Here is a 72,089-nt window from a genome sequence, read left to right as displayed (position 1 = left end):
TCTATTTTTTAAAACAAAATTATCCACACTTACATAATCGCACAAGGAAGATTAACGGAAAAGGAAATGCCTCGACCAGGACAGGCAGGAGACGTGGATCGCAATGTCTGTTCAAGGTCACAGATTCTTCAAATGGAAGACCCGCGGACCTGCGAAGTTTCTGAAACCCTGAATTGCTATGACGGCCGCCATACAACAAGCTTTCTCGGAAATCGAACTCATCTTCGTTTCTTCAGATATAGATTTTCACAAACCAAACAAACAACTAGAACGACTGTAAAATTGCAGGAAATATAGCCTCAAACGCAATGCCGAATTCTAAAATCTGTATAACGTAATACTCTTCAGATGTAATACTCCCAGCAAAAAAAACGCATTTTCAGTATGGAAAAGCAGAAATTCCTCTGTAAAATTCGCCGTCTGTCAGTTTTGTGGTTGCGTCCCAAGCAAAAAATGCTGTCACGGTAATGTGTGGATCCACACGAGCAACTTGCCCGTGATAAAGCCAGGGTGCTTCGGCTGTCAAAAGGCGATCTGAGTTGAACTTTCCATTTTTCAGATGAATTTGTTTTTGAATTTAGCGCTGTCCTCTTTTTTTTTGTTTCAATTTACTCAAACAAGTTGAAACAATCATACAAAATTCCCAGCTACAGAGGCAAATTTTTTTTATAATAAAAAAATGAATTCTAGATTTTTTAAACAAAATCTAAAATCAATTTAAACAAAACTGTACAATTTCCATACCAATGATTTGTTGGCCAACTGAATGGAGTTTTCCAGGACTTTGTTGAGTTGGAATCTCCTCTTCAAATCAACTGCTGGAATCTCTTCCTCAAATCAACTGCAGCATTACTGGAGCTCTAATACCACAATAATGGCAGAAGTGTCCTCAGACACGTAATTTTATTAATCAGAAAAAAAACAATTACATAATTGATTTGCAAGAGCTTACACCCGAACAACCAAACACTCTTGCAATGAGCTATTTATAAGCTCCATGTCCTAACTACCTCTAATTATGGAGCACTTATTAAATAACAAGTGTCCATTTACAATAAATGCTATTCAAACCAACTAGCTAACTAATCTCCTATAATAGAGTCTAAGATACGACACATTTGGAGAGTCATATCTTGTTACAACAATATACTAATTCTAATTGTCTCTAAAATAATTAATCATTCTAGAATAATTATTAATTTAATTTCTTAAATTAATAATTATTTTATTTCAATTTTATAACCTATGATAATAAAGTATTTTTGGATCATCTAACATTACGATCACATTAAATGGCAGTTTAAAACCTGCCCATCTTAAATGTCCATTATATCATTATTCGGCCGAATGACCCGTTTAAGCGTGCTATGGATGTTTTGGCGGTTGGGCGCAGGTGCATCATTGCTTAACAGATTAAGCTTTAAATATGATTCAATCATAATATCCCTACATTTAACGGCTTTTTTGAAAACTGCGCTTTATCACAATCGACCATCGGGGAGAGCTTTAACCTCTTGTATTGACACCATTTAAAACCCCCGATCGCCGATAGCCGATATCGCATTGCGTCGGGAGAATAGGGATTATATAAACATATGGATAGCATACCACCGATCACCGATAGCGAAATCGCATCGCATCAGGGTGAATGGGCATTACAATGTGCATAGATAGTGTATCGCCGATTGCCGATTATGATATCGCATCGCATCGGTGGTATGACCTGGGGGCGCTCTTTAAAATGTGCATAGAGTATTGCCGATCGTCGATAGCGATATCGCATCGGCGGAAACCAATGTGTTATTTACATATGCTCCTTATGTCATTGCGATATGCGATCTTGCGATCGCTTTATCGCAATGATTAAGAATTGATTTATTTGATCATAATGGGTTTTTCAAAAAGGTTTTATATAATATTTTCCTTTGGTTTTCGAACCTTTTTAAATAATACAATATTGATACCAATCAAACTCTAAAGGGACCCATTTCATATGATAATTTTGTGAATAAAATGATAAGAAATGGGGGGTTGTTGTAGAGCACAACAATTGGCGATTCGTTGGAAGAAATAGTTATCTCTGAAAAGTATAGTAATACTTAAACTTTTTCAAAATAGAGTTCTAATCAAAAGGGAAAATTCTAATATAACTGGGTATATGCATTCCGAATGAAATGAAACTATTTTGTTAACTTCCTCTCTTTTTTAAGAAAATAGATACATTCTAAGTTTTAAATAGGCCATTATTGGTTTATAATGATAAAACAAAAAACCTTTCCAAATCAGCTTTTATAGTGAACTCATCTGTCATAGGTAGAGCCTCTGCTGCCAGCAAACATTTATAGTTTCGACAGGGATACCTTTTAACCATGCTATTGTCCATTGTTCCATCCAATTAAGAGTGTGATTAACAGAATGAATTCAAAACATGTTTTCATATTTTGTATTTCATTTCCTTTTTCTCTTATTGATAAGATAAAAAGCCATTGTCCTGGTTTGGTGGCCAGCTAATGATAATGCCATTCACTGGTAGTAATCTAACCGAACAAGTTGGCTCGTGATGAGACCCCTTGTCTTATAATTCTAAGCCATTACCCTGTTTTGGTATGCAGTATTGGTAATGTCGGTTAAACTATTTCCCTATGAACATGGTAAGCAGGCTTGTAATAAGACCTCTTATCTTTAATATCAGATATTTTAGAATTACACTCTGAGTAATCATAAACTTTAGTGAATGGGATGAACAATCTTCTCCTTAAGAGTAAATGGATGACAGGGTAAGAGTTGAAGATGCTGAAATTGGATTAGCTTCTATCTTGATATTGATAACCTTTTGAGACCAATTTGAAAACAAAAAATGATTTACAATACTTGTAAACTTTGAGAGGGGTTCACAAAACTTGAAATGTGGTTTCAGAATACAATGATACCTAATTTCCTAGAAATTATCTCTTTTGGTTGTGAGCTCTATTATTTAAAAGCAAATATCCATACTACTTCTGTGGGATAACTTTTAAAACGCAGCAAAAGGTCAATGGAAGATACCTTACAACTTTATTTTCCAAACAAAATCCTACAAACTACAAAACTCTATCAAACTAAAAGGAGAAGGGGTTACCTCCTCAATTAAATAATTTCTTCAAGATAAGGCCATTAACAGGGAGAGAATCTCTCAAACGTGATAAGTCTTGCAATATAAAGGTCGAATGGCCTATCTTCTCGCAGATCTGAAATGGTCCAAGCCACATCTTCTGGAACTTGGTGTGTTTACCCTTGTCCTCATGGGCTTTGTCCCATTTCAGAACTAAATCACCGACTTGGAATTGTTTTGAACCGGATGAGACTGAATCAAAAGCTGCTTTGATGATTTGCTGATGTTTGGCATGAGTAACCCTGGCTTTTTCTCTTTCTTCTTCTAGTTTTAGAATTTGATCATGTCTAAACTGAATAGAAGAAGAAGGAGTTTCCTCAATGAACTGTACTAGGGCTAAAGAAGGAAGAACAAGATTTGTGGGTAGTACTGCTTCTTTTCCATACACAAGATTAAACAGAGAAGATCCTATAGAAGCTTTCTATGTTATCCTATCAGCCCATAATGCAAACATTAAGGATTTGTGCCAGTTTTTATGATTCTGTTCGATAGTTCGCTTAATGATTTTGATCAGATTCTTATTAGTAGACTCTGCTAAACCATTACCCTGGGGATAGTAATTAACAGAATATTTCAATTTAAATCCTCTTTTAATAGCGAAATCAAACATAACATTGCCTGAGAAATAAGATGCATTATCAAAAACAAGAGCATTTGGGACACCAAACCTGGTAATGATGAATTGATCTATGAATTCAATGATTGCTTCAGAATTTGCTATCTTCAAAGGAATTGCCTCAACCCATTTAGTAAAATAATCAGTAGCAGTAAGGATATACTTATGCTGTTTGGAAGATGGTGGAGTAATTTCCCCAATGATGTCCAATCCCCATTGCTCAAATGGTTGTTCAATGTTGACTGGTTGTAGAGGGAAAGCTGATTTGCATTGTCTTCCACTAGAAGTTTGGCAATTGAGGCATTTCCTTACATACTCGTGGGCATCTCTAAACAGAGTGGGCCAATAGTATCCAGCATGAATAATTTTGTGAGCGGTTGTGTCAGCTCCAAAATGTCCTCCTGCTGGTCCATCGTGTAATTCCTGCAAAACCTTTTGTGCTTCAGGTTTCTCAAGGCATCTTAATAAGATGGAATCATAATTCTGCCTAAAAAGCACATCATCAATAATTGTGAAATTTTTCGCTTTTAACCTAATGGCCCTTTTGTTTTTGTAAGACATGTTAGGAGGTGCATAACCATTTTTCAAATAAAAGATTAAATCTGTATATTGAGACTCAAAATCAGTAACACTTATCTGGTTGATTTCTTCAGTTTGATCTGTATCACTTGATTCTGGGATGTTGGATGCTGCTGATAATAACCTGCAAAAATCTTGGCCCCTAACAATCTTTGCTGGCCTAATTTCTAAGTCGTATTCTTGAAGCGTTGTGACCCAATTTGCCCTTTTTTCACCCAGTTCTTTTTGGATTAATAGTTGCCTAACTGCAGGGAAAGGAACTATAACTTTTGTGTGGGTTTTCAAAAGGAAGGGTCTATAATGTTTGACTGCTTTAAATACAGCAAAGGCTTGTTTTTCTACCTCGGAGTAATTCAATTCAGCACCTTGAAGATTTGAGCTAAAAAATGAAATGGGTGCTTCCAGATTGTGATCATTTAGTTGCGTGAGTACTGCAGCATAAGAGAAGTTGGATGCGATGGTATACAATGTAAAATGATTAGAAAAATTTGGAGTATTTAAGGCTGGGGCATTGATTATTGATTGCTTGATTAGATCAAAAGCTTCTTTTTCTGCTGATCCCCACTTAAAGACTGAATTTTTCTTAATCATTGTTTGAAGTGGAAAAATAATTTGAGAAAAATCTGGAACAAATCTTTTAACAAAATTGATCTGGCCTAAAAATGACTGCATCGATTTTTTATTGTGTGGGAAAGGGATTTCAGAGATTTCTTTGATCCGATCAGGATCAATATAAATGCCATCTTTGGACACAATAAAACCCAAGAGCTTTCCTTGGTCAAGAGCGAAGAAAGATTTTTTAGGGTTAAGAGAAATACCATATCTTTTGCAACGTTGAAAAATTTGATTTAGGTCATGCAAATGATTAGACCTCTCTTTAGAGAATACAGTAATATCGTCTAGATAGACGACCACTGTTCTATTAATCAACCCTTTAAAAGCTATATCCATAGCTCTTTGGAATGTCGCTCCTGCATTTATAAGTCCGAAAGGCATTTTCTGATATGCATATGTTCCCCATTTTGTTCTGAATGTGGTTTTAAGCTGGTCATCAGGATGAACCAAGACTTGGTTGTATCTTGAGAAACCATCTAGAAAGGACATCAATTCATAGCCTACTACTGATTGAAGTATTTGCTCCATAGTAGGTAATGGGAAATTGTCTTTCAAGATCGCTTTGTTCAAATTTCTGAAATCAATACAAATCCGAATGTCACCATTTTTCTTTCTAACTGGCACCATATTGGAGACCCAGTTTGAGTGTCGAACTGGAAAAATAATCTTGGCTTTCAAGAATTTGTTAAGTTCAGTCTTTATTTGACTCTATAAACTTGGATGTATTTTTCTTAACTTCTGTTGAATAGGTTTCTGATTGGGAAGCACTGGAATGGTATGCTGGATAATGGATGTATCATAAGTCTTCAAATCATCATATTTCCAAGCAAAAACCTGTTTATTTTTCCTTAACAATTTAATGAATGCTTCTTTCTCTTCCAAGGAAAGTCCTAATCCTAAATTAATATTTTGAGGAGCTTTCTCAATACCTAGATTTATCAATTCAAACCTTAGGGTAGAGCTTTGGAGCTTTCCGTTAGTTACAGGTTTAAACCTGTCTTTAATATCATAAAGATCCTCCAGTTTTACCACAGGCTTAGGAATTGAATTTTCCTGAGGTGTTTCTCTCATGTGAGAGTCATGCTCATTTTCCTCAATAATTTGATTATCATAGGACTTTTCAAAAGTTAAAAATTGTAAAATATCCTCATCATGGTTGAATACTCTCCAATTAGTGACATTTTCAGGAATTGAGGGCCTAAAAAGCAATTCTACGGAAAATCTATCTGGGCTGTAGTCTTCAGAAGGTAGGAGCTTGGAAGCTACATTGGCTAGGAGATCGGCTGCTGAGTTTTGAGACCTAGGGATGGAGGAAATGTTGAATGCGGAAAAGTGCGAGGTAAGTTCTTGTACTAGCGATTGATAATGCTTGAGGTGATTTGAAAGACAATGGATTGCATTCCTCACCTGTTTAACAATAATTTCAGAATCGCCGAATACTTTTAGATATTGCACTTTAAGGCCGATTTCTTTATATAGTCCCTGGACTAAGGCTTCATATTCAGCTGTATTGTTAGTGCATTCAAATTCTAGCCTACAGGACAACATTGTCTTTTCTCCTTGTGGACTAATCAAAATGCATCCTGCTCCTGAGCCCTCACTAGACTTGGACCCATCAAAATATAAAGACCAAAATAAAGAGGTATTAACAATTGTATTTACAATTTTCTCAGTATCATTGAAACATCTCGATCGATCTGTTTGTGAAAAATTTTCAATTTGAGATGTAGAATGGTCTACTGAGAACAGAGAGGGTTGGGCAACGAAGTTGCCAAAGAATGACTCTGATGAATAATTCCCCAAAATGTTGTTGTTGAACGCTACCGGCTGGTTTTCTTGTTCGAATTTTGTAACTGTATGGGTCATATGTTTTTCCTGGTCGATCCTTATTTGATTTGGCTTACCCCTGTAGGGAAGCCACATATGTGACTGGAAATATACCCATGCAATTTCTCAGACCAATCCCTACTCAAAATTAAACCGTAAAATTCAGGTATATCAGCTATTAGGATGTCAATCCTTTGTACTACTCTGGGATCAGCAGACAACCTGATAGTTACGGAATTAATTTCTCCCACAATCTGCACTTTGGTCCTGTCCAACTGTACAATATGGATAGCAGACTTCTGGGGTTCAATGTTCAGTTTAGAACAAACTGAAGCTGGCATTATGTTAGAAGATGCCCTAGAGTCAATCAAACAGTTATGCAGGTTTCTGTTATAGATCTCATAGGTTAGAAGGAAGGGTGGAGTATGAGAATTTGATCTGTCTCCAATCAGAACTAAATCGGTAGCTTCAACCATACCGGGGGGAGGTTGGCCTGAATCATTAGCAACTTTAGCACTGGGAAGAGGTGTAGAAGGAACAACATTCAATTCTTTAAGAAATAATTTATGCTGATGCTTTAATTTACTAAGTTCAAACATAGTAATGTTTGCTTTAGTTTTCTTCATGTCATCAACAATGTTGTACTCCATTGAATCGGATACCACTAATGTTTTAGATGTTGAAGGAGTATTAGAAGTTGAAGGCTGGTTTTGGGGAACTGCTACAGGTGATTTCTTTGCAGGTATTTTTTCTTTGGTTGTAGCAGCACCTGCACTCCTTTTCTTTGACGTTACCTGAACAGGTTCAGAAGTACTTTTGCTCCTAGTAGTGACCGGGAATGCTTCTTCTTCATTATCGGTATCGGAGTTGGGGAGTATAAAATCCCACATTCCATGACATTCCACTAATTCTTCTTCATCATTAGTTGGTGAGATTGTTTACTCTTCCTCTTCTTCTTCTTGCTCTGAATTTGCATTAGATATTACATTTGGTGGCTTTGATTCATTTCTCTTATAAGTCCTAAAGGGTCTTTTGGTTGAGGTTTCGGCTACCTGTTTTTTTATCTCAACCATTTCATTTGATAAAGTTTTTAGGACCTTTTTCAAACCTTCCATGTCATATGGGTCTTTTGGGGTTTTCTTTCTTGAGTCATCTTTAAAAGAGACTTTTTTGGCTTTTCTCTCTTCCAGAGCAGCCTTCTTCTCTAGAGCATTGATGCGTTTTTCCACAGCAAGTGCTTCTCTCATGTTTTCAGCTAAGGTAGGTTTCCCAGACCTGTCTACAAAAATGGCTATATTGGCAGGTAGGGCGGTGATATACCATTCACTTCGAATTTGTTCACTTGGTTTGGAGGCTATAGGGATTTTACTCAGGAGTTTATTGAAGCGGGCATTAAATTCCTTAATTGGTTCCCTATGCTCTATTCTCATATTGGAGAGATCGTTTATTAGGGTAGCCAAAGACCTATCATCTCCATATTTGGTAAGAAACTGCTCTTGGCAAGTGTTCCAACTGGTAATGGAACTAGAGGGTAAAGAAAAATACCAGGATCGTGCTGATCCTTGCAAGGTGTAAGGAAAAAGTCTAACAACAACATCTTGTTCTGTTACCCCTTTCAAGTTGACTGCCAACATGAGATTATTAATGTGTTCCTCAGCCTGGGTCCCATCATCTGGATTAAACTTGGGTAGCCATTTTTCAGGAGCATCTGGTAATGGATGCAATGGTGCATGCATATTGACTGCACCAGGTCTGGTCCATGGATCTGCCATTATAATAACAGTAGTGGTTGGTACTACTGTTGGAATTCCAGATGTCTGGGAAGGAAACAAATTTGAGGAGTGAGCAGGTTGGGATGTTGTAGTACCTAATCCCTGGTGAACAACGATATGTAATGGGGGAGTGGACGGTTGACTTTGCAGAGGAGAAGATGCAATGGAGGATGTGGATGAAGGCTCTTCACTATCAGATCCTTCAATATATTTCTTCGCCTTTTTCCTTTTGGGTAAAGGGAACTCAGTGGGTTCAATACCGAGCTTTTCACTCTGAAGTCTGGTGAGAGGGTGAGGTAAATTGAACTGCGAAGTCGCACTACTTTGTGATACCTCAGATTTCTGTGGTGAAATCGAGAAGCTCTGAAGTTTGTGGATAAGAGACTGGACTTCAGGTGATTCAAGACTTAATTGTTCTGGAGTATGATGGGTTTGAGCAGTGGTAGTTGATTCCTCTTCTTCTTGTTTGGATACTGGAGAACCAGCATGCGAATGAGAAGTTCGAGGGGATTCAGAGGGAGAATTACTCTTAGAATGGCTTATAGATTTTGGTTTATGTGCCATTCACAGTCAGGCCCTCCTTCTAGCACCAAAAATGTTGATGCCTCGAAAATCGCCGCAACAACATTGGGGATAACCACCCGGTCCGGACCTTAGTACAACTCCTTTTCCGTTTGGAATAGTGGCTCCGACTAGGGATAATGGGACCAGTTTCCCAAGAGTGGATAAACGGGATGAATGGATGATTTATTAACTAAGCTAGTGATGGGCGAATAACTAAATCTATTAACAAGAATACAATAACTATGACCTATCCCGAGAACTTATTGAACTTTAAAGTGCAGTGCTTGATGGTCTGTGTCTATAAACAGGCATATAGATGACGCCATTTAACAGACATGGACATGATTTCATTCATGATTACTATGCTTAAATAGTTAAGCAAAGCGATTAAAGTGATATTACCACACTTATCATTTATATCATTGACATATACATGATTAAAAGAAATGCACATCATAAAACATCCAATAGTGGAAGGAATGTAGATCTGCTGTTACAACGCATGCATATAATCAATAATAGCAAGGATAATCACATAACAATTCATATGAAAGGAATGAATTCAGACATAGATAGAAATACCATATGAGCTGCTTGACACTCCCAATATCAATCGCTACTTGTAATTCTTCCTTCAACGCAGAAACATTCTCAACAAAGACAATAGTGCACAATTGCATAAAAAGCTTCCTTGTCGAATTAAGAACAACTGGTCCAGTTTCATAAAAGTATATTGACTGAAGCACAATAGTGCAAACTTCAGTCTTTAAGTCTGGTACAAAACTTTATGACCCTTTCCAAAACAATGAAAGGGTCTATAAATACTTAACTAATCTACCTATCTATAAAACAGAAATCCTATTTAATTGGTATCAATAAATTTTGATCCTATTTTCTTCAGCGATCTGGCAATCGGCGGCATGATTCATCAAGTAGGCTACTTGCCTTTAAATCTGAGCTGACTTATCGCAAGCATTGGATCTACTTCAGGTGGCTTGTTCAGGCGCGAGCTGAGCTGGGCAGCATAGGTGGCATCCTGAATATCGGGAATAATATACCCGATCACATCTGTTAGGCACTTAAGGGCAGCTCTCTGTGAATTCGGCTTTACCAGGAAGAACCAATATGTATCCCAGGTTAAACTGTTAATCCCAGCAATTAATCTCCCCTTCTCCTCTAAATTTGGATAACATGATTGCTCTAATGTTTTCATCGTTGTCAACTTTCCTGGTGTGCATTGGGAGATCATGTTTGACAAGTAGAGGGTGTTATTGACTAATTCAACTAGATTGCTTGAAGTTGACTTGCATCTTGATACTGCCCTCTCTGCTTTCATTAACTGTGATTGCCATTCTGTGAAGAGTATATCTTTATGCGATTCTAAGATTCTTGGTAAATTTGCTGCTTGCCCTTGATCAGAATCTTGCCAGTCGAGAAATGCAACTATCGTTTCTTCAGCTTGATCTAATTCAATCCTGGCCTTCTCTACTTGCTTATTTATGGATGCCGTTAATTCACACAGTGGCTCTGCCTGGGCGATTTGTTGACATAGAAGCTTAATTTGGGATATTAATGCAGTGTTTATTTGCATTGCTTCTACTCTAAATTTAGCCACTTGGGGAATTCCCTTTGTTTTCTCGAGCTGTGATTATAATTGAGCAATTTGCTCATCTTTTGTTTTCATCATTTGCTCCTTCGCTGCCTTCAATTGTGCCAATGCCTCTGATAATTCTTTCTGTTTCTGGATTGCGCTTTGGTCAATCCTTTGTTTTTCTGCCTGCAATTGTTGAGTTAGTTGACTGTTTAATTGCTGTTGCGTCAACAATTGCTGCTCTGCCTGCTCTGCCTTCTCCTTTGTCTCAACTAATTGCGCCTGTAATGAGAAAATCTCTTGATCCTTGGTTTTCAGGAGAAGACTTACCTCTGATGCCTTATCAATTGTCGCTGCCGAATAGGCTCCCGCGTACTGTGACAATTTTGTCAGGTCATCGGAGGGGTCAAATTCCTCCTTCCAAACCACATTGCCCGTAATAGTTTGCTCTGGGAAAAGGGAAGGTTGATCAGTCCTTCTTTTCCTTTGTCGTTTAACCACTGCTTTATGCCTTGGGCTGTAGAAGACATCCAGGGGAGGAATATCTTCTACCTGCAAAATTATTTGGTCGGAGGGGTCCTTTGGTATTATCTCAACCTCTTTAGAAATGGGTGGGCCACTGGTTCCACTCAAAACCTGTGATGAAGTGATGTCCTATGTATCCGTTGTCTTGGAAGTGTCTGTGTCCTTTGAACATTCAAACCCACTGATGATGGAATCAAATTGCTTCCATTCCTGGAGCAATTTAGGGTCAATATGAGTATCTATATTGACATCAATGGTGGTTTGTTTTTTCTTTTCATCTTGGGACTCCTTCCGCACTTTTTCTTGCTCTTTCTTCTGCTTTTCCTCCTGCTCTTCCTTTTGCCTTTCCTCCTGCTCTCTTCTTTGTTTTTCCTCCTGCGCTCTCTTCTGCTTCTCTTCTTTTTCTTTTCTCTGCTTTTCTTCCTGCTCTCTCTTCTGCTTTTCCTCCTGTTCCTTCTTCTGATCCTTTGTTATAACCGGAGGTTCCTTTGACTGTTGCCGATCAGGCTCGCTTGACGATGTCGCTAGGGTTGTCGCTAGTAAATCTAGAGGCAGAGTTTGCAACCTCTGTTCTCTAAGTTTATTAAATTCAGTCAACCCTTCATCATTATATTTCACTTTGGCGAATGCTTTAACCTGATTTATTGTCTCAGCTGAAGAGAACAGGTCGTGAAACATATCTTCTTTATGATCAAATTTTGTCAATTTGGCATGTTCTAGTGCAGTATAGGCAACTTTGTTGGATCAAACTGCTTATTTGGGAGAGTCGCCAGAGTCAATGATTTAATCTTCGTGGCTTCCTTTTCTGCATGTTTGAGATCATGCAGAGTATAGACACCACATCTCAAGGGAAACGAGGGCCAGCCCTGCTTTTTATTCTTTTTGAGAGTCTGTGTAACACTCTCAGCCATAATCTGGTAAGAGATTTCTCTCGCCAATAGTTTATCTGGTATGTATAAAGGGAGAACATGAGGATCGGCTTGGCTACCGAAAAATCTTACATAATGGAAGTTATCCTCCCCGAACCATCTTCCTATTGAGGTTAAGTCAATTCCGGTTTGATAAGAAATCTTGGGAGCAAGTTTATCAAAAATAGAATAATGAACAGGTAACATAAAACCATTGCAGTCTTGGTACAAATGGTGCTTATAAGAGGATTTCCATAACTTCTGATGGTATATGTGAATAGGCATGGGGTCTTGTGGTTTCCACCTCCAGCCGAGCACAGGAAATTCAGAATTAAAACACAAGGTATCTAAGATATAGGCACTGTAATAGAATGGGGGAATTATCCTTTTAGAAACGTGGGTCTTACTCCTAAATTCAAGAAGAGCTGAGGCTAGTTTATCTAAGAGAATAGTGGCCCAATCCATTATTACACTGTTGCACGCTGCTTCCATTAGGGGAACCATTTCTATGGTAAAATTAGCAGAGTAATCCCCATAATCTACACATCATTATTCCAGCATAGCAATAAGGAGAAGCCAGGGAATCAACTGAGTACTTACCAGACGACTCATGTTTGTGCTTTGCCGGATTTTGTCTCCAATCCCGGATGGGTTCGGATTCATTTTCATTTTCATTTGTGAATTTCTCCAGGAACGCCTTATTATATATCTTCTCTGGCTTAGGCAAATGATACATTTGCCTCAGATACTCCGCCCTGAATGACCCGAAAATTCTCCCATCTCTGGTGCTGAAGGTTCTATCCAGGATTGGGATTTCTTCAATTGCCCATCGCACTACGTCTGTGTATGGGAGAATTTGTTCCCTAGCTGCTATCCGGTGAAGGAAGGAGTCAGCTAAGTCCTTAAGAGTACCCTCGGATTTCCGAGTTAAATCCACAGTGGCTTGTAATGTTGTTGCTTCTGGTTCTTCAGCTTCAATCAGGTTGTAGGTGCCTTGCCCAGTAGTTCTGACGAGACCCAAACATGTAGTATTAGATATCAATCCCTTCTTTTTGTCAGTGGCAATTTGCCTGCAGCTGGCGCAGCGGAAGTGCCTGTGGTTTTCTTGGACTTCTTCCCCATTTTTCTTGAGCTTTCTTCTTGGAATGAATTCTGCACAGAGGCGAAAATAAACGTAACACAGAGAATTGCAATGAAAACTTCAAAGTAATGAGCTATAATGACTGATGCGTAATAAGGGATTAGCTTTTAAAATGGGCGCAGACACAATCCATGGGAGGATTTTAGGACTTACGATCACATTAAATGGCCATTTAAAACCTGCCCATCTTAAATGCCCATTATATCATTATTCGGCCGAATGACCCATTTAAGCGTGCTATGTATGCTTTGGCGGTTGGGCGCAGGTGCATCATTGCTTAACAGATTAAGCTTTAAATATGATTCAGTCATAATATCCCTACATTTAACGACTTTTTTGAAAACTGCACTTTATCGCAATCGGCCATCGGGGAGAGCTTTAACCTCTTGTATTGACACCATTTAAAACCCTCGATTTCCGATAGCTGATATCGCATTGCATCGGGAGAATAGGGATTATATAAACATATGGATAGCATACCACCGATCACCGATAGCGAAATCGCATCGCATCGGGGTGAATGGGCATTACAATGTGCATAGATAGTATCACCGATTGCCGATTGCGATATCACATCGCATTGGGGGTATGACCTGGTGGCGCTCTTTAAAATGTGCATAGAGTATTGACGATCGCTGATAGCGATATCGCATCAGTGGAAACCAATGTGTTATTTACATATGCTCCTTATGTCATTGCGATATGCGATCTTGCGATCTCTTTATCGTAATGATTAAGAATTGATTGATTTGATCATAATGGGTTTTTCAAAAAGGTTTTATATAATATTTTCCTTTGGTTTTCGAACCTTTTTAAATAATACAATATTGATACCAATCAAACTCTAAAGGGACCCATTTCATATGATAATTTTGTGAATAAAATGATAAGAAATGGGGGGTTGTTGTAGAGCACAACAGTTTCTCATCTGGAATATGGGCCCATGATTCACTTCCAAAACAAGAAAGTGACTTACATTTGATTAAATTGAGCTCCATGCTTCTTCTGGAGTGATATTCTTTAAGACCTTTGTAGGAGTGCGATTTATTATGTAATTTGCACAGTTAATTGCTTCTGCCCAAAAATTAAGACTAAGTCCTTTATATTGAAGCATACAATTAGCCATTTCCTTTAAGGTGTGATTCTTCCTTTCAGCTACACCATTTTGGTGTGGAGTATATGGAACAGTATGTTGAATTTGAATTCCATTCTTAGTGCAAAAGTTGATGAATTTGTTGTTAACATATTCTCTAGCATTATCAGATCTTAGTTTAAGAATTTGATGTCCAGATTATTTTTCAACAAAGGCCTTAAAGGCCAACAACATGTTAAATACTTCACTCTTGAGTTTTAAGAAGTATACCCAAATGCATCTGGAGAAATCATCAATGAAATTTGAGAAATACTTGTATCCAAAGAATGAAACAACTGCAAGTGGACCACATAAATCACCATGCACAAGCTGTAAAGGGGCCGAGGCATGCCAAGAGGCACGTTTTTCAAAAATATCCCAATGATGTTTTCCGAGTACACATCCAGAACAAACACCATATCTGCAGGATACCATTGGAAGACCTATCACCATATTTTCTTTACATAGATTCTGAAGGGAGCGATAGTTTAAGTGACCAGATCGTTCATGCGAAAGTTTGCTCACTTCATCATTATGAGCAACAAATACTGAGGGAAGATTTGATGACCCAAAGTTGTTAAACTTATACAAACTTGTAGAATCATCAGCAATGCCAGTAGCTAAAATTTGTCTAGGATCTCTGAGGACCTTAATTACAACATTGTGAGGTGAAAATTCAATGATTTTACCTTCACCTGAATGAGTTATCTGATATACAAATAAAAGGTTGCAGGATAAGGTTGGAACACATAATACATCATTAAATTGACCATTGTCTATATGAATAGCTGCAGTCCCTATTGTTAGGATTCCAAGAAACTCTCCTAGGTTGTAGCTCGGAGATGCCTGGTAACATATAAATTCAACTATTGTTGTAGGTTTAATTGAAGGAATGATGGTTTGGTTCAAGCCAGATAACCACTTCTACTTTGTTTCACTCCAGACATGCATGAACACCCTCAAACTACAAGGCTTTAGACCACCAATGTTCACAGTTTTAGATATTAGGTGAATATGGAGAATACTAACCACACCAGAAGATACACAAGACCATGTGATGGCCGGCTGCAATTAGTACAGAAACCTAAAAATCTAATCTATTAATCCAAAGACAGGATGACAGCTCTCCTGCATTAGATAGAAAGAAACCTGAGCAACCTATTCAGTGATGCATTCCAGATTCTAAAACAAAGATAAGATGACAGTTATCTAGTGCTAAACATCTAGAGATCAAGAACAGAACATATCAGGTACAAGCTTACAACAGAGGAAAATGGATAGTGAGCAGTTAACAACAAAAGAAGCTTGTATTTGCTGAAAAAGAAGATGTGACACCACAAGTGACAAAATGCCCACAGTCTCCAGAAGTTGAACCTTAACTCAAATGCCAACCTTGATTACATCTTGCTCCTGGATATTTATAAGTTTTTGTTACAATGGCACTTCACCGTTTAGGTATGGAGGATTCATAATTGACCATCAACTGCATTTAATCATCTAATGGTGTCTCTGGATGAGGTGGCGTGTTTCAATGGATGAATCTGATCTGTTCAGGTGTTGTGTTGTCCTTTAGGCAGTTGGAGTGCTTGTACTGATGGAGTTCATGACTGATAAATTCAGTTACAGGGTTGTGCTACATCCTTTTCCCCTTTGGCCATGCTTTATGTTAAATATGGTTGTTGGGGATATTACTGTAATTGATGCTGGTAGAGCTAGTCATCTCCTTCTTCAGGAAACATAATGATCATAGGACATGGAAGGCATGGATAGGTGGACGATTTGGGTGAGAGAGAAGGATGACCATCGGATCGGGGAAATGGATGGCAGAAATGGCTTGCTAGAGGCTATCGGCCGAGATAGGAGTGGGGTGTGTTATGGCCATTGGATCTTCAGCGGACAGATCAGACGGTCATTAGGTGACAGAGTTGCACGGGAATTTAACGGACGATGGCAATTTGGTCGGGCAGTAATGGTTTTATCGCATCGCTTTCGGGCATTAAGTGGCAAATTCCCGGGGCATAGCGATTCCATTCAATGATCGACAAGTAGCAGTGGATGAGAGAGAAAATCTACTCTCATCACACGCTATCGCTCGATAAAGTTGCCAACACGATGAATGCGAAGGCCGTCAAATCTTGGCAGAGGTGATTTGACGGTGGAGAGTGGTAGAGCGGGTCGCATTTATCGGGTGCGATGGGAGCCATTGGATCGGTGGGGATTTGGCATGACAAGTTACGAATGCATGAAGACATATGGTAGGGTTTTATGGGGGCTTTGGGTTTTTGTGCTTGGGGCTGAGGCCAAGGGAATTTTGTCAGGTTTTAAAAGGTTTGTTTAGGAAATGAGAAAGAGTAAAGGTTAGACGGGTGATAAAAAAGGGAAAGTGACCAATGTAAGCTCCCTTTTGGACACAACCCATCAGACTAGATCTCTTTCCAACATTAGAAAATCAGTGCTGCATAGCCGAGCTAACATTGTCTCCTTTTGGGGATGAAAGCCTCCCTATGAGGTTTCAAGAACCAATGACCACTGCCTTCATATAAAAACAAGATCAACAATATTTCCTAGTGTTCCATTAGGCATGGAGTCTAATTGAGTCTACACTAAAACTTTGTAAAAGAACACATTTACAATGCTGAGGCATAAAGGCCTTAATTAACATAAACTTTCAAAAACCACCCATTGACTGGGCCATCAAAAACTGTTTCTCCTTCCATACTTTGTAGCATGAAAGTGTTTTTCCCCTGGATCTGAGAAATGAAAAAAGGTCCAGTCCACAGAGCATCAAATTTCCCATGATTGCCTTTCTTTTCCTTCAGTGCATCCTGTTTAAGATCCATGTCTACAATTTGAAAATTGTCCATCTTTGCCTTTTTGTCAAAGGCTTCCTTGATTCTCTTTTGATGTGATGCAGACTTTTCAATCAATTGATCTCTGATTTGATGCACTTGAGCCTCAGTTCCATATACCAGCTTGAACAAATAATTCCTTGTGGATTTCTTGGTGGTCACCCTGTCAGCCCACAATGCAAACTTCAGTTTGGCATCCCAGTTCCTTTTGTTGTCTTCCAATAGCTTTTTGATTATCCTTATCAGGCTCTTATTGGATGATTCTGCTAGACCATTACCTTGAGGATAATATGAGGTGGAATGCACTAGCTTAATGCCCATTGAGTCGCACATGTCCACCAACTCTTTTGCCCTGAAGGCTACTGCATTGTCTGTAACCAATTTGTGTGGACAGCCAAACCTAGTGAAAATGTTTTCTGTCAAGAACTTCATGACAACATGGTGATCAGCTTTCCTAGTAGGGATGGCCTCAATCCATTTAGTGAAGTAGTCAGTGGCTACTAAGATCCATTTGTGCTGGCCACTAGAATGTGGATTAATTTCCCCTATGAAATCCAAACCCCACTGCTGGAAAGGGCCACTGGCATGTATTGGCTTCAAGGGTAAGGACTTCAACTGTTGTTTTCCTTCAAACCTCTGGCATTTGTCACAGGACCTTACAAATGAAAAGACATCAGAAAACAGAGTGGGCCAATAATACCCAACTCTGAGGATCTTGTGGGCTATGGTTTTCCAATAGTGATGTCCTCCACAGATGCTGGAATGAAACTGATGCATGACCTCCACAGATTGCTCTTTGTCCAGACATCTTAAAAGGATTCCAAATGGATCCCTCCAATAAAGAAAGTTTTCATGAATACAGAACTTGGCTGCTCTGAGCTTAATAGTCCTAGCTTGGCTCGAGCTAAGACCTGGAGGGACTTCTAGTTTCAACAAAAAGTGAGCTATTTTATCATACCATTCACAAGAGGCTGGATATTCGATCAAAGACTAGTTCTGTCCTCGTTCAGCTGTTTCTCCCCCTTTTTGTGTGTCATCTAAGTTTGTGCTTATCCAATTTATGTCCAGCATCCTGCAATTTTCTTCAGCCATCAGCTGAGTAAGGCCCTGGCCCTTGACAAGCTTGGTAGGCTTCAACTCTATTTTGAATTCAATAAGCTTGCAATCCATTTATCCCTTCTTCCATCAACATCTGGCTGTGTTAGGACATCCTTTATTGAAGCAGAGCGCACATATGCAATTACCTTGGAGTGCTAGATGCAGATTTAGAAAGCTTTTAAAGATTTGATAAGAGCATAAGCCTACTTTTTGATAATATCATACCTTAGTTCAGCATCCCTTAAGGTTTTGCTAAAAAATGCCACTAGATGCTCTGAATCTCCATAATCTTTCTACAATAAAACTACTGCAAGGGTGTCACCGGAAGCAAAGGAGAAGATATGGAACTTCTTGCTATAGTTTGGGCTAATTAAAGTGGGAGCTTCCATAATAGCTCTTTTGATGGCCTCAAAAGATCTCCTTGCTGCATCAGTCCATTTGATCTCTGCATAGAGGTGATGTACTTTACCAATTCTGTAAAATTTGGAATAAACCTCCTTACAAAATTTATTTTGCCCAAAAAGGATTAGATATCCTTTTTTGATCTTGGGACAGATAAGGTATGTATCAATTTTACTCTTTCTGGGTCAATCTTGACACCTGCAGCAAAAGCAATGTGTCCTAGAAGCTTGCTCTCTTCTAAAGCAAATTGTGACTTCTCAGGAATTACTGATATCCCAAACCTTCTGCACTTCAGAAACACTTTCTTCAAATGCTGCAAATCATGGAAAATTTTAGGGGCTAATGTTCGCCCAGTGGGCTAATTTTCCATGATTTTTCCAAAAAAAAGATTCGCCAATTTCCAATTTTATAAAAGACGATTCGCCCAAATTTTAGAATATAAAATTATTTTACCTTAAAAATCGCCAACATTATAGAGAGACTATATATAAAATAATTATAAATTTGAATAATTTTACAAATATATCAATAAACATTTATAATTTGCATATTAGGGATTAGTGAGATTCACCAATGTTTTAAACTTCAAGAAAATTTTCCATCCTTAAAATTTTCCTTGCTGCAAATGATCTTGATGGCTACTGGAGTATACTGTTATATCATCCAGGTAGACAAGGACAAATTTATCCTTCTCTCCTACAAACGCTATGTCCATGGCTCTCTGAAAGGTAGCCCTAGTGTTCAGCCCAAAGGGCATCTTAGAGTACATAAAAGTGCCCCAAGGAGTGGTGAAAGCAGTCTTTTCTTGGTCATCTGGATGTACAACAACTTGATTATACCCTAAAAATCCATCCAAGAAAGACATAACTTTAGCTCCTGAGACTTTTTGTAGCAAATTTTCCATTTTTGGCAGGGGATAGTTGTCTTTCTTAGAGCATTTGTTCAGGTTCCTGAAATCAACACACAACCTGATTTCCCCACTTTTCTTTCTCACCACTACCAGGTTGGCTACCCACTTTGAAAACCTCAGAGGAACTATGATTTTGGCAGCCAACAACTTCTTAATTTCTTTTTCAATCAGAGGGAGGAGCAAAGGATTAATGGGTCTCAGCTTTTGCTTGAAAGGAATGGTGTATTTCTCCAATGGGATCTTATGCTGGATGATATTTTTGTTATAAGTTTTAAGGTCATTGTATTCCCAAGCAAAGACATCAACAAATTGCTTCATTAAGGTGCAGTACTCAGAACTTTAGGTAGCAGACAAATGGGTGGACAGATTTATATACTTTGGATGATCTATACTCCCTATGTTATGCTTGTGGACTACAAACTGATTTTCTTTTCAGGAAATCTTATGAGGCACATCGTTAGAGTCAAACAGCTTCTCTAGAGGCACTAACCCTTTAGGTATATGATTGCTAGGAAACTGTACAATATTTTCTTGGCCAATTTTGTTCCTTAGCTGAGGCTGGGGACATTCCTCCAAGGTTTCATTCTCTTGATCAATTTTCATTTCAGAGAATTCATCAATGACTTGTAGAAACCTATTTACTTCATCGTCATCCTCAAAAACTTTCCAGTGCTGAACATTATCACGCAAGGATGGTCTATATTTTACCTGGACTTGATAAGACAATCTAGGGGGCATGGGAGGGATGAACATGCTAGCAAACACAACAAGGGAATCAGCAAGCTGAATTTTAATTCGAGGAATATATGAGATACAAAAGCTATCAAAAGATTCTTTGAGTCTCCATACCTCATCTCTGTACGCTTTCAGCCTTGGGTGCCTTACTTGGAACGTTTTGTTCACTTTTTGAATGATGAGATCAACATCCCCAAACACCTTTATTCTCTAATTCCCATGTCTTTGGCAGCATTTAAGCCCAATATCAGAGCCTCATACTCTGCTATATTGTTGGTGACCTAAAAAGTCAGTTTGAAAGACAGATGTGTGCTTTCTTGTTTTGGAGACACCAGCACCACTCCTGCTCCTACAGTTTCCTTTGATCAAGCTCTATCAAAGAACATATCCTAAGCCTGTGTCCCTTCCTCTTCCATGACCTGGCATACTGGTTTCTTGAGTTGTGTCGAAGCCCTCTAGGATTCTTCAATTTGGAGAATACATGCTCCAAAGTCAGGGTCCACAACGTAAATAGGATGATTAGTGGGATTTTTCTCGTCACTGATGATATAGGCTAGCTAGGCTTCCCCATATAGTCTTCTACTTTCTCCTCCAAAAACTGGGATGGTGGCATAAGACAAGTCATTTTGCAATGTCCCACCCAACCTCTTAATCCACCCTCTCGAAAGTAGCATACCAAACTTAGGGGGAATATCTGCTACCACAATATCCATCATCATGCTTTTCATGGGTAGCTGAGTTACGGTGATGGATAACTATTTGATTAGTCCCAGACATTTCACCTTCCTTGAATCAAAGGAGAACAAGTCATAATAAGGTCTGGTAATATCAATGCCTAACTCTTCCATGACACCTTTGGGCATCAGATTATGGCTGGCACTTGTGTCCAGTAGACAATTGTGGAGGATTTTGTCATGAATGGTCAAGGAGACATAAAATGATGGGGAATTTTCATCAACAGGTTCAATCATTGGGCTAAGCACAACTGCAGGTTTATCATCTTGTAGATTCACATAGTCATTGGATGTTTGTGTGGCTTTCAGCTCAATGGCATCGAGGATAGGCTTCTTAAAAGCCTCACTCTTTACAAGTTTTGTCAGAGGTACAAATATTTTTAACTTCTGAACTTCTGATTCAAAACTGAAAGGGGAAGGGGACCTGTCAGGGCTTCTTACCTCTTGAGTTGGTGCTTTTAGGATGGTGGGATCAACTGTCAGTCGCTTCTAATTGCTAATTTTCTGCTCTGTGGGGACAACAGCTCTTTGGGCAGGATTCTCTTTGACATTACTCATCCTTGACCTCAGGTTATATCTCTAATGGTCTTCGGTTTGTAGAATAGCTTCTCTGTCCCACTGTTGACTAGTTTGGTCCCTGAGTAATGACTCCTCATAGGCAGCTAATGTCAAAGAGGTACCATTGCGCTTGTATTCCATGTAGTGTATCTCATCCTCTTCATCAAACTGCTCCTCCTCCATGACTACGTTCTAGAAAAGTCTTAACTCTTTGTTCTTGACTGGCTTCTCTGCCCCTCTGGATGATATGCAATTGTTCATTTGCTCTTCTGAATGGATTTGGATTTCTCAGAGCAAATGTATTAGGAAGCCTTTCTTTCCCAGAACTCTGCTCAACCTTCAGTTTGGATATTTCAGTAGTTTCGGCCAGATAAATCGTTCTTACAGATAAGACTGATCTCCCTAGTATCAACTGATATCTAGTGATGAACAAAACAAGCAAATCTACCTTTCTCTAAATATATTGCGATTTATAAATAAAAACCAAGAGGTGTTTTAGACCCTACCTTAAGTCCAACGCTAGTTTGTGGCAGCCACGCTTCGACCGTCCGAATCAGTTTCCTTTTGAGAACCTGCATACACAAAAAAGCACACATCAAATAACACCTGCATAGCCAATATAATAAATCATATTCATCATGATGATCAAGGAGTTCATAAAATAAACCATAAGAGACAGCTTATTGAGAAAAATAAACTTGACTGTATTATCTTTGTGAAAATAAGAAGAACTTTACAACCTTGGTGCCTTGATGTTGTACAAGCTCCTCCCAGGATCCAGACAAGAGTCACCTCTACTTTGACAAGCTTCACTCTCTTCCCAATAGGATCAAAATTTATGTAATCTCTCCTTTCAAGCTCAATTAGGAAGTCTAAATTCCAACAACATTTACCCTCAAAAATATTTAGCTTTCAACCTCCCTAGTAACCAGCCCAATGCCTCATTTTATAGTGCATAGGAAGGAAGTTACAAGGGCCACCAATGAAGGGATAGAGGCCTCCTTTAAAGGGATAAGCTCCTCACATCAACGGGTTAGCTCCTTTCATAATGGGATGCATGAACCACCAAGGAGCGAACTTGCCACCACAATATTCCCTCTAGAAGATTCCAGAATTTACCCAAAGTGAGTTTTTAAGAATAAACTTCCACCTTTTTGACTTCTACAGGGGTCTGCACCCATTCCTTTAGAGACAGAGCGGGTAGGTCTGCAAGGAACATGACCAGTGGGTGCAAGACCGTAGGCAAAGCTAAGAGAAAGTGCGGGCCCAGAGTTCTAGAGCTTTGTAAGGGCTTTTTCTCATTTTCAAGGCTTGACATGAAGAACTGAGGCTTAAGACTTGCAAAGGAGGTAAGTATGAGTGGTGATAGACTCACACAGATTGCAGAAAGTCATGGTGACAATTTTTTGTGCAACAGATTGCCCCCTAAAGTGCGAAGTCTGTAATAGATGAGGATAGTATTTTTCATCTAAGAAGAGTGAAGTACTTTATCCTTTCAAGGATCATCCTATGGAGATCCTGGTTGGAACCTCTAAAAAATTCAATACAAAATATATATATGTGATCATATCATTGCTGAGGTAGGCATTCCCATACTCAGATCAAAACTGACTAGAAAGCTAACTAAACTGCTCTGATATAGGAATGATCTTGTAATACATCACAAGTATAGACATATGTAGAGACAGTATGGGCGCAACCATCTTTTTATGAATATTCCATTGTATAATGAATAACAAAATTCCTTGTAGCCTGGATGGTGGAAACTAGATCCAGGGTCTTGATTTCTACTTCCAGAAATAGTACGATTCTATCCATGCGAATGAATGTGTCGAAGTCAAACATGGTAGAAACCACTTGATTACCAGTCAATGATGTAAACTTTTAACAAGTGTGAGAGAAACCACTAGTAATGTCAATGGCTCTCAAAGTACTCAGTACAATCCATGAAATGTGAATAGATGAGTTGATGTCGAACATGTCATGGAATCCTTTGATCGAAGGTCAATGATGCAACCTGTCGTCGAAGGCGAGAAACCTGCCATTGAGGCATGCAGATTCCAAGGTACTGACGATTTCCAGATCATCTTTCTAGATAATGAGCTGAAGTCGATAGAAAGCGATATGTCGTAGGCAAGCCCACAACACGAAATCATAGATCAAGTTTGAAGAAATATATATGCAAGGACTAACTCAGGGATGGTCAAGATGAATAACAGATATTTTGCAGATGAATGGTTTATTTGCACAGACCTCTTGAACACATAACGACACTGCAGATGGTTTGGTGACAATTGACCCAAAGCTAATACCCAGAAACCGGCTGAAGACTTTCAATATGGTTTGATTAACTGTTAGGAAAAGGATTTCCCAACCCAGGTGAACAAAAAGTGTCGTGTTCAAAAGTGGTTGAATGCTTTTCTGAGACGCAAAGTATAACAATCAGGGTCATTTTTCTCTCTTTTCCCCCACCATTTCTGGCAAGTACCTCTTTATTTTTGACAAGCTTGAGGAGGATAACATTTGCTTGATTATAAGCTCATCCTTCGAATGAGTCCAACTTAGTTTAAATTTGAACCCTAAGAAGGAGTGGTCCGTTCCTATTTGTAATTGAACAGGTCCTTTACTGTGAAATTTTAACAAGCCCAGTATAGGAGAAACTCGACATTTTTCATTTTTAGGGAGTCTGAAGAAAAACTTAAGAAAACTCCATGGTTGTCCTTTTTCGTAAATTTGTGTCTCCCAAGCCCAAAAAGGTATAAAATAATACTTGAGAGAACCGCTTGATCATTATGACCAAGGAGTAATTTTCATATTTAGTGGCCCTGATCTGAAAAAGTAAAAAAGCGATCAAAGTCACGTCGTTTTATTACCAATATCGAACCTGAAATGACAAAAGTCCGACAATCTTTTCATGTTTATACGGTCAGAAAAAGAGTTGTAAGTGGACCATCTTTTTAATTCCATTTTAAGGAGTTTAAAAAGAGAAGACTCGACAATCTTTTCATATTTTAGGAGTCAGAAAGGAGCTTAAAGATGACGCTAAGGTTTCACTTTTTCGTAAGTTTTAACGAGTTTGAAAAAAGGATAAAAATGTACTCATGGTTTTCACTTTTTCGTAAGTTTTAATGAGTTCGAAAAAGGGATAAAAATGTACTCATATGGCCAAGTTTCAATTTAGTTTACGAGCAGGAAAAGACGGAAAGAACTCGACATTTTCATTCGTTTTACGAGAATGAAAGATAGCAAAATAATCTAGGGATTTTCATGAGTTTAATGAGTCTTGAAAATAACTGAAATTGACTCGAGATAGGTTTCATTTTTACAAAAGCTTGAAATAGAGAAAAACTATGCTTCAAATTAGTTTCATTTTTACACAAGCTTGAAACAGAGAGAAAACTGTGCTTGATGCCCCCTAAGCGTAACTGCTAGAGTGCATGCCCCCCAGCTTCATTTCATTCAACTAAGTACACTGCTGGTAATTAATAGCTGGATGGAATGAAGGTTCATTTACGAGATCATATGAAAGACCCGACCTAAAACTGTAAGAAAATTATGAAAAAAAATGAAATAACTAACCTAAATATACAACTTAACATTTATGAGATATAGTCAAACTCTCAACTCAATTAGAGGAGGATTTGTTTCATTTTTTAACGAGCTTGACACAGGAAAAGAACCATGCTTGGATTTGGTTTCATGTTTACACAAGCTTGAAACGAGAAAATATGCTTGTTATAAGTTCGCATGCCCCCAGCATAATGACGCAAATCCAGGTACATGCCCCCAAGCTTCATTGCATTCAACCAAGTGGATGAAATGAAGGTTTACTTTCAAGATCTTGGAAAGATTCAGGGGAGTTGTTTCATTTTTTAGTGAGGTTGACACAGGAAAAGAAGTATCCTCAAAACCCTTGTTTCATTTTTTAAACGAGCTTGACACAAGATAAGGAACTATGCTCATAAATACTCTCTACAATCTACTTATATAACCTACTGATTCATTTCTTTTAATGAGGTTGACGCAGGAAAAGAACTGTCCTCATACCTGATTGATTTTTTAACGAGGTTGACACAGTAAAAGGAACTTTCCTCGAACTCACTGATTCATTTTTAAACGAGGTTGAAACAGTAAAAAAATGTCCTCAAACTTGATTCATTTTTTAACGAGGTTGACTCAGTAATAGAAACTATCCTCTGACCAACTAATTCATTTTTTAACGAGGTTGACACAGGAAAAGAACTGTCCTCATAATCACTGATTCATTTTTTAATGAGGTCGACACAGTAAATGGAACTTTCCTCGAACCAACTGATTCATTTTTTAACGAGGTTGACACAGGAAAAGAACTGTCCTCATACCTGATTCATTTTTTAATGAGGTTGACTCAGTAATAGGAACTATCCTCATCTAAATGTTTCATTTTTTAATGAGGTCGACACAGTAAAAGGAACTTTCCTCAAGGACACCTGTTTCATTTTTTAACGAGGTTGGCACAGGAAAAGGAACTATCCTCAGTGGAGTCGCCATTTTGTCGGCCGGATAAATCGTTCTTGCGGACAAGACCGATCTCCCTAGTATCAATTGATATCTAGCGAAAAACAGAACAAGCAAATCTACCTTTCTCTAAATATATTGCAATTTATAAATAAAAACCAAGAGGTGTTTTAGACCTTACCTTAAGTCCAATGCTAGTTTATGGCAGCCACGCTTCGACCGTCCGAATCAGTTTCCTTCTGAGAACCTGCATACACAAACAAGCACACATCAAATAACACCTGCATAGCCAATATAATAAATCATATTCGTCATGATGATCAAGGAGTTCATGAAATAAACCATAAGAGATAGCTTATTGAGAAAAATAAACTTGATTGTATTATCTTTGGAAAATAAGAAGAACTTTACAACCTTGGTGCCTTGATGTTGTACAAGCTCCTCCCAGGATCTAGACAAGAATCACCTCTACTTTGACAAGCTTCACTCTCTTCCCAATAAGATCAAAAGTTATGTAATCTCTCCTTTCCAGCTGAATTAGGAAGTCTAAATTCCAACAGCATTTACCCTCAAAATTATTCAGCTTTCAACCTCTGTAGTAACCAGCCCAATGCCTCATTTTATAATGCAGAGGAAGGAAGTCACAAGGGCCACCAATGAAGGGATAGAGGCCTCCTTCAAAGCGATAAGCTTCTCAAATCAATGGGTTAGCTCCTTTCATAATGGGATGCATGAACCACCAAGGAGCGAACTTGCCACTGCAATATTCCCTCTAGAAGCTTCCAGAATTTATCCAAAGTGAGTTTTTAAGAATAAGCTTCTGCCTTTTTGACTTCTACAGGTGTCCGCACCCATTCCTTTAGAGACAGGTCCACAAGGAACATGACCAGTGGGTGCGGGACCATAGGCAAAGCTAAGAGAAAGTGCGGGCCCAGAGTTTTAGAGCTTTGTAAGGGCTTTTTCTCATTTTCAAGGCTTGACATGAAGAACTGAGGCTTAAGACTTGCAAAGGAGGTAAGTATGAGTGGTGATAGACTCCCACAAATTTCAGAAAGTCATGGTGACAATTTTTTGTGTAACAACCAGCTAATGACTCTATCATTTTAGTCATTTTGTCTATTTTGGGTCCTGAAGATGAAGAAGAAGAGGAAGACTCACCTCTTTGCCTCCTTCTATCAGCATGCCCCTTGAGTTTCTCTGCAGCCATGATATTGGATTCCACCTCCAAAGCTGCATCTTGCATTTCGGCTAGAGAAGCACATCTTCTCTCTCTTAACAGCAGACAAAAATCAGAATCAAAGGCATTGGCATAAGTGATTTTGGTAGAGGTGGGGGTAAGCTTGACTTCAACTAGTATCTTGCTATACATATGATTGAATCTTTTATTAAAATAAGACAATGACTCCACATTTTCCATTTTCAAGTTGTCGAACTCCGTATGGTAGTATAGCAGGTCTTTCTTGTCTCCCTAATGCTTTAAAAACACATCATCTAATGCTTCAATGTCCACTATAGACCTAGGGGTTAGCTCTCTGAACCACTTTCTAGCCTCTCCATCAAGGCCTTGGACAAATACTCTCATCCACACATCATCTTCACTAATATCTAGGTTATCAGCATAGCTATAAAAAGACTCAAGGTGCACTTCGGTTGTTACTCCCTCTGTACCAGTGAACTTAGGCATGTATTTTTATATTCTCTTGCAGGCATGACATTCAAAGGAATAGGCAGGACCAGGGGTCCATACCTAGCAGCTATGATTCTCTCCATTTTCATGGGTGCTTGTGGGCCTGCCATGACTGGGGTAGATGGAAGGGTACTGGCAGTTTGGAAGGTAGAGAGTTGAGAAATGACTAACAGGGCTAAAAGAATATGGTGGACTGGAAGGGAAGTTTCCTTTGGACTGAGATCCAAACGGCACTTTACTAAATAGGGAGCTTTATGAATCTCTGAAAATGTTTCCTCGCTGATAGTATTAGAGGCTATATTTTCAACATGTAGATGCTCTGTTACAAGCCTTTCTGGCAGAGATACATAAGATTTTTTAGGCTTACCTAATCTTGATGATTCCTTTTGTGATGTCTTTCTCTGCTTGACAATCTTCTCAGGGTGAGGCATTGGGTCAGCTGGTGATTTCTGAGGATCTCTCCGAGTGTATCTCACAAACTGAGCCAGAACTGTGATGTGGAAAGGTTAGGCCTCCAGTAGACTTGCCAGATAGATTATTACAACCAAAAATGTGTCCAAACTTTGTCTATCATCAAAGTTGGATCTGTGTCATTCTCCTAGGTAAGATGAGCTTCAATCTCCTCTCCCTGGCAACGGCGCCAATTATATTAGGATTCCAAGAAACTCTCCTAGGTTGTAGCTCGGAGATGCCTGGTAACATATAAGTTCAACTATTGTTGCAGGTTTAATGGAAGACAAGATGGTTTGGTTCAAGCCAGATAACCATTTCTACTTTGTTTCACTCCAGACATGCGTGAACACCCTCAGACTATAAGGCTTTAGACCACCAATGCTCATAGTTTTATATATTAGGTGAATATGGAGAATACTAACCACACTAGCAGATACACAAGACCATGTGATGGCTGGCTGCAATTAGTACAAAAACCTACAAATCTAATCTATTAATGAAAAGACAGGATGATAGCTCTCCTACATTAGATAGAAAGAAACCTGAGCAACCTATTCAATGATGCATTCTAGATTCTAACACAGAGATAACATGACAATTATCTAGTGCTAAAAATCTAGAGATAAAGAACACAACATATCAGGTACAAGCTTACAACAGAGGAAAAAGGACAATGAGCAGTTAACAACAAAAGAAGCTTGTATTTGCTGAAAGTGAAGATGAGACTCTACAAGTGACAAAATGCCCGCAGTCTCCAAAAGTTGAACCTTACATCAAATTTCAACCTTGATTACATCTTTCTCCTGGATATTTATAAGTTTTCGTTACAATGGTACTTGGCCGTTCAGGTATGGAGGAGTCATAATTGACCACCAAATACATTTAACCATCTGATGGAGTCTCTGGACGAATCCGATCTGTTCAGGTATTGTGCTATCCTTTAGGCAGTTGGAGTGCTCGTATCGTTGGAGTCCATGACTGATAAATTTAGTTACAGGGTCGTGCTGCGTCCTTTTACCCTTTAGCCATGCTTTATGTTAAATATCAATGTTGGGGGTATTACTGTAACTGATGCTGGTAGAGCTGGTCATCTCCTTTTTCGGGCAACAGAATGATCATAGGACGTGGAAGGCATGGGTAGGTGGAAAATTTTGGATGAGAGAGAAGGATGACCGTCAGATCGAAGAAGTGGACTGCGGAAATAGCTTGGTGGAGGCTATCGGTCGAGATAGGAGTGGGGTGTGTTAGGGTCGTTGGATCTTCAATGAATAGACCGGACGGTCATTGGGCGATAAAGTTGCATGGTCATTTAACAGGCGACGGCAGTTTGGTCAGGTAGTAACGGTTTTATCCCAAAGCTTTCGACCGATAAGTGATAAATGCCGAAGGCCAAGCGATTCCATTCAATGATCGACACGTAGTAGCAGATGAGAGAGAAAAACCACTTTCATCTTGCGCTATCACTCGATTAAGTTGCCAGTGCAATGAATGTGAAGACTATCAGATCTTGGTGGAGGTGATCTGAGAGTGGTAGAGTGGGTCGTCTTTATCAGGTGCAACGGGAGCCATTGGATCGACGGGGGTGATCAACGGTGGGGATGTGGCGTGACGAGTTACGAATGCGTAAAGACATATGGTAGGGTTTTATGGGGGCTTTGGGGTTTTGCACTTGGGGTTGTGGCCAAGGGAATATTGTTGGGTTTTAGAAGGTTTGTTTAGGAAATGAGAAAGATTGAAGGTGAGAAGGGTGAGGTAAAAGGGAAAGTAACAAATGTAAACTCCCTTTCGGACACAACCCATCAGACCAGATCTCTTTCCAGCATTAGAAAATCAGCGCTGCATAGCAAAGCTAACACCTATAACACTCAGAGATCTATCATCACCAGCATATATATTTTTGGTGTTACAATCATTTAAAGAAGAAAACATGGCTGTGTTTTTGGCCATGTGATAAGAAGCTCCAGAATCAATGAGCCACTCATGAGAATTAGAAGAAGAAGATACATTTAATGCATATCTAGACCGAGATGTTTGACAACCACATGCAGAAAGTGCTATTCCTGAAGATGAAGTTGAATTTGAAGAGTGCTCCAAATGGATGTTATGCTTCTTCATTGCTACTTCCAAGGCTTCCATCTTCTTAAAGCATTTGGATTCTATGTGGCCATCTCGATTACAAAAGTGGCAATGTCTATCAATCTTCTTCCCTTTGTTTTTATTTGCCTCATCATTTTGTTGAAATGATTTTTCATTTTGAGGCTAAAATTTCTTAGGACCCTTGTTTGGTTTAGGACCATTCCTTTTAGGATACGAATTCTTAGGATTCTTTGAATTTGGTTGCTGCTGGGTGGCTAAGGCTTTCTCAGAAGAGTTTCCAAGATTAAGAAGACCAAGGTGTAAGATTTTTTCTTGTTATCTTATTAAATAATCACAAAAGGAACCAAAGGAAGGGGACTTGTAGTCTTGTCCTTGAGAAATGAAGGCCTCTCTTGTAGAATGGAAGGTGGAAACAAACACAGAGTAGGTTGGTCCCAACTTAGTAAGAATGGAATAGATAAGGTTACCATCTTCTTTCTTAACCTTAACACCTTCCAAGAGAAGTCTAAGGGTCTTGAACTTGGACAAAAATTCTTCAATGGAAGAAAAATTATTGGGGTCCATTGCAAGCAACTCATTTTCGAGTTGATGGGCTCTAAGTTCATTTTTAATTCCAAAAACTTTAGTGATCTATTTCATTGCTTCATTAGGAGTATCAAGTTCTGCAATATGGAATCTAAGGTCTAGAGAAATAGACATCCCTATCAACCCACATGGTTGATCTTGCCTATTTTCCCATTTGGCTACCGTATCTTCATATTTTGGTTTGGTTTTTTGGTCTGAGGATATTCTGTAAAGACCTATAATTCTAAGTAAATCCACAATGTAGGACCACCATTCGAAGCACTTTGTGTTGTCAAGAATAACTTGGCATGGAATTTCCATTTTAATAGAAATTGAAGCTATATCTGCTAAAACTAGGTGTTTTAATAGAAATATCTCGAAAAATTAGGTTGATTAAAAAAAACGACTCTGAAAACGGCTTTCGGATAAAGAAGTTACAGCTTTTTGAAGAAAAGTTGTTGAAGATGTTGATGAAGTGCAAGAACGTGTGGAAATGAATGATAATGTTATATTTAAAAAAAAAGTTTCCCCATTTCTAAACTGAATCTAATTAGCTCAAGACCTGAGAAATACTTGAACTCAAGACCTCTATTCTCATAAAGTTGTAGAAATTTTGAATAATTTAACACATATTCAACAGAGATTATCCTGATCATGTACTATTGCGGAATACATACATAATACATAAGCTCCTCTACGTTGATCATCAATTTAGCAGCATCAATAACAATAAAACATCAAGAGCATTCACACATTAACACAGTATGTAACCCGGGGAAAGCATCTCGCTAAAAACCCCAACTATCTATATATTAATGATTGAGACAATGTAACATTACAAAGTACAATGCTTATCACAAGTAATCCAGTACCAGCTCCACCTGTTACACACAATACAGCTAAGATCTAATCTCCAAATCTATTCCACTGCTTGCCTGCCTCCACTGCTCAATACCTGCTCAAGAATGAATGGGAATGGTTTACCAAACTCGTATTTCACCTCCAAAGAATCACTCACACTGTGTTACACGTGAGCATAGGCTATAATACTGGGCAAATACATGAGCAAACTCATTGGCATACTCAATCCTTTGATTATGCAAGATCTGATGCACAACTATAGTCACAACTGTTACACAGTAATTTATCACTGCCTTCCTGTCAGTCACCCTGCTGTGTCCAGAAGTCACAATCACTAAGTGTTTGATCCCTAAACTGGCTTAAAAACCCATTTTTCCAAAGTTTTGTGCATCAGCGCGTCTGTTCCTAAAATAACCGCGATGACCAGCGCCTCACAGTGTATTTCGTGCGCTGCCATCGCGGAAGAACATCACTTTTCCGCGATGACGCACAGCGCGGCTTTCTCGTGTTTTTCCGCGCTGACATGACTTGTTCAGTTATTGTTATGTGCTGACGGCGCGGCAGTCTCCATATAATCCGCGCTGATCCAGTTTGGGCGAATTTGTTCAAACAACCAGCCTTCCAGATCTCTCCAAGCTTGGTTGTTAGCTTTGTGAATATCGACTCCCTTCTATGGCATGTCTGTTCGACCCTTTGCAACTACTCCCCTTGAAGATAAGCTCATCCTTCCACCTTTTTAGGAGACTCCTTCTCCTATATAAACTTCCACCATTACCATGAGCAGCTAGTTAGAAACTAGTGGGAACTAGCTAGACTTAGCTTGGATTGTACAGAGCTTGTAGTGCTCAGATTGCTGCTATAGGTTTGGTGTGTTAGGAGTGGAAGTGATTCATTGCTTGGGGAAGTTTGTTTGTGACATTTGTGTGAGAGAGAGAGAGTTGTTTGTCTTGGGAGAACCATCCTCAAAGGTGAATGCTTGAGATACATGCTGACTGATCCCTCCTGAGAAGTTTATCGACGTCAGAACATTTGGTTGTACTCTTCTCTATTCTGATTAATAATAGATGACTGCTATTATTGTTCCATTCTCGTTTGTTTATGCAATGGATAAATGTGAATTATGTCTTTTCTGACTGGCATATAGTTACTTTTACTAGATTTCACGCTTGCGTTTGCCTTCTCTTCGTGTGTACAGGTGTCCGTTCGCGGGGATCGCGGAGGACTGTGACCAGCCGAAGCGAAGGGGCGAAGGAGACATCTCTTCGTCCAACGACAGCACAGGAATCCAAGTAGGTGCTCTTTACTTCTTGTTTAATTGTAACTAGGAACATGCGTGGCAGCATTGTGTGATTGTTGCTAGACCCCTATTGGGCTAGTAGGGATCGCCTCTATCCGTAGAGGGGATTTACCTCTCCAACAATTTGGCGACTCTGCTGGGGATCAGCCTTTTTGTCTCTTGAGTCCACTTTTGTGTTTGGCTTTGATTGATCTCTTTTCGAGTTTTTGGGATTGTCTTTTTGCTTATGAACTTTCTGGGCGTTTCTGGGAAGCATTTTTATCATTGAAAAGCTCCTGCCTTTGGTTTGGGAAGTTTTATTTCGGTTTTCCTTGTTTTTTGCTCTCAGCGCGTTTTATTTCGGAACAGTCGCGCTGACATCGCGACTCTGTTCTTTGGTTTTCTCTTCATCGCGCCTGTACGTCTAACAGCCGCGCTGACCTCGTTTTCAAGGGCAGCGCGCTTTATTCGTGTTCTTCCGCGCTGACATCGCGCCCACTCTTCTTTGTGATTTTGGTCGTCGCGTCTGTGTGCCTTATATCCGCGCTGACCTCGTTTCTTCTAGGGCAGCACGCCTTTTCCCTGACTTTCCGCGCTGACGTCGCAAAGTTGCTGAAGGCCTCCCCCTGTCAGCGCCAAGTTGCTGAAGGCTACCCGCGCTGAGCCTGAAAAACTCATTTTTGTCCAAATTGACCTCCTAAACCTCTTGCTGTGACTTTCCCTTCTTCTCCCCACTTGTCTGATGACTTGTTTTTCACTCTCTGAACTTTGAACTGTTTGATTACAGAGCTCAACTCCATAGGGTTTCGTTTTGCTTGGTTTTGAGTTTGCAAACAACTTCCCTTCTCGCTGCTTGGTTCGTGTTTTCATCCTTACTTTTGCGATTACTGGATTGTGTTGGGTCTCTAATTGACTGGTTGTGACTCTGGTCCATCGGATGTTTGCTTTTCTCTATTGATTGCGCACTCTGAACCCTAGGACATCTAGTGGCCGTGTGTGTGTCAAGCCTCCCGTGAGGATCCCTGTTTGCTTGATTGACCAGCTCGTTCTAGACTCGTTTTCGCATTTTTTCAGTGATTGTCAGAGTGTATTGGATTGTGCTTCCAAGTGGTCTTTTTCGCTTCCTCCTTGCTTGCGATCCTTGCTTGTTTTGCAGAGCTTAGATCACATAGCTCGTGCATTGCCTTGTTTCCTTTTGATTTCGAGACTTTGGTTGAGTGTTTTCGGGAACTTTGTGTGCTCTCATTAAGTAGTTTACTTGGTGTTCAAGTTCCTCCAAATTCCTTTAGGTGTTTTATGTCACTGAAAAGAAAACGAATTAGTAGCTTGCTTTAAAATTCGAAAAGGAAAAGAACATTTCATTGATTTGCATTTTCAAAAGAAAAGTTTCCTTTCCTCGCTTTAGTTGCATTTAGCTGCTTGTTTGTTTGTATTCGTTTTGTTTAAAAAATTCTTTGCTCTCTCGTAGCTAGAATTCATCGAACGAAACGAAATTCTTTTGCATATAGATTGCATCTAAGTAATTGTGAGCGAACATACGATAGAGCTTGAAATCGAAACTTAATCTCAAGATCAACTATAAAATGAACCAAATGAATCTAAAAACGCATTGGAACTAAACGCAAATATTTAGAGGTCTAGGTTAGAGACGTGTTCCGGCGTCTTAAAACATAGTCACTGTTGTTTCACATTAGGTTGGGTGATTCCTCCTTCTGTGACTCGATAGTGGTCTAATACGGACTGCGCTCCCACGTACCGTCGAGTATATAGGGAGACCCCACTAGGCTTTTATCCTTTATCCATAGGAAGCCGAGTCGGCCGCCCTACAATTCGCAATGCAGTGAACACAGCATTCACGAAGATTGACCACCCGTACCGTAAAAAGTATTCTGTGGTTTTGCGAAGAGTTTGGCACACCCTCTACCTAGAGTTCCAGAGCAGTCGCTTTTGATCCTTTTCGGACTCCCTAAACGAAAAGGTGCCTGTGAGCGTCTTGTCACTTCGTGCTCATTAAACATTCGAAGGAGACTGGAGTCATCTTTGTCCTTTTCTCGACTCCTGAAATATGAAAAGGTCAAGTTTGGTCCTTGCGTCTTAAAATTAATTTGGCCACGATAACATCACCTTTTCTAGGTCTTGTGTGCGATAGTTTTGAGTAGGCTTTTATCGATAGTTTCCTTTAAGAGTTCTAAGGGGTCTGGTCATCCTGGCTGACCCATCAACTTCCGGTATAAGTGACCAAGGTTCTCAATCCTCTGTTGCTCCCGAGGTACCAGTTGTAGGCGGTACTCTTCCCATTGTTCCGAGTATCCAGCCTATCAACGCACGGTCCCCAGGCAACCCAGATTACTTGGAGGATTGGAATCCCGTCTGGGAAGAAGATTGGGATACCCCCCAAACCCCCCGTACCCCTTTAGGTATGTCATCTCCGATGGAGGGGGCAGCTTCCAGCACGGGTGAGACACCCACAGTCACAGACATCGAGACACCCGCGGTCACAGACATTGAGACCCCGATCCCGTCTTCATCTCCCCTCCCTCCACGATATCAATCGCTAAGGGATAGGTATGATGCTAGAACAACTTCTACCACTATATGGGATCCTACTCTCGCTGCCTCGATCGGCCCTTTTGTTTCGCAGCCTCTTTTCCCACCCCTCACGTCAGAGCTCAACCCGCCCGTCACCTCAGTTCCCGCTCAACCTACTGTTTGTGTAGCACGTTCGACTCCGGTCGTCAGTGCTGTACTGATTCCCTCGTCTGAAGTTCCTCAAGCTGGTTCTTTTGTTGGAGGCATTCCAGGATCAGGACCGTATGATGCTTATGGGGAACCTATAACGGACCCAGATTACGATGGTCCTGTTTTCTTCTTCGATGCAAATGGTGAGTTCCTTGAGGAAATCTCAGGTCTCCCTCGTCGCCCTTTCGAAGAGAACGAGGAATCTTTGAATGTCATGTATGACCACACTACTAAGTACTTTGGAAACCGAGACCCTCCTCGGCAGCCCATAGGACCACCCAATCAGGACCCGTCATTCTACGTGCAGCCCCCTCAAGGGCAACCATTGTATGGCCTGCCTGACCCAGGACAATCTGGGCATCCACAAGGTCAACCTTACCAGGAACAACCTATGGACATGGGAGGTCCGCCATACCCATATCAGAATCAACCTACTGGGCAGCCAGAGCAACCGTCTTTTCAAGACCAGCTTGGTTTCCAGCCAGGGTACCCCTCTGGACAAACTGGCTCAGTTTACAATCCTTCAAATCAACCAGCCGTCCAGCAAGGGTATCCCTATGGCCAGGGTGGACAACCCTATGTTCAACAGGGCCCACCTACCCCTCGAATCGTAAATCCTTCTGGGCAAGGGGGGCAACCCTCTGCCCAGCCTATATACCAAAGAGGGCAGCCTACCGTACAGCAAGCCCAACCCTCTTCCCAACCCGGTTACGGTGGGGGAAAAACGGGCCAACCGTCTATACAGCCAAATCAACCCGGGGTCTACCCTCACCGTCAACCTGGACAAGCTGGCCAGCCTCGGCGTCAACCAGCTATCCAACCAATTCGACCACCCGCTCCGCGAAGACAACCCTTGGTGGCACATGGACAACCTGGCGTTCAGCAAGGCTATCCTGCTGGCCAACCAGGTCCATCTCGAATCCGACCAAGTCAACCTTCGGGACGTGTGGTCCAACCTCAACCGGTTCAAGGACAGTACTCTGGGCCTCAGACTCAAACAGGTTATCAACCTCCATATCAAACGCAGCCTGCCTACCAGGCTCCGTATGCGACCCAGCAGTCACATGGCTACCAGCAACCCCAGGGGCAAAATCAGTATGCTCCTTACCAAAATTATCAGCAACCACAGGTCACTCCCTATCAAAATTATCAATATGGTCAACCTGGCGGGCAAGCTGCTAATTCATGGGGAGCTGGGGGGCAAACACAGGGACAGTCGTCCGCACACGGACAAAACTCCTACGGACAAACTCCCTATGTGCCAGGTCCTTTCGGACCAGGTCCATCGGGACAAAATTCCTATGCGGCCGGTCCTTTCGGGCCAGGTCCGTCTGGACAAAGTTCGTGGGGGCAACCCCAATCTGGGTGGAACCCTAATACCGCCTCGAACCCTCAGCCACAGATGTCCTTCAACCCACAGCTACCATTTTTGGCTACGTTGGAACTACCCGATGTGTCCAAGTTAACAAACGATCCTATTTTTCATAACTCATATTGGCCACCGGTTCCGACCAAAATACCAGGTGACTGTCCAAAGTTCGACGGCAAAGCCGGAGAGGATCCTCAAGCCCACGTAATGACATATCACCTTTGGTGTTCATCTAACTCATGGCTTGATGATTCTATCCGACTGCGCCTCTTCCAGAGGACCCTCACTGGTTCAGCCGCAAAATGGTACATCGAACTTAATCGCGGTATGTTTTCAGACTTTAACTCGTTGGCTATGGCCTTTCTTACTCATTTTCAGTTACCCATTCTGTACGAGACTGGGACCCATTTGCTCACGTCTCTGAAACAGGATACGGCAACGCACATCTCTGATCATATACATGAATGGAGAAGGCGCCGTCGTTTGATTAAATTTTGGATTCCCGATCAACTCCTGACCGACTGGTTTACCACGTCCTTTGTCCCTAAAATTGCCAAAGATATTGCAATGGGGGCGTGTGTAACTGAAGAGCAAGCGATTGCGCGAGCTCAATACCTCGACTTAGTATATTCTCAGTCAGGTACTTTGTATGACTATTTGCCAGATGCCCCGAGGCACGGACAAACCAAAGCTCCACCGAAACCGTCTGTTGATGGAGTTATTGGCTCCGTGAATTCATCAAGTAAGAAATCAACCGCAAACTCTGGGAAGCAGAAACAAAACGCCTCTAACGAGAATGCTTCTCAGAGCCCATCTATTCCTGGGAATACCTCCGAGGTAAATGCCGTTCAGTCCACCGCGGCAGACAAATCCTCGAAAGGCAAAAAGAAAGGAAAGGCCAAAGAAAAATCCGGACAACCTAAGCAGAATCCTCCTAAACCTCCCGCCGAGGAAGGAGCCAAGCGGAAGCCTAAGTATCCCTGCCTCATTTGTGAGGAGGATCACTACACCAAGGACTGCCCCAGGCGGTCCGAGGTTAGTCGGCTTTTAAAAGGTGCTTCACGGTCCCCCGCCGTGCTTAAAGAGCCTTTCCCATCCCAGCAGACGCATCAGGTGGCAGACCCTTCTCAATCCTCTTCCTCGTTCGGTTCTCAAGTATTCATGGCGGGAACCATCCCCGTCCATATTACGACTCGAACGAAAGATTATCCATCTTCAGCCGGGAAGGAGCCGGAGGTCCCCTCCAACGCTCCCGCGTCCAGTTCTGGCCCTCTTCACATTGAACGGCCCAGCACCGAGACGATCCCCCGACCCCCTCCCAAAGGTGTACTCAGGAAGTCATCTTATAACCCCAATGCTCATGCCGCTCAGCATTATAGCATTGTTGAGGACTTAGCTCAGGCTCCCTCTGCTATGTCCGCGTTAGAAGTCCTCCAGAGCTGCCCCTCCCAGAGGAAGTCCCTGCTATCAGCAATTGGTGGCATCGACCCGGCAGATTCGGATCTAATTTCTTTTGACCTCGAAGGTTTCACGCAGAGATTGCCTCATCAGGTGGCCTTCCTTATACAAGTTCTCATCAAAGGCAAGACGATTCACCGTACTGTCATTGATGAAGGAGCCTCAACCTGCATCATGTCGGTTGCTTGTTGGAAGGCTATTGGTTCGCCTGCTCTGAGCCAGTCTCCCACCACCCTAGAGGCGTTCGATGGAAGAGAATCTCGTCCACTTGGTATCCTCCCGCGTTTACCTATCTCTTTAGAAGGGAAAACTGTAGAAGTCGAGGTTGAAGTCGTTGACGCTAATCTCACTTACAACCTCCTTCTAGGACGAAGCTGGACTTATGCCATGCAAGCCGTGGCTTCCTCCTTATTCCGTGTCGTTCGTTTTCCCCATCAAGGAAAAATCGTCACGGTGGACCAGTTGTCCTTTTTTGCTTCCTCTTCTGAAGGGAATGTACCATTCGTGGAGCATACCTTCAAATCGCTCGAGAGTGTGGGTGCCGGATTATTTAAAGATCCCTCCTTGATGGGAGTCTTTCCCCTCCCACCTCCAAATCTCGCCTCCGTTAACATGATCACAACGCATTCTGATCCATGGGTTCTCCCTCCCGTGAATCAAGAAGACTCCTGGGGCGAGATGATGCCGCCGAGCTCAACTACATCGAAATAGTTGTTGCATCGGCTTCAACCTCCGAACCTGCTATTCCAGGCAGCGTTCCCGATTCACCTGAAACCTTCCCTTGGTTGGGAGAGAAGGCCACTTCGGACCCCCTGAAGGAATCATTCCCATCCGACGAGGCTATTATCGAGACTATGTCTCCCGAAGAGCTCCCTTGGTCAGATCACCACCATCGCTCTTCGTTCCTCCCTCCTCATTCGGAAATGGCCACGTGTCTCAGAAAGTTTGCTTCATGTCTCCCACATATCCCTCTCCAAACACCTATCCAGTTATATCAAGTGTCTTCGGAAGGGAACATGGGTAACATTACGCAGACTTTGGCTATCGACATCTCTGTCAAAACAGGGGTTGTCGAAAATATTCATATTGGAGTCACATGTACTCCTGAGGAAATTCAAATCTACAAAGATCTATTTCGTGAATTTCGTGATGTTTTCGCATGGTCTTACGAAGAAATGCCCGGCATTGACCCCAGTATCGTGGAGCACGAAATCCCTACCTATCCTGGGGCTAAGCCTGTTCGTCAGCGTTTATGCCCAGTGCACCCTCGAAAGGCTGCAGCCATCAAGGCCGAAGTTGAAAAGCTTTTTCGAGCTGGTTTCATTTATGCCATTCCCCTCACGGAATGGGTATCTAATATAGTTCCTGTCAATAAAAAATAGGGCACTATTCGGGTTTGTGTTGACTATCGCGATATCAATCGCGCCTGTCCAAAAGATAACTTTCCTACGCCTTTTATTGATCAGCTTATCGATGATTGCGCAGGAAGCGAAATTTATTCGTTCATGGACGGCTTCTCTGGTTACAACCAGATCAACATAGCCCCCACAGACCAGCACAAGACTGCTTTCATTTGTCCTTGGGGCACCTTCGCTTACAAGAAGCTACCTTTCGGTCTCAAAAATGCCGGCGCCACTTTCCAACGTGCGATGTCGTATGCTTTTCATGATATCCGACACATCGTACAACCTTACCTGGATGACCTACCCGCTCATTCAGCTAAACGTCAAGACCATCCATCTCATTTACGCGAAATCTTCCTTCGCTGTCGACACTACCGTATTCGACTCAATCCGCATAAGTGTGTCTTCTGCGTGGAATCTGGCCGACTACTCGGGTTTATCGTCTCCCGAGAGGGCATCCGCTTGGATCCCCTTAAAGTCGAGGCCATTGTGAATCTTCCTCCCCCTGCCACTCTACAGCAATTACAAAGCTTGCAGGGAAAAGCCAATTTTCTCAGACGATTCATCCCAAATTATGCCGAGGTGGCCAAGGGTTTCACGCGATTACTAAAGCGAGACACGCCCTTTCATTGGGACGCTATCGCTCAGCAATCTTTTGAGCGTCTTAAAGACCTTCTGGTCTCAGCTCCGCTCCTAAGACCTCCAAATTACCACCGTGACTACACCCTTTATCTGGCCGCTGCCGATACCACCATCGGCATGGTTTTAGTGCAAGACGACGACGATGGCTCGGAGCACGTTGTATACTATCTTAGTCGCAACCTCCTCGATACGGAGATTTGCTATGCATATGTCGAAAAGTTGGCATTGGCCGCTGTCTGTGCCGTCCAACGTTTCCGTCATTACATCCTGTTGCGCACAACGACCGTGATCTCTGACTGCAACCCCATGACCTATATTTTGTCACGTCAGTTGCTGGGGGGCAAATACTCGAAGTGGATCGTAATCCTCCAAGAGTTCGACTTGGAATTTACTGCCGCCAAGTCTAAGAAATCACTGGTCTTTGCTGAACTGCTCTGTTCCTTACCATCTCAGTCTGCACCATCTCATTCAGAGGAGCAAATTCCGGATGAAACGCTCTTTCTCATCAGCACTCTCGACCCATGGTACGGGGACATCATTGTATATTTACAAACGTCTTCGTTTCGTCCCAATACATCAAAGGAAGCTCGACGACGGATACGTCATCAGGCTCAACCGTATCGCATTTTAGGCGACACCCTGTACCGCCTCGGCGTCGATTCTATTCTTCGCCGATGCTTAACTCTCGAGGAAGCTGAGCGAGTCATGAATGACTGCCACTCCGGCGCTTGTGGCGGCCATATGTCCGGATACGCTACCGCTCAAAAGATCCTCCGCGCTGGTTATTTCTGGCCTTCTATATTCAAGGATTGCATCCTTGCTGTACGCGCATGCCATGAATGCCAGGTTTACCACCGGAAGATGCGTGCACCTGTTGCACCACTGCACCCTGTCGTAACCGTAGGTCCATTTGCCAAATGGGGCATCGATTATACGTCCTGTAACCCTCGTTCGGCCGGGGGGCATGGGTACATTATCGTTGCCGTGGATTATTTCACCAAGTGGGCCGAAGCAATGCCTACATTAAACGAAGACGGTCACACAGCGGCGTAGTTTTTATTCAATCATATCATCACTCGCTTCGGAGTCCCTCAGGCTATTGTTACAGATCATGGAAAGCATTTCCGAAATCATATGATGACAGAGTTAACGAGCCAGTTAGGCTTGCGTCAAGATAGTTCGTCACCGTACTATCCTCAATCTAACGGTCAAGTTGAAGCCGTGAACAAAGTTTTGATCACCATGCTTCAACGCACCGTCAATACACACAAGTCAAACTGGCATCTAATGCTTTTCCCAGCCTTATGGGCCTACCGGACTTCTGTGAAGGATGCCACCGGTTTCACCCCGTTTCAACTGGTCTATGGACTGGAGGCTACCCTTCCCGTCGAATGTGAAATTCCTTCATTAAAATTAGCTGTCGAGTTGCTTCCCAACACCATTCCGGTGGAGGAACGGCTTCTTTACCTAGAACGGTTAGACGAGACTCGTCGTTTGGCCTCTCTGGCTATCGAAGCGCAGAAGAAGAGAGTCAAAGCTCACTTCGATCAGAATATTCATCCTCGTTCCTTTGTTGAGGGAGATTTAGTACTGCTCTACGATCAAGCTAAGGATAAGCTGGGGGCAGGAAAACTCGAATCCATGTGGTTAGGTCCCTACATCGTGAAACGTGTTTTACAAAAGGGCGCATATGAGTTGATTGATTATGAAGGAAATCCTCTTGACAAGCCCCGAAATGGGCTGTATCTGAAGAAGTACTATGCATAGCTGCTCACAATCACTTTGTATATACGTGTGTTTTTGAGTTTTTACTGCATGAGTTTCTTTTGCTTTGGTGTGAAGGCGTGTTTTTGCCCCTTATTATGCTTTCTCTTTCCTGCGCAGATGTCTCGTACTCCTTATGTTGGTTTCGCTGATGGTGCCTACCGTAGTACTTGTAATTTGTCTTCGGCAGCGTGGGTGATCTACGATCCTCACGGGGAGTTGATAAACCTGCAGGGTGTATGCCTAGGTCGTACCACTAACAACGTTGCCGAGTACAGTGCTGTAATAGAATTACTTGCCGAAGCAGTTGACCTCGGCATCCGAGAGCTAGTGGTGAACCTGGACTCCCAGCTGGTTGTCCATCAACTCAACAGGCGATATTCCGTCAGAGACCAGCGCATATTAAGGTTGTACCTACGTGTAAGATTGTTAGAACGGAATTTCGATTACATTACTTATCAGCATATTCCGAGACGATTAAATACGTTGACTGATGCATTGGCAAATCGTGTATTAGATAGACATTTGCGAAACAGATAAACATCATACAAGGAAGGATAGAACAGCATAGTAAGACCATAAGCATATGTAAATAAATCATTTCAAGCATAGTTTGCACGTGTGTGTTTTTAAGCTTGCATTAAACATATAAAATCCATGAGTCGAGTGTCGTGCAAATTCATACATAAGATCACAAATTGTACTGAACAAACGCATAACACAAGATAACACATCATCACATGTAACAACGACTCATCCAAAATCGGTATGTATATATATATATATCGTGTGGCGCACTGAGGCGCTCAAAAATAGAAGTACATGTCCCAAAATCTCAATACATCTGAGTCATAATGTCTCAAAATAAACAGTGGAAATAAAACCTAGGTGACTAATCGGCTGGATGGTGCTCTCTGTAGTACACAGCCGCTCGTGCCACCCGCCTCAGAAGGCGGTGCACTCTGGGTTCCACACCCACTGTGTGGATCTGATGCTCCACAGGAACCTCCTCGACCCCCTGGAAGTCCGGTACCCCCTCCAGCAACCCCTCAAGGTTGCGAGCCACAATCTCTGGTGTGTTGGCCCCTGGAGGGGCTAAGGCCAAAGCTCCGGCTCCCGGGCCCTCTCTCCGTGCCGTGGCAGCCAGGCCAATCGGTCTAGTAGGCCCCACATCTGCATGAAAAGACATTTATTAGGACATGTACATAAAAAATTTAAAAACAATACAAAACTCAAAAGACAAAAAGTGTCATACCTGCATCATCCCACTGTTCACCCGGAGGCAGCACCAAGTCAGGATCATTGCGGAAATCCATCCCCGCATATGGCCAATCCTGTACGAAGATCTCCTGCTGGTCCAACCAGTCTCTGAAAAATGCCCCCCAGCTATGTGGTCGGCCGCCACCCCCACGTGGCATAATCCGAGCCCATCGTGAGGCCCTCATCTCTCGAGGATCTCTGGGGGCATCCACAGCCATAGACTGCAGTCGCATGGCTGGTACTCGCTCCAGGATGAGCGGGACCAGGATCGATCCATAGCCGAACTGCTTCGTCTCCCCACGACGGCAGTTGCTCAATTGCCTCTTCATGTTGTTGGCCACTGCCGTGCACCAATCAAACACGGTAGGCTCGAGGCACTCGAGAGCTAGTAGGAGATGGGTCTTGGACGCCTCGTGATTCGCCATGCTACCTGCCGCCCGGGTCACCATGAACAGGATGGTGCGCAGCACTATGTCTCTCACTGTGGGGATCGAGCACTTCCCACTCCGCGTTTTCACCGCCCCCGGGCAAACCTCAGCCATCAGGTCATCCAGAGTACCGCCGCTAGGTCGCTGCCCCTCCAAGATGGGCCTCGCACCTCGGCGCGACAACCCAGTCAAGAAAAAGATATCCATGTGGTCAAACTCAATGTCGTGACCACGGATGGTGAATTTTTGGTCCACCGGGTTCCATGCCCTGATCAGCAGCTCCAGCAGATCATGTTGGGCCCTCAGACGCGGCGTAAGGAAGAATTTCATGAATCCGCACGCCCGCATGGCGTTGCAGCAATTCACGTCTCCCCAAGCAGCCACATCCTCTACATGGTGAACTCTCTCTTGCCATTGAAAGGCCATGATGTCCTGCATGAACAATAAAAACCAATCAGAATTGTTTTCATGGAGAAATTTACGTTCATTTATTAAAAAAACAAAACTTTTCCGCGCCATCGCGGCTGTTTTAGGGACAGCTGCGATGACAATGGCGGCTCTGTGTAAAAAATGCGAGGTCAGCGCGGAAGAACACGCCTTTTCCGCGCTGACCCGAAGTTGGTTACATTGGCTATTTTTCGGTCAGCGCGACCCCGTGGGCAATTTCCGCGCTGACCGAGGGCGCACCCATGCAAATAAAAAATGCCCAATTGGGCCCATTCAACCGTTAAAAAACTCCTAAAATGAACCAGAATGCAGGGCAAAGGAATGAGAACCTACCTGGAAGAAGCAGATCTGAAAATGGTCTCCGGATGGGCTGGGAATCGCTCCGTCAACTTTTTGGCTTCTCCACGTTCTTCGCACTCCAAATAGTAAAATGGTAAAAATGACTTATTACCCCTCCCTATTTATAGTAAAAACTCCTAAATTACCATATTTTTTGGGTTTTTACCATTTTTAGCCATGAAACTAGCCTTGGTTCTGTTTTCAAGCATGTTTCAATATGTTTTTTACGTATATCGAATGGATTTATGCGGGTAGTGCCCTTGTGCAGATACATGTATCGCAGCTTGGTCATGACAGTCCACAATTCATGTGATTCCCAAAGTGTCGTCTCTAAGCTCTTTTCCGACGTTAAACAAGAGAAGATGGCCGAGCTCCCTTTCAGCTCGTTAAAGGGAACGAAAGGCGGTCGTTTTTAAGCTCTTTTTCCGACCGTTAAACCAAAAAGATCGCCGGGTGTTTGTCGTTTCGCACTCGATATTGGCTCTAAAACGACGTGTCTTCGACCACTTTTTTACTTTTTCCGGTCGGAGACACTATTCATGAAAAGTACTCCTCGGTTGTAATGACCGGGCGGTTCTTTCGAGCACAGTTTTATACTTTTTCGGGCTCGAGAGACACAACTGTACGAAAAAGGACCCCCCTGGAGTCTCCTTTTCCGCATTCTTTTCAGACTCTCGAAACAAGAAAAGAAGCCGAGTTTTTCCTTTGTCAGGCTCGTTAAACACTCAATGACATCGGATATTGTCAACATGACACACATCAAGCATATGTTACCCCCCGTCAAGCTTGTCATCCAAAAATAATCGGGGTACCTGCCTGCAAAGGTGGGGAAAATGGAACTTTGATTACAGTCGTCTCGGCAGTACGTCACTCTTGAACATGGCACTCCGCTGTTTCGTGTCTGGGTGGGGTCATCTCATCTCGTTTTCACTAGCCTCCATGGGTTTGGGATATCCTATTTGACCTCTCATCTGTTCATTGCCGTCATCATCCTATCCGCTGCTCATTTGATGTCAAGTACTGCCAAATCCGTTACAGTGTCGTTATATGTTCAAGAGAAGTTGTCCTCTGCCACAATGCAACCTCGTTCGCTATCTCATCACAAATTATTATACCTCTGTCTCATGTCGATGATGTGGGAATAATCATGGCCCACCTTCGATCAAGGCCACTTCTCGTCGACTTCAACTCATTATCCGAGAAAGTGACTTAGAGACTCCTTCCAGGTGCCTTGGAGCCTGCATGCCTCAATGGCAGGTTCCTCGTGTTCGACGCAAGGTTTACATCATTGACCTACGATCGAATGATTCCGTGGGTGTTCGACACCAGCTCATTGATTCACACGCCACGGATTGTACCTATAGTACCTTGAGGGCCATTGTCATTATTGGTGGTACCTCTCGCGTCTGTTAACGGTTCTCATCATTGGCCGGTAATCAGACGATGTTCATGCATGTTCGACTCCAACCCCTGTATTCACATGTGTGGACTTGTACTCTGTTCGGGTCAAGATGGAGCGCAAGACCCTGGATCCTTGCTCACTGTGGTCCAGGTTGCGATTTCGTGGATAATCATTACATGACTCATTGATGGATGGCTGCGCCCATACCTGAGTCTTCATGGATGGCTGCGACCATACCTTGTCATTATTATGGTCTCTTTAGCTGGGTGGCTGCGTCCATACCATAGACCAGTCTCGCATGTCTTTTGGATGGCTGCGCCCATGCCTAGACTGCATGTATATGATTGTCGGAGATTTTTCGGTACTTCCTGGTGGTGTTCCAGTTCGACGTGTGTTGTAAAGCATTTCACCCCTCCCACTCTCTCGGTCTTCATGCTTTAGGGGGCATCTGTTACACAGTAATTTATCACTGCCTTCCTGTCAGTCACCCTGCTGTGTCCAGAAGTCACAATCACTAAGTGTTTGATCCCTGAACTGGCTTAAAAACCCACTTTTCCAAAGTTTTGTGCATCAGCGCGTCTGTTCCTAAAATAACCGCGATGACCAGCGCCTCACAGTGTATTTCGTGCGCTGCCATCGCGGAAGAAAATCACTTTTCCGCGATGACGCACAGCGCGGCTTTCTCGTGTTTTTCCGCGCTGACATGACTTGTTCAGTTATTGTTATGTGCTGACGGCGCGGCAGTCTCCATATAATCCGCGCTGATCCAGTTTGGGCGAATTTGTTCAAACAACCAGCCTTCCAGATCTCTCCAGGCTTGGTTGTTAGCTTTGTGAATATCGAATCCCTTCTATGGCATGTCTGTTCGACCCTTTGCAACTACTCCCCTTGAAGATAAGCTCATCCTTCCACCTTTTTAGGAGACTCCTTCTCCTATATAAACTTCCACCATTACCATGAGCAGCTAGTTAGAAACTAGTGGGAACTAGCTAGACTTAGCTTGGATTGTACAGAGCTTGTAGTGCTCAGATTGCTGCTATAGGTTTGGTGTGTTAGGAGTGGAAGTGATTCATTGCTTGGGGAAGTTTGTTTGTGACATTTGTGTGAGAGAGAGAGAGTTGTTTGTCTTGGGAGAACCATCCTCAAAGGTGAATGCTTGAGATACATGCTGACTGATCCCTCCTGAGAAGTTTATCGACGTCAGAACATTTGGTTGTACTCTTCTCTATTCTGATTAATAATAGATGACTGCTATTATTGTTCCATTCTCGTTTGTTTATGCAATGGATAAATGTGAATTATGTCTTTTCTGACTGGCATATAGTTACTTTTACTAGATTTCACGCTTGCGTTTTCCTTCTCTTCGTGTGTGCAGGTGTCCGTTCGCGGGGATCGCGGAGGACTGTGACCAGCCGAAGCGAAGGGGCGAAGGAGACATCTCTTCGTCCAACGACAGCGCAGGAATCCAAGTAGGTGCTCTTTACTTCTTGTTTAATTGTAACTAGGAACATGCGTAGCAGCATTGTGTGATTGTTGCTAGACCCCTATTGGGCTAGTAGGGATCGCCTCTATCCGTAGAGGGGATTTACCTCTCCAACAACAACTGATAGCAATCTGATTCTCTAACACCTGTCCCTGCTGAACTGAACATGCACTGACATGCAACTGAGTTAACTGATGTATTCTATAGTTGTATTATGAGTTAATAATTAGTTTAACAACTCATCATTACTCTATTTGCAGTTAGACTAACTACAACTAGTTTAACCAAGTCAAACTGAACACAACTCCATCAACTCCACAATCAACTCCACCAAACTCAAATGATTGAGTTCTAACTGAAGTCATGCATGCAACAACTCAACTAACTCATAAGAAAAGCATACTTCCTTCTGACAGATGCATGGGCCACATCTCTAGCTCAAACTAAAGTGCTCCAAGAGAATAAGATCAAGTTTATAGTCCAAATATTATTATGAGACAATAATATTTGACTTTTCTATTTTGGACAGCCAGTCTAAAAATAGACTTCGATCACTCCTGCTGTGATCACTCCTGTTGTGGTCACTCCTACTATGATCACTCCTGCTGTGGTCACTCCTGCTGTGATCATCCCTGCTGTGGTCACTCCTGCTGTGATCATCCCTGCTGGGATCCAAAAATAGAACTTGCGCCATAAATTGCCTGCGGGCCCACTTAGTGAAGGCGACTCTTTTCATTAAGCTCCATCATATTGTTGCAATCTCAACACTCCCTATCGACCAGATATGGATTATCAGCAACCCCTATCCTGCCTCGGTGGTACTCGAACCTGCTCCTGGTGAGAGCCTTCGTCAGAATATCAACATCCTGATCCTCCGTTGGAATGTATGAAAGTAACATGTTCCTCCGCTGCACACAATCTCTGATATGATGGTACCTGATGTCAATATGCTTAGATCTATCATGAAATACAGGATTAGCCGAGAGTTTAATGCAACTCTGGTTATCACAGTAAATCACAGTAGGATCCAAATGAGAACCAAACAAACCAACCAGGATCTTCCTCATCCATATAGCCTCACATGCAGCCAAACTTGCTGCCATATACTCGACCTCCGCTGAACTGAGTGCCACGGATCTCTGCTTCCTGCTGTACTAAGAAACTGCTTTCGATCCAATACTGAAGACCCCTCCTGATGTGATCTTTCTTTCTGTTGGGCTCCCTGCCCAATCTGCATCTGTGAAGCCACATAGCTTCACCTCATCCTCCTGTTTGTACCACAAGCCATATCCTGATGTGCCTCTCAAGTAGCGCAATACATGCTTGCCTGCCTTCCAGAAGAGCTTGGTAGGCTTAACCATAGCTTGTGAAAGTTGGTTAACTGCATAGCATATATCGGGTCGTGTATTAACCAAATACATCAGCGACCCCACCAACTGTCGATAAACAGTGGCATCCACTTCTTCTCCCGAAGTGGCATCCTCCTTCCTCCAACCTCCAGGAAGAGGAGTATCAACAGGCTTGCATCCATGCATGTTGAACTTCTCCAGTATCTCCCGAGCATACTTGCCCTGAGAAACAAACAGTCCACCATTGCACTTCCATATTTCCAATCCTAGGAAATAGTGAAGGAGGCCCAAGTCCTTCATCTCAAACTCTGTAGCAAGATCCTTCTTGCATGACAGTATCAACAACTCATCACCCGTTAGAATCAAATCATCAACATACAGTACAATGATAAGCAACTTACCCTCCACCACAATCTGGTATAGGTTAGGATCCACCTCGCTCTTGGAGAATCCAAGTCCTGTGAAATAGCTGTCTATCCGTGTGTACCAAGCACGTGGTGCTTGCTTCAACCCATACAACGCTCTCTTGAGCCTGCACACATGCGACTCACTACTGAAGACCTCAAAGCCTTCGGGTTGCTCAATGTACACCTCCTCCTCAATGACTCCGTTGAGGAACGCAGTCTTCACATCCATCTGATGAATGTTCCATCCCATCTGCGCTGAGAGAGCAAGAATCGTCCGTATGGAAGAATACCTTGCGACAAGTGCGAAGGTATCCTCATAATTGATCCCCTCTATCTGTGAAAAGCCTCGGGCAACAAATCTTGCCTTGTACTTCTCGACACTCCCATCAGCTGCTTGCTTAACTTTGTAGATCCATCTCGAACCCACCACTGATTTCCCTTCCGGTCTAGGAACAATCTCCCATGCACTGTTTCTGACAATAGAATCATACTCTTCCACCATGGCATCTACCCATGCGGGATCCTCCACAACTTCCTCGAAAGAGGATGGCTCAGTCACAACACACTTGCTCATAAGAACCATGTATCCAATGTACCAATCAGGTGACTGTCTCTACCTGTGTTGGGCTGTAGGTGGTCCTACAACTTTCTCTGCATCTTGAGCCAGTCGCTCAGCTTCTGTCAAGCGCTTTCTCCCTCTGATGGTTGGCACTGCAAGAGTGGTCTCTTCCACTCCATGAACATCATCCTGTGGCTGATCCACATCCTGAAGCTCATCCTTAGGAACTAATAGCTCCTCATCTGCATGTAAGTGTAGCTCCCTCTCAAGCGAACACTTCATGGCTTTCTCCTCCTGAAATTTTATATCCCATCGCATTACAGTTTTACCACTGTCTAGCAAATACACACGATAGTTGTGGGGCGTATTATTGTGCCCCATAAATATCCCAACCTTTGTGGTTGGCTCCAACTTCTTCCTGGCATCCTTCGTCACATGCATGTAAACGTTAGCACCAAAAATCCTCAAATGAGAAAGATCAGGCTTCTTACCAGAATAAGCCTCCTCGGGTGTACTCATGCCAAGTATCCTATGAGGACAATGATTCTGCACATAAACTGCTATATTGCATGCTTCCGCCCACAAGTGAAGGGGTAGGCCCTGATCATGCAACATTGCCCGTGCAGTACCCATAATCGTTCTGTTCTTCCGCTCAGCTACCGCGTTCTGCTGTGGGTTATGGGGACCTATGAGCTCTCTACGAATCCCTTCTGCCTTGCAGAAATCCTTGAACTCGTCCGAGATGTATTCACCACCATTATCGCTCCTAAGAGCCTTCACCTTCTTCCCCGACTCCTTCTCGACCAGTGCTTTGAATTCACAGAACTTTGAATATGTCTCTCTCTTCTTCTGCATGTAGAAGATCCAGCACTTATGAGAGAAATCATCAACAAAAATCACATAATACCTGTGTTTTGGTGTCGAAGCAACTGAGAAAGGTCCACACACATCTGTGTGAATTCTCTCAAGGATTGTCGTGGCGCGACTATCCTTCTCGTGAAAGGTGGCTTTCAAAAACTTCCCCAAAGTATACCCCTTGCACTGATCTGACTGCGCAAGTGTGCCTTTAGGAAGCCCTGTAGTGATCTGCTGCAGTATCTTCAAGGTTCCATGGTGAAGGTGACCCAATCTCCTGTGCCACAACTCACCATCATCCCGGCTCACCAATCCTTCTGCCTTGCTTGCCATTGCTGCGCATCCATCTACATGCAACTGATAAAGGTTCCTCACTCGAACCCCTATCTTCCGGGTCTCACCAGTTGTCTTTCTACGTAGGAAAGCCTTTCCCTCGCTGAAAACAACATCATACCCCTTGTCTTCTAACATCGCCACTGAGATAAGATTCTTCTTCAATCCTGGAACATGCATGACTTCCTTCAATACGAAGGGTTTACCAGACTCCCTCTCAAAGGAAATGGTACCGATACCAGTCGCACTATATCTACCATCGTCGCCCATCTTGATGTGCACTCCAAGATCTTTGTCCTCCAGATTAGAGAAAAAATCTCTATCTCCCGTCATGTGAAAAGACGCACGACTGTCCAAGAACCACACCGATCCCATCACACTTGAAACCAAGCATGTGATCAATGAAAAATCAAGCTCAAACTGTGAGGCTAGAGCCTCTCCTACTGAAGATCCAGCAACCTGCTTGCTCTTCTTCTTTTGTGGACAATTAGTGGCATAGTGTCCATGCTGGTGACAGTGAAAACATTTCACCTTGGACATATCCTGCTTCTTGCCTTTCGCACCAGACTAAGAAGATTTCTTGCTCTTCCCTTTCTTTGCTTTGGTAGCCAAAGTGCAATTCTCTTCATCAGCTCCCTTTGACGAAGATCCATCCCTGGTACTCCGCCTGATCTCCTCCTGCACAAGATCTGAGCATAGTCTTTCCCATCCTGGAAATTTCTCCCGACCATTGACAGAGTCCTGATAGGAATACCACCTCTTCGGAAGACCAAGGAGAGCCAAGCTCACCAAGTCCTCATCATCGACAGTAACCCCCACACTTCCCAGCTCATCTCGACACTGAGTGAACTTCGTGAGATACTTGGGCATACTGTCACCCTTTTCGCATTTGATGTTTCTTAGTTTATCTTTGAGCGCCAACTTCCTCTGATCCCTCTTTCTTTGGAATAATTCTGTTAATGATTTCCACGTCAAATATGGAGTAGCCTTTCCATGGAGGCTGGACATAATGTGATCCTTCACGCCCTCCAATAGAATCCTTCGACATTTTGCGGTCCTCTTTTGCCAAGCATCAGCTTGAGTAGCATCAGTAGGCTTTGGGACATCCGTATCTATGAACTCCTTCAGCCTGTTATCATCCAATACTGCCTCCATCCTGTCCTTCCATGCAATATAGTTTGATCTACCCTCAAGAGCATACTCCAATCGCAATCCGTTGAAAGACATTGCTGCGTTGCCACCAAGCAAACACTGCTGCAAATTTGAATTCCACCAGCAACCAACTCAACCGCCTCGAATCTAAGATTCATGAGAACAAAATATTTCTCGTACAAAGATTGACTGTATGGGCATTCACCGGATATCTCACCTTCCAAAGGAAGGATGAATGCAGAGGCTACCTGGCCCGATTACAGACTCTGCCTGAAGAAATAGAATGTAAACACTTCCTGAATAATAGATCTGATGATCAATAGCTCTGATACCATGTAGAAACTTTTTCTACAAATCATCTAGCTCTGATACCATGTATAAATTTTGAATAATTTAACACATATTCAATAGAGATTATCTTGATCATGTACTATTGCGGAATACATACACAATACATAAGCTCCTCTACGTTGATCATCAATTTAGCAGCATCAATAACAATAAAACATCAAGAGCATTCACACATTAACACAGTATGTAACCCGGGGAAAGCATCTCGCTAAAAACCCCAACTATCTATATATTAATGATTGAGACCATGTAACATTACAAAGTACAATGCTTATCACAAGCAATCCAGTACCAGCTCCACCTGTTACACACAATACAGCTAAGATCTGATCTCCAAATCTATTCCACTGCTTGCCTGCCTCCACTGCTCAAAACCTGCTCAAGAATGAATGAGAATGGTTTACCAAACTCGTATTTCAACTCCAAAGAATCACTCACACTATGTTAGACGTGAATAGAGGCTATAATACTGGGCAAAGATATGAGCAAACTCATTGGCATACTCAATCCGTTGATTGTGCAACATCTGATGCACAACTATAGTCACAACTGATAGCAATTTGATTCTCTAACACCTATCCTTGCTGAACTGAACATGCACTGACATGCAACTGAGTTAACTGATGTATTCTATAGTTGTATTATGAGTTAATAATTAGTTTAACAACTCAACATTAGTCTATTTGCAGTTAGACTAACTACAACTAGTTTAACCAAGTCAAACTGAACACAACTCCATCAACTCCACAATCAACTCCACCAAACTCAATTGATTGAGTTCTAACTAAAGTCATGCATGCAACAACTAAACTGACTCATAAGAAAAGCGTACTTCCTTCTAACGGCTGCATGGGCCACATCTGTAGCTCAAACTGAAGTGCTCCAAGAGAATAAGATCAAGTTTATAGTCCAAATATTATTATGAGACAATAATATTTGACTTTTCTATTTTGGACAGCCAGTCTAAAAATAGACTTTGATCACTCCTGCTGTGATCACTCCTGCTGTGGTCACTCCTACTGTGATCACTCCTGCTGTGGTCACTCCTACTATGATCATCCCTGCTGTGGTCACTCCTGCTGTGATCATCCCTCCTGGGATCCAAAAAAAGAACTTGCGCCATAATTTTCCTGCGGGCCCACTTAGTGAAGGCGACTCTTTTCACTAAGCTCCATCATCTTGTTGCAATCTCAACAAAAGTAACTTTGGACCAAGTGAGCTAGTTTAAAAGGTTAGCAATTTTTGGAAAAGAGGAAGGGTTTTCTTTTTTTGTTTTTTTTGTTCTTGTTTTTAGTCACCGAAGCTTTGGGGTGCGTGCTTACTTGAGAAAGCTCTTTTTTTCCCTGCAAAACAAAAACCACAAAACCCAAAATGGACACAAAAAAAACAAACCTTATGGTTTGAAGTTAGCTTTACCCGAAAACTAACAATTTTCCTCAATGTTTCTGATTTTCCGAGATCACACTAAGGTGCAGCGGAGAAGAGCATACGCATGAGAAAAAAAACTTCATTTCTATTTTTGATTTTCCCATATTGCAGAGAGTCGTAGGGAAAAGAGCATACACAAAAATGAAAGGTGTATATCCGGTAATAAAAAACAAATAGATAAATAAACCAAAATAAACAAAGAGAAAATAACTAGAAACTGCAAATAAACATTGTATACCTCCACATCTTAAAAATGATGTAGCTAGGGCTAACAACAAACTTTTTGAGTGAAACGAAAGGGGTTCCTCGCTGGAATAGATGCTCCTAACACAATAGAGCAGTTACCTCAGCCCGAAAGTAGTCAGAAATAGTAGATCTGGGAAACAATAGTCAGATGCAGTTCTACCAGCTTCAATTTTGAATCACCAACGGATGCAACCCTCAAATAGCTCTTATACCATGTAGGAATTTATAGGGTAAGTTCCTCAGATAGAACACCAAAGGACACCACTCACGAACAGATCACAGATCAATAGACCAGTATTGTTGACATGGTTAAAACCCTCAAAGAGGGAAATAGTCCGTGGCCTGAGCCAACGCAGCCACTTCAGGCAATTTATTAATAAAATAATGAAAATTTACATAAGCTTCTCTCATGAATGGTTACCCTACGAAGGACCCTCCATGCTCTTTAAATAGTGATCATGGACCAATCGGGTGTTAAGCCACGAATCAAGTGTCGGTAATACCGAGGAGAATGAACCATCAGATCATTACATATCGTGACCGTCGGATTGTCAATTACAAAAGTACATAGTAAAGAAGCACACTTTACTTAACTCTACATTGGGCCAAGCTATACCTAACTATTTCCTATGTGTCTGAATATCCTAACATAATAAGGGTTGATGTTGTCATCCACATTTTAATGTAGCAATGAATTTATGTTCCTTTGTGTTTTAGGGTTGTAATTTTTGGATGAAGAGAATTTTAAAGAAATAACACACACACACACACACACACACACACACACACATATATTATTTATTATAATTTTGAAATGGGTTGAAGAAAAATAAAGGTTTTATCAATACAAGAATTATTGGAATATGGAATGAGATTGAATAAATTTATATTTATAAAAAAATTATGCAATGTAAATTTCATTCTATTTATTTTTGGGTTTAATGTAGTGTTCATTTGTAATGTCAAATTCCCTATTTAACCATCCTTGGTAGCCAAACTAAATTTTGCAAAGGTCATTGGATGGGTCCTTTAACTCTTGGCATCATCTTTGTATGTGTAAACTATAGGTTCCAATTGGTGTAACTATGAGAACATTCATTTTGTAAATTATTATTATGTTATATTTATAATATGAAAAGAAAACTACTCTGAAAAATATACACAACACATAGCCCAAGACTTTGAAAAGAGATAAAAGAAGTGAAATTTTAGATTAAAAAGGAATTAATAATCCTCCCCTAGGAGATGAAAATTCCTCACTATTCAAGGGATTCCCTTAAAACGAAATTTAGACAACATTCTAGAGAAAATGGAGTAAAGGGTTATTTTGAAAGGGTTGATGATCACAATGACCACCATTAGAGCATGTATCTGCTATGAGCCAATTTGTTGCACATCCTAAAATTACTAATTAATCAAAATAAATAATAATATTAAATTAATCAATTTATTAAATACTTTTTAACCTAATTTTTTAAAAATTATAATTGATTTTTTAATATTTTCTTTAAATAAAAAACTAGTTAAAAATTTTTATGAATTCAAAATATCATGTCTCGAAAATTAATCTAGAACCTTCCCTAACTCCCCTAAAGTCATCATGGCTTCACTGCTTGACCTTGTACTTTGTCTTTGTGTTCCTCCTTGGAAGAGGAGGTTTCATGGTGGTCGCCTGAGACATTACAATTTGTAGTGGTTGGATTCTCTTGAAAATTTAGTCTTCTAAGTCCTTGCAAGTGATGAAATGTGGGAATGACAAGACTACCCTACTGAGAAACTCTTGTGTTCACCAAAGTCCTACAGATTCTGCTCTTCACTCAAACTTGTGTAGTATATCAATTTCTAGAAATTACTTAGGTATATCAGTTTCTGGAAATATTGATTTTAATATTATAAAATACATACTTACAAATTTGTTGTATACCTCATCCGATATCAATATCAGTCTCTCAAATCTTGATTATCAGTATCATTTTTGACATTAGGAAATCCTGATTTTAATTTTATAAAATACAAAACCACAAACTTGTTGGTTGCCTCAATCAATCAATATCAACATTGGTTTTTAGATGTCTCAATAAATATAATCATCCACTTTCCATTTTGTAGGTTTTTCTTTGCCGACCTCTCGTCCATTCAACGAATGAATATATAAAGGAAAACAATTCGTCTATCTGTTTTTATTGTCCCACTCCATTTGATATAGGGAAAAATAGTTCAAGGATCTTATTACCAAATTTTCCATTCCTTCGGTGTATCTTTGCACCCTTAGAGGAAATTGCTAGTTTAAAAATTTCAAATCAAATTAAGATATATTAAAAATTAGTTACAACTTGTTTATTTGTTCATAGTTACATTTTACATTTGTTTTCTATTTTATTTTTATTTTTTAATTAACATAGATTTTTAAAATATTTTTAATAATAAATTAAATATAATTTAAAATTTTCAAATCAACTTAAGATATGTTAAAACTTAGTTAAAACTTGTTTATTTGTTCATGGTTACATTTTATGTTTGTTAAAAATCAATGTATTGATTTCTTTTGTCTTTATCACTCGTAATGTTTTTTAATTACCTATATAAATAAAGAGAAAAATAAATTAACGGTTTAGTTTGATTTATTTTCATATTGAATTTATAATTTATTTATCAATTTTTTTGTTTTAGTATAAACAAAAACTATTATAAGAATTAATATATTAATTTTTTATTTTTATAATAAATGGAATGTAAATATTTTTAAAAAAATTAAAAGGATAAATGTGGTTCACTATGTTAGAGTTTATAATATTTATTTATTAACATATTTTAATTATGGTTTACTATTGTTGACATGGTCTACTACAGTGAATATTGGCATTATAGTAAACAATAGTCAACATGACTACCATGGTGAACCATGCTTACCTCAGCAATCATGGTCTATCTATAAGTGACCTATAGTGAACCATAGTGGATGGTCATGGTTGACCACGAAGGCTTATAGTGGATCACTAGGGTTAGCAATATTAATCCACGTGTTTATAGTGTTAATCCTAGGGTTTAATAAATTAAACTTAGGGTTTATAATCTTAGGATTTATAATAACAATATTAAGATTTATTATATTATATTTTATTAGGTTTATATTAGCTTTATAATCCCTTCGATTTTTAATATTATAATCCTTTGGGTTTATTAATCCCTTGGGTTTATAGTATTAATCCCTTGGGTTTGTGACAAATATTTTCTCGATATGGAAATAAGTCATGGTCAAAAATGGCCAACCATGGTCAATCATGATCAACATTTGTCAAATATGGTTGACCATGGTCAGTTATGGTCGACCATGGTCCAATGCCACATTGTGAAAAATATTGTCTTAATATGAAAATCAACTATCATTAACCATGGTCCAATGTTGCATTGTAAAAAATATAGTTTCAATATGAAAATCAATCATGGTCAACCATAGACAATAACAATTGTCAACCATGGTCAATAACTATGGTCAACCATTATTAGTCATGGTCACAGTGTGACAAAGATTTCCTCATGGTCCAACGTCACATTGTGACAACCATGGTTGACCATGGTCCAACGTCGCATTGTGACAAAGATAGTCTCAATATGGAAAAAAAACCATGGTCCAATGTCTCTTTGGGACAAATATTGTCTTGATATGAAAATCAATAATGGTCAACCATGGTTAACAATGATCCAATGTCACATTGTGACAAAGAATATGAAAATCAACCATGGTCAACCATGTTTATTTTAGGGTTTCTAATATTTATCTTATCGTTTGTATACCTTGGGTTTATATTATTCCCTTGGGTTTAATATTATTCTCTTTGGTTTATAATCCCTTGGGCTTTTACTTTTAATCCCTTGGGTTATTCTCTTAGGTTCATAATATCAATCATGGTCAACCATGGTCCAACGTCGCATTGTGACAATGATTGTCTTAATATGAAAATCAACCATAGTCGAATGTCACATTGTGACAAATATTGTCTGCATATGAAAATTAATCATAGTTAATGATGTTCCAACATTTCATTGTGACAAGGATTGTCTCAATATGAAAATCAATCATGGTCAACCATGGTCAACCATGTTTATTTTAGGGTTTATAATATTGATCTTGGGGTTTATACACATTGGGTTTATAATATTAATCCCTTGGGTTTAATATTATTCCCTCGAGTTTGTAATCCCTTGGAGTTTTAGTATTAGTCCCTTAGGTTTATAATATCAATTCTTTAGGTTTATTAATCTAAGGGTTCATATTCCTAGGGTATAATAATATTCATAGGGTTTATAATATTAATCTTCAGGTTCAAAATAAATCCCTCACGTTTATAATCATGGTCAACCATGGTCCTACGTCACATTGTGACAAAGATTGTCTCAATATGAAAATCAACCATGGTCAAATGTCACATTGTGACAAAGATTGTCTCGATATGAAAATCAGTCATGGCTAACCAATGTCCAACGTTGTATTGTGACAAGGATTGTCTCAATATGCAAATTAACCATGGTTAACCATGTTTGTTTTACATTTTATAGCATGTATCTTGGGGTTTATATACATTGGGTTTATAATATTAAACTCTTGGTTTTAATATTATTCCCTTGAGTTTATAATCCCTTGGGGTTTTCATATTAATCCCTTAGGGTTTTAGTATTAATCCCTTGGGGTTTTAGTATTAATCTAAGGGTTCATATTCCTAGGGTATAATAGTATTCATAGGGTTTATAATATTAGTCTTAGGGTTCAATATAAATCCCTTAGCTTTATAATCATGGTGAACCATGGTCCTATGTCACATTGCGACAAAGATTGTCTCAATATGAAAATCAACCATGCTCAACTTCTTGTAACATGATTAGTTTTGATAATTTAGATTTGTTGATATAATAGGTTTTAGTAGTTTAGAAATAATAAATGGATCTGCAAGAGTAAATGCACCCTCCAAATGTAAATTTAAGTCTTATTAGTTGGCTGATTTAGTTAATCATGCATTTAAACATGATTAAATGATGTAATACAATAAATTCAAACATGGTTTACAAACAACCGAGAAAGAATTTTCAAAAATGGAAAAAGGTTTTTGTTGATAACATCCTCATGTACAAAAACCTCTCTCATTTGTCTAACATCTATTATGATTTGGGAAATGCTAATGACTTTTTAAAGGCATATTTTCTAGAAATTTCCTGTTTCAGTCACCTTTTGGTAGAGCATATTGTGGATAATTAGAAATTAATTGTGGTAAACTGGAGGAGGGTTTTGTTTTTAAGATTCTAATCCACACATATATCTCTCAATTTTGTAACATAGGTTATGGTTTGGGAGGTTCGGATGAATATTTGCAGGCATGTTTTCCCGAATTTTCCTATTTTTAGCCAGTGTTTACAAATGCGGTTTTCGAGCAGGTGGAAATGAATTTTAAAAATATGAAAGTAGTTTTTGTTGAAAAAATCATTGTTTACAAAAACCTCTTTCAATTTTCTAACACATATTATGGTTTGGGATAAATAAAGGTATTATAGGACCCTCTTTTTTAGAATTTTGGGAGGAAAAAGCTCAAAGACAGTTAGTGACTTGGAGGCCACCTCATAAAATATGAGTTTCAATCAAATTCGAATTTCTCTTCTTTATCAACAGAAATACTCAAGGATAGTACCAGAACTCTTCAAATAGTTTTAGTTACCTTTATTTGTGTTCTATTTTTGTAATATAGTTTTCAGATATTTGTAATAGCTCTTGATATTTTTATCAAGATATTTTGTAAGGAAATTGTATAAATACTTCATCAAATGAATTAATAGGTATGGGCTTTCGATGCCAAGGCTCTTCACTTTGTAATAGCTTCTACTATAGTATTTCTAATGAAAGCCTTCCGGCTCCAGTTTGACAGAATTTTGTGTTTTCTAGTATGTCTTTCTAGTGTTTCATGCCTTATTTCTACACATGTTCAAAGCATTTATATGAAGGTGTGGGTAAGCATAGATTAAGTCTTAATCTATCTAAAATCCCCTATAAAATAATAAACTTTAGAAAGAGATTACTTATTGGTTTGTTTGTCTAAGATAACTCCTCTTTGACTGGTTTTTGTTTTATGCCTTCTGATAGCCATTAAAAGAGATTGGCTTATTAGAATATTTGTTTGAAATAGCTCCTCTTGGAATCGGTTTCACTTTGGCCTTCTATTACATTTGAATATGTTTTTTTTGGGCTATAGAAATATTCTAAATGCATCTAAATTTCTCTAGTTGTTAAGTAGTCAGTGTGACTTCTCAATTATTAGGAATCCCCTTACATTCTTCTACCATAATTCTTGAAAAAACTAAGTCATTCTATAAGGTTGGAAGTTGAAACCTTCAAAAGGGACCCTGTGAGAGAGGCCTTTAATCATGATTAGGGATTATCATTGATCGCCAACCATCCCAAATTAAAACCATAAATCTGGTCATTGTGCTTCAAAGGTTGTTGTTCAGTGACAGATGAACAACGTTAAATAAAGCCTCGTAACAATTGAGTGAGCCCCCTCTGGTCCAAGGGGCAGCTTGAACCTAAAGGCTGATTTAGTTGGTTTCCTAGCGTAGTTTTTGCAGCCAAGGACTGCCTATGTGAAACAGGTACAACATCTGGCATCATTGTTAGGGAGCGAAGTAATGAAGATATCTTTCTCTAGGGAACGATAAAGATTAGATCTATTCCTTGTTGGTGAACAAGGAGCAGGCATTTTGTATTGGTTGCATTTATTTCACCTGATGACTCCACTTTGTCATATGGCGATTCCACTGGGTAACCAATCCCGCTGTTTTGAAATTTCAGCTGCCTTTACTGCTATACAAGGTTCATTGATACTTGTAATCAATAGTATATGTCTCTCCCTTTTAGCCATGGTCAGAAATCTAAAATGTCTACAGACGATGCAACTTTTAAAGTACACCTGTGAGTATAAGTTTCCCATGTGATTTCATGTTCATATTGTATATATTCTTCATATTTTTTGTTGTTGGCAACGTGGTTTGTCAATAAATCCACTCCACACTTGGTTACATTGGAAAGAAGATTACACCTCAGTGTAAAGTTTTTTGATTCAGTTAGATAGAGGTGTTGGGATTGAATAATTATTCTGAGTTTTGGTGTGCAGTAGATTAGCTTGTTTGTTGTTTATGATTGGTGTGATTTGAAGAGTATGTCATAGATCAAGTTATATTTTCACTCTCTAGAAATTTTTGAGTTTTCAGATTTCAGTATGAAAGTGTATCTAAATTAGTGTACGCATAACAGTTGTAGGTTGCATTGTGAAATAGCAGAGTATTCAAATGACAGCACTGATCCATGGGGATTGGTTATATTTCTACATAAGATGGAAAATCAGTGGTTGATGGTTTTAGGGTATGACTCCATGTCCAACACTAAAGGTAACTAGTCTATTAGTTCTCTGCATCCCACTGGGGTAAGCAATCCCCATTGGAGTCGATATTGTAACATGATTAGTTTTGATAAGTTAAATTTGCTAATATAATAGGTTTTAATAGTTTAGAAATAATAAATGGGTATGCAAGATTAAATGCGCCCTCAAAATGTAAATTTAAGTCTCATTAGCTGGTTGATTTAGTTAATCATGCATTTAAACATGATTAAATGATGTAATAAAGTAAATTCAAACATGGTTTACACATATATGAGAACAAATTTTCAAAAATAGAAAGAGGTTTTTTTTACAGCATGCTCGTGTACAAAAACCTCTCTCATTTTTCTAACATTTGTTACGATTTGGGAGATGCTAATGACTTTTTAAAGACATATTTTCTAGAAATTTCCTGTTTTAGTCACCTTTTTGCAGAGCATATTGTGGATAATCAAAAATTAATTGTGGTAAAATGGAGGAGGTTTTTGTTCCTCAGATGCTACTCCACAAAATCTCTCTCATTTTTGTAACAGAGGTTATGGTTTCGCAGATTCGGATGAATCTTTGTAGCCATGTTTCCCCAAATTTTCTTGTTTTTAGTCAGTGTTTCCCAATGCGGTTTTTGAGTAGGTGGAATTGAATTTTAAAAATATAAACGAGGTTTTTGTTTCAAACATTATCATTTACAAAAACCTTTAGCATTTTTCTAACAGCTATTATGGTTTGGGAGAAACAAAGGTATTATAGTACCCTATTTTTTAGAATTTTCGGAGGGAAAAGCTCAAAGAATTTTAGTGACTTGGAGGCCAACTCGTAAAATATGTGTTTCAATCAAGTTTGAATTGCTCTTATTTATCAATAGAAATCCTCAAAACCAAGGCTCTTCACTTTGTAATAGCTTCTATTATAGTATTTTGATGAGCCTCATCATTGAGAAATTATATGGGCCTTAATTGGCCTTAATTCACACCCTAGCTTAGTCAAACCAGCTATTCTCACAACTTATTGCATACTTTTGATTATATTTGTTTATGAAATGAGTTAGAGTTGGATATTTTTCTTTGTGGTCTAACGTGCATATAATGTAGGAATAAAAGATAAAAGCAAGGAGAAATGCAGATATAAAGGATGAAAGCAAAGAACTATGGCAAAGACCTTGGTAAACACTCGAATGGGATAAGGGAGAATAATTATAGGAGGTAAATCCTCCTCATTCACTACCCCTCCCTTCGAATATTCCTCCATTATCTTGGAGTACAGACAACCGTCACTTTGAAGACTAGAAGACAACCAATAAAATGAAAGGGACGTCAACCAATTTTTCTTCAGTTATAGGCCAAGCCTCCCTAATGGGAAGGAAGTTGTTAGATACTTTAAATGTATAATTAGAGAATCTTAGCACCTCACTAGGATTAGGACTTCTAATTCGGACTTCATCTGTAAAACTCTATTTTATTTCTGAGTTGGAAAGACTTGTGACAATTTGCTCTGTAATCCATGATTTCAATAATAAAGATGATTTTTGTTTAAGCCAGCTCTGAGTTAACCTCAAGGGCTAAAGCTCTTGGGTTAGGCCCCGACCCAAGCAACCACAGATCCTCTTTACTGTACTATTATGCTAGCATAGAGTTATGTTCTATTTATTTTCTTAAGTAGTTTCATGGTTTTCTGTGCATTTCCTCAAGAAGGTTTTTGGTTCTGATTCATTTCATTAAGAATCTTTCTGGTTCTGTTCATTTGGTTGAATAGCTTCCTGTTTCTGTTCATCTATTTCAGTAGCTGCATTTGTTGTAGTTTACTTTCGTTTATGACTTATTTTAGTTCATAGGTTAGCTAGAGGAAAAAGGTCACAATCAGGTTGTGCGCAGGTGTCTTAGCCTCATCTCCTCACTCTGGGACCATGACTTGAGGAAGAGACCCTCCAACAACCCTAAAAACACAATCTTTGGTTCTTACATGGGTTATGGAGTTCGTTTTTTCAATACATTTATTTGTTCACCCGCACTGGTTTTCTCTGTCATTTTCCATTTGAAACCACCTCCAACACGTTCCTCCTACATCGCTTCCTCATCGTCCAATCACCAAAAAACCTTCACAATCACTGTCCAATTCACTATTTTCTCCAACTGCTGCCTCGTGTGGAGTCCATCACTTACTTTATGAACTTTAAGTCCCCACCGTCAATCTGCCTTGCCTGATTCAATGGTTGTCGCTTTACTCGATCACTTTAGGTTCTTTAAACCCCACCGTCGATCTGCCTTGCCTGATCTAATAGTTGTCACTTCACCTGATCATTAACTATCTTGATCAATCTCCACTGTTGATCTGCCTCGCCAGATCCGATGGCTATCATGCGATATTGCGTGAATTTCTATCTGACCATTATCCGCTCGAGAGCATGCGAGAAAAGTGGTTTCTTCATGCTACGTGTCACCCAGTTAGGCTACTCGCGTGAAATTTTAGAAATCAGCTTACAACTTTGAGGGCATGCAAAATATAGCTTACCGCCCTCTAAACTTGCTCGTCACTTCCACACATTGCTTTTCCCCGTGATGTGTTCTCCACCATCCATCTCTTGCCTTCACCTGCACAATAAGATCTTAGCCGTTCATCGCTCTTGTTAGCCTTGCCCATCCATCTCTTGACCTCACTTGCACGATTAAATCTCAGCCATTCATCTCCTTTGCTCCCTTGTTTATCCATCCATTCACCTAAACCTTCACTATAAGATCTTAACTATTCATCTCGTTAGTTAACCCTATTCACCCATCTACCTACGTAACCTCCTACGATCAAATCCTCGTCGTTCATTTACCTTTCACTCGACTGATCCAATGGTTCTTCTTCATTGTTGCTCCTTCACGTCCTTTGTTCACTGATTTCGACCTCCAATTGTTTTCTCCGCTCGAAACCCGATTTAGCCTAAGTTTCTTTGCTACACCTTAGTCCAGTTTAATGTTTTTACTTCTGCAACTTAGATAATTAGCATTAGGTTAATGTTAATTTAGCAAGTCTTCTTAGCATAGTTATTTAATTGATTAGTTAGGTTATGGTGTAAGTTTAGCATTTCATGCTATTCTCTTCATTACTGCAATAGAAGTAGCTCTCTCTTAGAATAAGGTTTGCTCTCCTTCCATCAAAGAATTAAGCTTCTTCTGACTATATAGAAGTTTGGCTTGGAACACCTGGGGTCTCTTGCCAGATAAACAATGAAAACAAGCAAGACCTTCACTTCTACTTGTGCATATAGCACTGTCACCTCCAAATTTGTACAAACCCTGGGTTGATAAGTAAAGTTGGTAGCCCTCGGCGTTGTAGCATTATTGTTGTAATACCTAGGCTCATCACTTTTCTGGCATCGTTGTCGGGTAGGTGTCTAAGTAGAAGTAATTACTTCTTTATTCTATTTCCAGTCTCCAAACTTTCTTTTCTTCTACTTCTAATCTTCAAACTTTCTTCCATTAGTTTATTTTTGCAAAAGTAATCTAGTTTATTTCTTTCTTTCAGTTGTCATTATCTACTTTCCTTTCTATTTCTACCAGTACTTTCTAGCTTTCACAAAATCTTATAAAAACCAACCCAAAAATATTTTCTTTCATGCCTCATAGGAATATGGACAATTCAGGAAAATTCTTGACAAATTCCCCCATTGCATCCAACAGGCAACCTTCTCTCTTCTTCAGTGATGGTGCATTGGAAGACCCTTTAGGTGAGCAAACTTACCTATTTAAGGAAACTACAAAAGAAGAAGAAGAGGAAGAAACCATTCCTACTAAACCAATGGCTGGAAACCAAAATGATAGGGGAGATAGAGAGAGAATTGAGAGTGCCTTCCCCATCGAGGAACCAATGGGGACACTAAGATGAAGAATATGATCCCCTCTGCTCTAACTCATTTCCATGGCCTGGCCATAGAGGACCCTAACACTTTCCTATTTGAATTTGTTGTCATATGCCAAACCTATGACTATACAAATGATGAGAAAAAGTTAAAACTATTCCCATCTACCCTCAAGGATGCAACATTGTGCTGGTTCATGGGTTTACCTGGAGATATCATCACAACTTGGGCTCAGATGCAATATACTTTTAACAAAAAATATAGGGATTATTGTAGGTCAATGGATACTAAAGAAGATATTATTAGGATGACCATAGGCTAGGATGAATCCCTAGAGGACTATGAAGGAAGATTCCATCTTAGTTACAAAAGGGCCAGGTGCACACTTGACCCTGAGTCACTAAAGCTGGTCCTGCTTAGAGGAGTAAGGGAGGATCTTCTGGATACCTTAAATATGATAGTAGGAGGAGATGTCTACAAATTACCCTATGAGGATATTAAGACTGTCTTTAGAAACCATTCTAGGGCAGCCAAGAAAAAGGGTAGGTGTAGTCAACCTATGGCCAGTACATCATCCTCTAACTTATTCATCAAGGGTGGAATTGGAAATATGTTGGAAGATTTCAAAAGTGACATGATGCAAACCCTTGCCTTGCAATTAGACACCATGAACATCCAAAGGAAGCAAGAGGAAGTAGAGAGAGCCTTGGACATATTTTGTCCTAGATGCACCAAGAGACATCCTAGGAATGAATGCCCATTAAACTATATTAAGATTTTCTCAGTCTGTGAAGAAAACCACTCCACAGACAAGTTCCCTTCTTTACCTGGACTCAAATTTGTATATCAAGGAGCTGAAGGGGTCACTGAACAACTTTGCTCCATCAACCAAATGATAGCCCCTAGGCCTAGACCATACTAGCTGGGTATGCAAGGGCCATCCCATGCATACTACAACCCCATTCAAGCCATGACTATGCCTTCGTGGGGATCCCCTGCTCATCCTTCCTGGTCTACACCCTCTCCTTGGTCCTATGTATCTCAGTATCAATCCCAGCCAGCTAGCCAGTAATTTCAACCTTATGTTCAGCCACAACATCGGTGGAATGCCCCACCCTAGGGATGGAGGCCCCAATTCAACAATGTTCCAGCCCTATTTCCTCCACCACCTGCACAATCACAACTCATGCACTCTGCTCCACCCAAGAAACCCAATATTCCTACCCAATCAAATTCAAACCCAAATAATAGGCAAGCTCGACAAGCATACACTGGAGAGACATCATACCCAGTTTATGCTATAGAAATCTAGGAGATCAACCTAAGATCAGGGAGAATTCTCCCTGATAACCAACCTCCCTCTCCACATAGGGAGGTTGAGGAAGAAAGATAGGAAAGCAACATTAAAGTAAATCCACCCTTTCCTCAAATATTAGCCCAACCACTCCCACCTACCCCAGAAGAAACTAAACTTTTAGGAGAATTGAAAAATGTATGTGTAAAGATCGCCCTTCTCCAGACCATCAAAAAATGTTCCCATTTACAACAAGTTGATTAAGGAGAAGTGCTTCAAGCATCTAGGAAGAATGAAAAGGGATGCCCCTACCATTAATGTCATTGGGTAGTTGATTGACTTAATGGTGGGGCAGGTGATATGCCCAAAATATTTGGACCCTGGAAGCCCTATAGTAGATGTGCACATCAATGGCATCATTTTCCCACACACTCTAATTGAACTTGGGGCTGCTGCTAATGTGATGAATAAGGACACCATGCTCAAACTCAACCTCCAAGGGTCATTGAGAAAGACCACAATAGTGCTGCAACTTGCAGACTATTCCACAGTCACCCGTGAGGGAATTGTGGAGGATGTGATGGTCTCTATTGATTCCTGGGAATACCCTATAGATTTCCTAGTTCTCTAGCCTAAGGCTAAGCTTACTGGTCACCATCTCATCCTTGGGAGGCCATGGTCAACCATACTTGATGCTTACATTAGCTGTACAGATGGGAATATGACCATCAAGAATGGGCATATGTCCAAACAATTAGTCCTATACCCTCCTGCTCAACCTTCTCTAGAGCATGATTTACCTTTATGGTTAGAGGAGGAGGAAGAATATGGGGGTTATTCTGCCCAACCTTATGCCTTGGAAGCAATCATAGGAGGAGGAAAGCATGATGAGGATGATTTAGTTGAACATCCTTTCGACCTATCATGATGGGACTTGTGGAGGTCATTTTGCAGCAAAGAAGACAACATTCAAAGTGTTGCAAGCAGGCTATTATTGGCCTACTCTTCATCAGGATGTGAAGAAGTACATTAGTTAGTGTGATTGCTGCCAGAGGATGGGAAAGCATTCTCCAAGAGATGAAATTCCCCTACAACCTCAAGTGACTTTCGAACCATTTGACAAGTGGGGCATGGACTTCATTGGGCCTATCAACCCTCCTTCAAAGAAAAAACAACACATCATTATGTGTAGTGATTATTTGACTAAATGGGATGAAACTAAGGAAATTAAGGCAAAAACAGAGGAAAAGGTGGCTGAGTTCCTAAGGGAGAATATATTCTACAAATTTGGGTACCCTAGAGAGCTAGTCACAGACCAAGGCAGCCAGTTTACCTCCAGCAAGATTAACGAACTACTTAGCCATCACAAAATCAAGAATAGGACCTCCACTCCTTATCATCAACAAGCTAGTGGGCAAGTGGAGGTGACAAATAGGGCACTGGAGAACATCTTAACCAAGGTGGTGAGCAGCAGCAGGAAGGATTAGGAGGAGAGACTAGTTGAGGCCACCTGGGCCTATAATACAACATGGAAGACCACCACTAGATTTACACCCTATGAGATGGTCTATGGTAGAAGGGTTATGTTGTCCACTGAATTTGAATATAACACATTGAGGATGGCAACCCAGCTAGATTTAGATCTCAGTCATGCACAAGAAGAAAGGTTGTTGCACTTGAATGGCTTGGATGAATTCAGAACGCATGCCCTCCTACATACAGAGATAGTTCAGCTTCAGTGGAAGGTCTGGCATGAAAAGCACATCAAGGAGAAGCAATTTCAAGAAGGAGACTGGGCATTTTTATTTGATTCCAGGTTTAATGATTTCAAGGGCAAGCTAATGATAAGATGGCTCGGACCTTATGTGGTGGAAATATGCCACGACAACGGTTCAGTGCAAATCAGAACTATTGATGAAGAAGCCATTTCATTGCTAGTTAATGGACATAGATTGAAAATGTACAAGAGGCCTTTATCAAGACAAGAGTTCATTGACAACATTAATAAGACAATGATGATGATGGAGCAAGTTCCAGCTCCTCCCTCATCTAGTCACTGAAAAAGGAAAAAAAAAGAATAAGGATCCAGGTGAAAACCTTCCTTGAGGCACCCAGGGCAGATATCTAGGGTGAAAACCTCTTTGAGGTAGCCTAGGTGTTTTGTATAAATATATATATAAGAAAAAGAACATAATTGTTATGTGTAGGTGGGTGAAAAAGGCAACTAAAGAGCAAAGAGAAGATCCAAAGGGAACCCTGCCTCACATATATTTCATCTCCTCCACTCCTTACCAATGCACCCTTCCATCAGTTCTATTATTTTTCACTTCATTGCTTCCACTCAGGTGAAGATTGTGTTTTCTAACATAATCACCTCAACCATTACCATCATCCCTACATCCACATACAATCCTACTCCCTCTGTCCATTCATTGCAGCATCCTCACAACACCATCCAACAACATGATCAAGAATTCTAAGGAAGACACCAAACATTGCCAAGTGGTAATCCAGGAGCTCCACAATAGCAGCAGCAACAACAACATCAAATCCAAGAGCTCCATATCAATGGCAACAACATCAGATCTTCAGTCACAAACACCTGCAAAAGCTAATAAACCATCAGCAGACAACAGAGGAGGAAGAAGAATGACCATCAACAACACCTATGATCTTTGACAACTATGGCATGGCATCAAGACCACAGGTAAGTATCCTACTCACTCACTCATATGCATCATTTGATCAAAACTTGTAAAGGTTAAGAGGTAGTTGGTTTATAAGTGAAAAGGTGGCAAAAAGGAAATTCTTTGATAACTCAAAATAGAATGCAAGAGTCCATAGATATAGTATTGCTATGGCAACCATTTGAGAATGCTTGAACAACTAAGATTTGGGGTAGAAACACCAGTTCACCAAAGACTCAGCGTACCCTATTTTTCTATGCAATCACTCATAGACTCCAGCAGCAAAGTAAAGGAAGGGAATTCCAAACAGTTAGTTCACCATGGCTTGATTAGAATCCTCATTAAGGATGTCCTCCAAAAACCTCAAGATCCCTATAAAATGGCCAGTCTTCAGAGAATTACTAGCAGAGGGTGACATTAAAACCCTCACCTACGATATTATTCCTTCTGTCAGTAAGGAGGAGACAAACCAAGAAGAAACTAATACAAAGGAACATGATGAAACAGAACACAAGGAGGATCATGCTAAAACAAAGGAAGAAACTGATGGAGATGAGAAAGAACAACAAAAGGAAGAAGATAAGAAAAACAGAGAGGATAGCTGCAGGAAAACGAAAACCAGCTAGCATGTATGGCCAGCCTCTCCTTGGAGGCCATCTAGTGTAGGATTCCAGCTAAATCCTATGTTTTTTTACCTCAGAGAATAATGGCTGCAATTTCATATTAAAACACTAACACAAAGGAGCACCATGCCATTTCAGGACTGCAGATAGTTTACTGGTCTTTGTGATCCAAGTGCACTAGAAGATAGGACCAAAATGGTTGAGTTTCCAAAATGGTTGAGTTTTACTTACATAGCATGGCCCTCACGGACATTAATATGTGGGATTCTAATGCAGAGCTAGGAGATCTACAATTAATGGCTTTGGCATCATGGATGAACCATGAAGAGTCAAGGGCTACAGAGATGAAAAGAATATTAGCCAAAGAGAAAAATGAGCCTATTTTCATCAGAGCTGAACAATAAAATCCCATGGCCCTAATCAACACCCATAATCCAATTTCAAATAATCCTCAACTAGCACTTAGATAGCTTGCTGCCCAAGAGCAAGAAAATTCACATTTTTAGGATATGATTAGGCTGCTAAGAAATGAAAATATACATACATTTCTAAAGGGAATGGAAAACACTGCCACACAGCTTGAAGATATGAGAATATCACTCCCCTCAATGGTTGAGAGAGGCACTCATCAAGACACCTATATATAAGCAATCGATGCAAAGGTTGAAGGTTGATTGGATAGGCCTAAAACTCAATCCTCCACTACTACTAGGAATGCTAGAAGGGAGAACAGAAGAAGAAGAAAAGAGGCAGTGGGAAGAAGTAGAAAGGAAAGCAGGTTTCTATGAACAAGAAGAAGAGACCACATCAGAAGCATGGGATGTCAGAGAGGCTACCAAAGCCATGAAGGACATGGACATTGACTAAGATGCTCAGAGGATGGGCAACACTTTCAGTGGGGGGGTGATGATGAGCCTCATCATTAAGCAATTATATGGGCCTTAATTGGCCTTAATTCACCTCCTAGCTTAGTCAAACCAACTATTCTCACAACTTATCGCATACTTTTGATTATATTTTGTTTATGAAATGAGTTAGAGTTGGATATTTGGCTTTGTGGTCTAATGTGCATATAACGCAGGAATAAAAGATAAAAGCAAGGATAAATGCACGCATAAAGGATGAAAGCAAAGAACTATGGTAAAGACCTTGGTAAACACTCGAATGGGACTAGGGAGAATAATTATAGGAGGCAAATCCTCCTCATTCACTACCCCTCCATTTGAATATTCCTCCATCAGCTCAGAGTGCAAACAACCATCACTTTGAAGACTAGAAGATAGCCAAGCAAATGAAAGGGACAACAACCAGTTTTTCTTGAGTTAGAGGCCAAGCCTCCCTAATGGGAAGGAAGTTGTTAGAGACTTCAAATGTATAAATAGAGAGGCTTAGTACCTCACTAGGATTGGGACTTCTAATTCAAATTTCATTTGTAAAAATCTGTTTTATTTCTGAGCTACAAAGACTAGTGACAATTTTCTCTGTAATCCATGATTTATATAATAAAGATGAGTTATGTTTAAGCCAGCTCTGAGTTAACTTCCAGGGCTGAAGCTCTTGGGTTAGGGCCCGACCCAAGCAGCCACAGCTCCTCTTTACTGTACTGTTATGCTAGCATAGAGTTCTGTTCTATTTATTTTCTTAAGTAGTTTCATGGTTTTATGTGCATT

The 72,089-nt window shown here is 40.6% G+C and overlaps 1 protein-coding gene across 1 annotated transcript; it reads right to left on the bottom strand.

Moving 5' to 3' along the window:
• Positions 1-43,323: 43,323 nt before the first annotated feature.
• Positions 43,324-43,952, bottom strand: LOC149246608 (uncharacterized). The gene is made up of 2 exons (XM_089455721.1): positions 43,773-43,952; positions 43,324-43,690 (listed from the first exon to the last, which is right to left on the bottom strand). Exons 1-2 carry the CDS (start codon positions 43,933-43,935, stop codon positions 43,410-43,412), a joined length of 444 nt encoding a protein of 147 aa, XP_089311847.1. The 5' UTR covers positions 43,936-43,952; the 3' UTR covers positions 43,324-43,409.
• Between the last annotated feature and the right edge of the window lie 28,137 nt (positions 43,953-72,089).

The sequence above is a fragment of the Pinus tabuliformis genome, chromosome 7 (genome assembly GCF_031772625.1).
Source record: "Pinus tabuliformis cultivar Carrire ecotype Pingquan chromosome 7, CPIR1, whole genome shotgun sequence".
NCBI classification, from domain to species: Eukaryota; Viridiplantae; Streptophyta; class Pinopsida; order Pinales; family Pinaceae; genus Pinus; species Pinus tabuliformis.
The sequence above is the reverse complement of the archived record's forward strand: the minus strand, read 5'-3'. Positions and strand labels throughout refer to the sequence as shown.

Excerpts from the sequence above, each read along its gene's own strand:
- LOC149246608 (XM_089455721.1), bottom strand. The coding sequence starts at position 43,935 with ATGCCACGTGGGGGTGGCGGCCGACCACATAGCTGGGGGGCATTTTTC. Across the intron at positions 43,691-43,772 it reads TGAACAGTGGGATGATGCAG|ATGTGGGGCCTACTAGACCG; the intron begins GTATGACACTTT and ends CTTTTCATGCAG.